Source organism: Pinus tabuliformis, chromosome 2_2 (genome assembly GCF_031772625.1).
Source record: "Pinus tabuliformis cultivar Carrire ecotype Pingquan chromosome 2_2, CPIR1, whole genome shotgun sequence".
NCBI classification, from domain to species: Eukaryota; Viridiplantae; Streptophyta; class Pinopsida; order Pinales; family Pinaceae; genus Pinus; species Pinus tabuliformis.
The window spans coordinates 1002000833-1002072921 of record NC_142300.1 but is presented as its reverse complement, the minus strand read 5'-3'; positions in this window follow the sequence as shown (position 1 = coordinate 1002072921).

Genomic DNA, 72089 nt, shown 5'->3' with positions numbered 1-72089 from the left:
ACCTAGGAGTTCAACAGATTCACGCACAGTTGAAAAACATGTGCCTTGAGATGCAGAGTTTGAAACAAGACAGGACGGCTCACCCAAAAGCACATGATGATGTATGGTGCATAAAATGCAAGGGCCAGGGACATGACAAGGACCACCACCTACAAATTACCTTGCGGGAGGAGGGCCAATGTCACTAAGACCGGAGGCAGAAGCAGGACCAAGTTTGGTGCCTAAGTTATGGTGCACGATTTGTCAAATGGGAGGAAATCATGCTACAGATAACTACCATCTATTACAGAAGTATACGTAGAATTCCTAATAGTTATTTTGTAATTTCTACAGGTCAGTAGGACATGATGAGCGCACCTGTAGAAGTTATGAACTGATGATGGATCAAAATCCTACATACAGAGTTCAGGCCGAAACACGAGCTCTCGATCAAAACAAAGGATTGGCGCGTACCAGATTTCAGGGGCGTGGATGAGGCTGAGGTGGAGGGGGACCAAGAAGATGTTGCGAATAGCTGATATGTTACAATTGCGGAGGGCCAAGACATTATGCCTGTGATTGTACAAATCCAACGTGACTATCATGCTTGTATTGTACATTGTTTGATCATGAGACAGAGGACTATCCAACACTGATAATGAGGTTACGTGATAAAGGAGCACTCCAACCTCCCCCGACTCAGAACCTGTAAATGATGAGTTCTGAGTCACGCGAGGAAGACCCTAATGTAAATATCATGCTCCGGAGTGGTATTACAATAGGGGATGACAAAGGCAAGCAGCATGAAGAAAGCACTTGGGTTCGCAAGGCCCCAATGAAGGATCCAAAATTTGATTTGGAGTGCACTAATGAGACCTTCATGGAAGCTAAGAGGAGCTTCATTGATGCCTCCACTTCAAGAGGTAAAGACAGGCTGGAGCCGGAAATGGACCCATCAATGCTCACTACGTTCTTGGAGACATGAATGAAGCTACTGCACGACAACAAGGTTGTAAAGGGGTTGCAAGAACTCATAACTAGATGTGCTGGGACCGCGCCAGGAAAATCGCTAGTAGTCTACAACCTCGGGAAGAACATGACATGAACAAGAAGGGAGATGATATTGACTACGCAGATCGGGGAATATGAGATGGACCAAGTGATTTTGGACCTAGGATCGAATGCGAACGTCCTACCAAAGTAGACATTGGAGCGCATGGGCAGGCCTGCGCTACAATTGTCTCCTATCCTACTGTGAATGGTGAACCAACAAAAGATCCTACCTATGGGGAGATTGTAGTGAATCACAATAGACATTGAAGGAGCAAGCATGCTAGTAGATTTTGAAGTGATAGAGATTTTTGATGATAGCAATCCCTACACCGTGCTATTGGGAATAGATTGGGCCACTGACATGAATGGAGTAATAAATCTAAAGAAGCGCAAGATGATCTTTGAGAAAAAGGCACTACGCGTAGTGGTACCTTTAGACCCTGCAAAAGGATCGTGCTACACAGAGCCAGCGTGCGACTACGAAAGCGACGATGAGTTGGACTGTATCTACAAAATAACCATGCAGGTGTAGGACTGGATAAATCCAACCACAGATGGCCGAATCGCGTGGGAGCGTGAAAGCTCCTACACATCAGATTCTGACGAGGAGATAGAAAGATGGTAGAACTGGTTACATAAGGTAACGACACTCAACTGTAACATAATGACAAGGTTGCTGCGCTGCGTAGCAACAGAGGTAATAGATCTGCCTACGTATGACGGGTTGAGTGAGGTGGATGACTTCCTGAACAAATTTGAAAGAGAAGTACCAGAATAGCAGTGTTTCGATTCTTTGAAATGGGTATTGCGAGCTACGCACGAAAGATGGTGGGGTATGCACCAGGACTAGAGGGAATGCAGAAGGATGATGCATATGTGGTTTCGGAAGCCTCCGATGCGATTAATAGACAAAATTGTTGGACGAACCGACCTGTGCACCCACCTATCCAGGTGGATATAAGCATATGGTGTGAAACCTGCACGAATGCACACAGTCCTCATGGTAGGAGACATGATCAGTAAGCAGGTGCGAGTAAGGAAATGGTGCGAAAAACCCCTTTGGTTGGGACCACGAAGTATGGAAAGAACAAGTGCGCAAAAGAATATCCATGCAAAATATTTTAACAAAGTACATGAAGCATTGAACAAGGTTCACAACGTGAAGTGGACTGACTGGGACCTATGCATGCTAGCGGTTCTATGGGCTTATAGGACAGCGTGCAAGAACTTCACTGCGCAGGCACTACCAAGGCTAGAGTACGAAGCAATCGCTGTAAGCCCTGTAGTACTTGGAGAGCTTAGACCATGCATGATAGCACCAGTAGATACGATGGTTCATGGAACCTTGGAAGCAGAAATCCAACAGGGAAATTTTAGACTCCAAGAACTTGAAGAAGAAAGGATACGATTAAGGAAGAAATGTGCTTTGTTGGATGCAGAAGTAAAGAAGCTGGAGGACGAGATAAAGGAATATTTTCTTGGAAAAAATACTAGGGTGATAAGGTAGGATGCATATGATCATGATGGCAGGTTTAAGACCTATCATCATGAATTGATTAGTCTGATGCCTTGGCTTGCACCACACATTACTAAGCAAATTGACCAGGGTATCGCGTTGCAAATGGTAAAGTGCGTGATGCCAACTGTAACAATGAAAGGCAGGTATTTTCTAGGAAACATGATGGTTGATAGGATGAAACTTTACATTAGGGGTGCAACCACATGACTAGCCAAAGGAAGTATAGTATTAGCACTCCAGGCAATTGAAAGGAAGTGCGGGAATATAAACTATTATGCCCTAGAGTTGCGCGATGTTGGAGCTGCACGCAGAAGAAAAGAGTCACAAGGTCCACGACTGCATGCGGGGGGTTGACCATAAAATGACTGTTGAAGTCACTACTCATGATAAGAGGCTCGACTTGAGACCAAATGGAGTGGGTGGTAGGCATTTAAGACGTGATTTATGGGCAAGATTTGGGACAATCTGCCACTAAGGGAGCATTAATGAATTGGATTTGGGGGGAATGGTCGAATTCAAATTTAAAAATCACTATAAAATACAAAGGCCTGTCCAGCAAACAACATTTGGTCATTTGCGAATTGAGCTATTGAACAAAGCCCTGATTGTTGTGTGTCGAGCGTTGATTGAGCCCCTGAGTTCGCGAGTGCTAGGTTTTTAGATAGATAAGATGGCAATAACTGAGGATGTTATGGAGATCATTGAAATGACCATTTAGGAGGTCACGCAGGCCTTGGTGGTGGGGGATGCTCAGGAAGGTGCCGAGGTTGTGGTAGAAATCCTGAAATCACCATGCACGCTAAGACCCAAGAAGGACAAACAAGCGATGTTTCTCATACGTGTGTCCCTGCAGAACCCGCTGTGCACCAAGCTGTCAATGGAGGAGAAGGAGAAAGCCTTCACCATAGAGACCAATGCAGAGGATGAAGACCTAGAGGACCTAATCATCGCAGAAGACAAGGATGAAGGCACGAAGGAGGAAACTCACCCCCTGACAAAGTTGCCCGCTTATGTCACCCCGCGAAAAGGAAAGGTTAAAGTGCCCAAGGACCTGGACGAGACCAAGAGCTCACTCCAGACCCTGCTCCTCCCAGACAAAATTATGTTTGAGGGCACGCACTTGGGACGGGTGCCGAGCCTAAAATTCGAAGACTGGGACCTCGCTGACCACGAGAAGTTTCCTCACCTTGAGACCAGGCACCTCATGAAGCCCAAGCAGAACACCGTGGTGGGGGTTATAGAGCTAGAGCCGTGAAAGTGGTTGCATGGAGTGGAAAAGGCTGGGCTACTGAACCTTCTCTGGGTGCCACATTTCCACTGCGCCCCAATAACCATTTTCGTTATCAGGCAACTGCTCTACCTGGTGCATGATGGGTGTTTGTGGCTTGAGGATCCCATCCCGATCATGACAGACTTGATTCACTGTATCTCCTCGCTCCCATGCAAAGGAGAGGACCCTGCGTACATCTTGGAGGGGAAGAGTAGTGACATGGCCATCGCAGAGGCCATGAAGAAAAAATACAAGCTAGCGAAGAATAAAATGGGCTTCACCATATCCAGCATCAATGACAAAGTAGTGAAAGTGGTAACCCAAATACTGGCTGGTAAGGTTATGCGCAAGTGCCATGCAGATGAAGTACCTGCACCGGTGGTCCCACTGAATGAGCAGTGCACGGATGGGGTCCAGTTTTATTGGTCCGAGTTTCTCTACAAGGAGTTTTTAGAGAATTTTCGTGAAGCTCAGGAATAGGGAAAAACATTCCACTATGAATGGCCTCTATTGTCCATAGTGCTCATGGCAGGGGAATTACTAGAGGATAGTCAATTCCCCATAATTGTAGGGACCTGCCAGAGGTCGCGAAGTATTCTTTGTTCTAGGCCATAAGGGATGCCAAGAGGATCCGCGACAGTAAAATATTCTAGGTGTTCATGGAGATGAACCTCGGAATGGAGAACAACCACAAGCCATGGTTTTCGCCCACTGTCTACAAAAGCCTATAGAGTTTTGCGGAATTCAAAACGGACATCCACAACATTTATATCAGAACGCGCAAGGACCCAACCAAACAGTGGATAAAACCACCCTTTGTAGCCACATACGATGTCATTTTTAACGTACTGGAGGCATGGCCATTGGAGTGGCACACCCCAAACAGTGTGGAGATAGAGAAGTCAACAGCACAAAGAAAGAAAGATGAGGCCAAGCTGCGCATCGCACAGTTGGCTGAAAAGTGAAGGAAGGAAGCAGCAGCAGCAGAAGTGCGAGTGGTGTGGGACACTGCGCAGACAACACTTGAGCAGGAACAAGCTACATCAGCAGTAGCAATAGTGCAGGAGGTAGCTACGAAGGTGCACGAGGGCCAACCATTGCCTTCACAGGGCAGGAAACAGAGGAAGAAGAGGAAGGCGTGGACCCCCAAACTGCATCAACATAGCTAAAGCGCCAACACCCAACCAAATGGGTAGGGTCTTGTAAGAAGGTTAAGGCATCGAAGTTGTCGATTGACATGATCACCCTAACAGAGGATGATCTGCATGACATCGGCGAGACAGTGCGCAATGTCACCTCTGAGGCCCTCTAGAATTTCATGCAGGAGAACCAAATTGTGTTTGGGACCCTTAGAACGTAGTTGCAGGAGTTGCATGTGCACCCTCCTCAGGCTAGTACACTTTCGACCAGCCTCACAGTCAGCTTAATGACAACAAAAAAGATGTTGCATGCGCGGATGACGTATACCGTAATGCTACTAGAAGGGGCACTAGTGACAACAAATGAGGTTGATAGGCCTACGGTTAGTGCACTAAAGGGTCTTGGTATCAATATAGTTGCACTCCCACGAGAGACCTTATATGTTTTATAGGATGGGATAAGGACCGAGATGCGAGCTAGGGAGAGCCGCGCACTGCAAGTCCTCAGTGAGCAGAAAATCAATATGGAACGATTGAGCTTGCAGCATGATGAAGTGTTGTCACAAAATCAACAGCTGGTATAGGTAATCAATGATGCTTGCCAAAGCATCCTGGAGCTAGCCATTCCAGTAGACATGCGAGCAAAGGTGTGGATCCAAAGGTTAGCAACAAGGGTCTGTGAGGCGAGGGCAGAAATGAAAAAGGTTCAACTGGAGTTGAACCTTCAAATCGTCGAGCTGCGATTAAAGGCGCAACTGTCCACCCCCGTGGAATTCAAAGAACAACGCACTAGCGCTATCACAGTGGCACTGGAGGAAATTGGCAGTGTAGTGCGAGACTGCACCAACATGTTGGAAGAATCATTTGAGATCCTCACAAATCTGCAGGAGGACCCCAACATCCAGTGCTTAGAGATAGAGGCATGAGAACTCCAACAAATGTATGACAACATCAAAGGAACTACGCAGATGGTGTCCCTCACTCAAAGGCTCGTGTGGATGCAACAGGCTAAAGCATTGAAAGACTACGTGGACACGGCATGACACAAGGAAGAAACTCTGAAGGCTCGCGTTCAGCCTTGGATCAATGAGGCCTTCACCATCACAACAAAAATTGAAGGCAAGCTCGCACACATGCAGGGGATGAACGTACTGATGTAGAGAAGCACTTTTGACACAGAGGCCTCAGAACAACGTATGCAACAAATCCAGCAAGCATCAGCTTAGTGTGCTGCTTGTTACCATGAATAGTGTCTATGTAGAACTGCTAATCCCACTAAGGGTGGTAGCAACCTTAGAAACAAATAGAGTAAAGCTACTTTCGTATTCCTTTATGACTAATAGATAAGAGAAGAATGAAGGGACCAACCTCAATCTTGCACTTGGTTCCTCACTTTGATTCCTCTCTCTTCTGATAGACTCTTGCCACTTGCTTCCTCGCCAGCCCAGCTTCAAAGAGCACCTGTGGAATCAAAGCAGCACAATACTATCCGAGAAGAGAGATCTACTAGCATAAACAATATAAGATTAGATGTATATTGACCACATACAAACATATATCATAAAATATGCAAGGACATGGAGGAAAACTTGAATAACTTTATTGATATCAAGAAAAGAACAGGGGAGGATTACAACCAATTGTTCTGACCCAGTGTCATCCTCTCAGCAAGAAGCCCTTCTTCACCTCATGAAAAGCTTAGATCACCCAACACTATGATGTTACGGCAAGAAACCAACAGAACTTCCTTACAAGATACAAAATTCCAGCCCCTAGATCTCTGGGATGAGGGATCCATATATAGATGTTTGAAAGGAGGGTGAGTCAGCTTATGGGGTTTGATTAGTGTCTTCTCTCTGATAGTTCTTGATGCCATTTGGAGAATGATGATCTCTTACTCTTCCTTGGGCGAAATCAGGGAGGCAAGTGTCACAGGAGAAGTTTCTGGAAGATTCCATGATTTTCCACCTTGCACACTGCCTCTGCCATTTGTCCATTCCTGCCCATCGCACCCCATAGAAAGTCTTTTCAACATGCATCACACCCTTTGTGAGTATTTAGGTGGGATGGTCCAGTTTTGACCAATTTTGAGTAGTTTTTCATGGAGAACTTCTGAGAGGTGATGTAATTAGCTGACCTTGTTCTTTGAGGGGTTGGAACAACACTTTTAGCGAATTAGGAGCCCTTGGTTTATGGACATTTAGGATTGGGGTTGCAGTGCCCAAAAACGTCTATAATAGTTGCCCCCTAAAGCATGAGGTCGTTAATTAATTTTTGATGTCGAGTGAAATGCTTTATCATGAGGATCCGAAGTTTTTCGAGTTGGAAGGCGACTTGTAATAAGATACAATATAACACATTATATTCATAATATTTTTCATTTCCTGGCTAAGTCGGGCATTCCCATGCTCAACTTTATAAATTCATTTTCATGTACATAGGACAGACAATCGTCTGAGTGCAGACTGATGATTCTGGTAGAGCCATCATCCCTTAGGTTGGATGATTATCTGTGCAGCAATGATGTACACTGGATGTCTTTATTTCCTGAATGTATTTCACAGCCCGGATGGATGAAACTAGATCCGGGGTCTTCAATCTCGTTCGATCTTCACTCGAAGTACAAGTCGATCCATGTGAGAGATGTTCTAGAGTCGAACATGGAAAGACATTGCCTGATTACTAGCCAATGATGTAAGTTATTAACAGGCACGAGAGGAATCACCGATAATGATGATGACCCTCAAGGTACTACAGTACAATTCGCATGGTGTGAAAGAGGGACTTGGTGTCGAACACCATGCAAAATCTTTCGGTCGAAGGCCAATGATGTAAACCTGTCGCCGGAAGTGAGAAACTTGCCATTGAGGCATGCAAGCTTCAAAGTACTGGAAGGGTTGTTCCTAAATCAACTTCTTGGATAATGAGCTGATGTCGACAAGAAGCAATCCATCACAGGAGGGCCTTAATGAATCCCACATCTGTGACACGATCTGAAGATACAAGGTTCAAGATGGCGATCATGAAAATACGGAGGATGAATGTATTGTAGTGGATGAGACATAGGTGAATCCTTTGAGCGACTTCTCTTGAACATATCGGTGACACTGACATGATGGATCGGTAGCATTAACCCCAAATATGGATGGTGTGATGGGACCATGGTGATGTGACCGGTGAATGGAACAACCCAACCCGACTCGGATGCGGAGTGAAAGTGTCATGTTCAAGAGTGACTTGCTACCAGCAAAGCTTTTCAAGTTTTCTTCCCAATTTTTCCCTAGTCATTGCTGACCAGTACCTATTTATTTTTGTCAAGCTTGAGGAGGATAACATATGCTTGTTCTATAATCTACCCTTCGAGAAAACCCATCGCTATGTTTTAACGAGCCTACCAATAGTGAAACTCGGTCTTGTTTGCCAGGACAAGTTTGTCGCTATTAGCTTTTAACGAGTTTAACGACAAAGACAACTCGGTCCTTTTCAATTTTAGAGAGTCTAAAAGGGACATAAAGGAAACTCCAATAGTTCCTTTTTCGTCATATAATCCCTTAGGTTCGAAAAAGTATAAAACAATACGAAAGGGATGAATTTTCAGTAATTTTAACGAGCCGAATAAGACAAGCACTCGATCTTTTTGTGTAATAATCCCTCGGGTCCAAAAAGATTAAAATCTAAAGGAGGGATAGCACTTTCGGTCGCTTTAACGAGCTGGAGAGGCCAATTGCTCGGCAATCTTTTCATTTTTTACGAGTCAGATGAAAAGAGCTTAAAGGAGACTCGTCTTTGAGGGACGAGTGGTAATTTCAGATAGCAACCGATTCCAGGTAAGGTTTGGAATTTCCAAATCATGGCAGGGTCACAAGGATGGCTAACTGTATCACTTTTCGCACCTTTTCCTCAAAGGTGGTAAACAATCAAATGGAGGTGAATGATCGGCTAATGTAGAGTGGAGGTGATGATGAGAACACGACCAAGGGCTTCAAAAGTTGATAATAAGGCATTCACGATGGTTATTTACCGGAAGTTGGTTCATTTTTTAATGAGCTTAAACTCTGGGCGAAATATTTGCTCATTGCTTATGTTTAATTTTTAATGAGCTTGAACTCCACATAAAAACTGCTCGTGGCGGGTTTATTTTTTAACGAGCTTGAACCCTGTGGTAAAACTGTTCGTGATAAGTTTGCATGCCCCCAGCATAATAACGTAAATCGAGGTGCATGTCCCCCAAGCTTCATTGCATTCAACTCAGTGGTTGGAATGAAGGTTTACCTTCGAGATCTTAGAAAGACTCGACTTGGATTTTACGAGATTGAAATCAAAGACTCAATTTGGAAAGGGAGTCGTTTCATTTTTTAATGAGGTTGACATAGTAAAAGAACTATCCTCATGACTCCTTGTTTCATTTTTTAACGAGGTCGACACGACATAAGAATTTTCCTCAGAATCCACCATATTTACAGTATTTGATAGAAAATCAGAAACTGAAGGATGATTAAGGTTGCTGTAATAATCTTTGTGGTAATCTGGAAGATGGGAACGATGGTTGTGATCTTCCCTTGGCGCCTCTTCTATCATCATTAACTGAATGATTCCTTCGTCTGTAGAATCTACATGCAACCAAGGATTTGAAGAGGTACCATATTCCTTAGTCCTATCTATCCAAACACTCGATGAGAATTGATTTGGGCTTGCCCCCCTGGCCAAGAAAATTGATTGCTACAATATTTCTATAATGGCGATGATTCATGCTGTCGAAATGTTCAGGAATCTTTTGAATCTAGAAGATACCATATTGCAGGTCCCCACTGTGGCCACTTCTAATAGATTGTTTGGAGGCGGTAGGGAAAAAGTCCCCATCAATGTAGGGTCTTTTAGTAGACCTACTCCGATATTTTGAAGCGAATGAGGGCTTCCATGGATCATCAGAATGGTTTTCATAACTTGTGAACTGTTGGGGAGGAATGTTTGTTGGTTGACAATTGTAATACCTCCTTGGAAGGGAAATGCAATCTTTCTGAAGTAGGTCGACACAATGGCAGCCATAGCATATATCCAGGGCCTTCCCAGTAGGATGTTGTAATCGAGGTTTCCGTCAATCACTTCAACATCAATTCCTACTGCTTTCCCCTCGAGTTCAACTTGCAAGTTACTTAATATCCCATATGGGGTGTATGATCATCCATCAAATGCTTTTAACATTGTTGACGATCGAGACAAGGGTGGTGAGCCTAAATTTTTCCAGCAACTCATCGACATAATACATGTAGATGCCCCCTCATCAATAATTGTTCGATGAATAGTTTTTTTGAGGGCTTTTACTTGAATAAGGAAAGCTAGTTAAGCTGGTAACTGAGGGTCATATCCTTTGTGATTAAAGGATACAAGATTGGAATCTGTTGGGTCAATCCCACCTATCACTGATAATAGATCCTGCTTTTGGGAGAGGTAATTTTGCACTACCTCAAGCGTCGACATAGCAGACGACGATTGGGCCAGGTCCTCTACTATATTATAATTCTGTGCTGCTTTGGCACGAGGATTAAATGTCAATTTGTGGACTACTCCCTTTGGTGACTTTATCATTGGCTCAAGAATGATGGGTGGCACAACTTCGATCAAAGTTGTTGTTGAACTACTAGGTTTTTCACTAACCTTTTTATTCGACAGCTGTGGATTCCCGCAATATTTATTCCTTGTCAAAGCATCATTTTGCTACTTTGAGATAGACAACATAATCACTATGGATCGGGAAGCATTTTGATTAACAACCAGTTTGATTCCCGGGTTCGGAAACGGATCAGTCAATACTTCTGAGGTTTTTGAACGCTTAAAGAGTTTCTTAACTTCAGCTTTATGTGGACAATATCTCATCTGATGATCCTCATCGCATATCTGACACCCCGCTGGGGGTTCCCTTCGCCCTGAAGGGTTTGTAGAAGGTTTTTCAAGAGATGACTCATCCTACTTCTTTTTTCTCCCTTTCTTTTTCTTCTTGCCTCCTGGTTGCTTCAGTTGTTTGCCCTTGTTGGTCGACACGGCATTTACCTCCGAGGCGAGAGGTTGTTCATTTGCATTTTGATCAGAAATCTTACGGCTTTCTTAGATGTAGCCTTTGTCGATTTTGTGTTTGTCGTACCTATCATGCCATCGCCGGCATGAGAGTCTTTGTTTGATTTAGGAGGGGGAGGAATAGAAAATTCCAGTCTAGGAGTATCAGCTATTTTATCATAGAGCGTGCCAGATTGAGCATAGATCAAGTTTAGATATTGTGCATGGGCAATAACTTGCTCTTCAGTGATGACTCCTCCCTTTTCCACATCTTTTGTGATAGAAGGTAATAATGACTTAATAAACCATTCAGCTAGCAGCTGATCAGGAACATATGTTTTTACCATTATGCGACGATGTCGCCACTCATGAATATGATCAGATATGTGAGTGGCCATTGTCTATTTGAAATTGGTAAGAAGCTCTGTTCCTGTTTTGTACCTTATTGGTAACTGAAAATGGGTTAAAAAGGTTTTGGCTAGGGTGCTGAAGTTATCAAATGAAGCTCTAGGTAATTCAATATACCATTTTGTTGCCGGACCAGTTAACGTTCATTGAAAAAGGTGAAGCCTAATCGAATCATCATTTAGAGTGTTAGATGAACACCATAAATGAAAGGTCATCACATGATTCAACGGGTCTTCACCCAGATTTCCATTGAATTTAGGAATATCTAACGGAAGTTTATGCGGAATCGTTGGCCACCAAGGGGCAGAAGAAATTGGATCATTCATCAGCCGGTTTAGATCTGGTAATTCTAGAGTTACTACAAAGGGAAACTGTTGATTCAGGTTAAGGAAGCATACTCAGGATGGAATCGCCTAAGCAGTGGGTCTTTGTATACCAGCATAATGTATTTGATGCTAGTAACTTTGATATGGTTGATGGGCATAACCATTATAATATGGTTGTTGATAATCGCTTTGGAAATGTGGTTGCCCATTACTTACAAAGACTTGTTGCTCAGGTCCTTGATATGATTGCTGGAATGGCGGTTGTTGAGATTGAACCAGCCATGGTTGTTGTACCATTTCTTGTTGCTCAATACTAGATGATTGACCAAGATGAGGAGTCATAGTACTTGTTTGAGCTTGAGTCGCTCCAGATAAGGAGGCACTAACCTGAGGTTGCGATTGAGTCGTTGAGACAAGAGGTTGTTGTATTGAAACCCGAGAAACTTGGGGTTGACATATAACAAGTAGCACTTGTACTTGCGACGCAGTCACCATAGCAGGTATAGTGGGAATATTCGACACAGGGTGGACTAGTTGCATTAAGTATACAACCCTTGGTTACTGAGGCAGTATTGGTACCCAACCGTTGGATGTAATTCCAGTTTTACCTAAACTTTGTTGTAAACTCCCATATGGTTGCTCTCCATGAGGGAACAATGAAAAGGCATATTTCCCTCCATATGGTGGCAATCTAGTACTTAAAGGATAAATTGGCCTTTGAAGACACATTGGATCAATTTGTTGAGTTTCAACATAAGAAATACCAGATGATAATCCGGATGAAGAAATAGGAACTGCCCATGTCGTCGAAACAATCCCTAATTGGACTCTGGCTTGTTGTTGATAACTAGCAGGAACAGATGGTATATCGGTGAACATCGTTGGAGTAGCAGTAGGAGGCTCTGTCGCTGCTGCATCGAATGATACAGTCTTGGATGTCGATGGTTGTTCAGACATATCTAGTCTATCCAAAAGATTTTCTAGCGATTTCGATTGACTTTCTTCCACGATTGTGGATTACTCGATCAACTAAAAATCAAGGGGAAATGTGTTTCTGAATTAAATGAATTTTAGACGCTTTGACACAACTTGTTTTTTTAATTTTTTAAGAGTAGAGAAAAAACAAAAGATGACTCTAGTCGCCTTCGATTTTTAATGAGCTGGAAGTGACAAGTGCTCATATGGACCTTTTCTTTTAAGGAGTCTGAAAAGAAACAAAAGAGACTGCTCTGGAAATCTAGACAGAGGGATTACCAAATCAATCGCAAAACTGTAGAATACTTTTTACGGTACGACAGCCAATCTTCCCGAATGCTGTGTTTAGTGCATTACGATCGATAGGGCGGCAGACACGGCTTCCTATGGATAAAGGATAAAGCCTATTGTGGTCTCCCAATATATACTCGATGGTACGTGGGAGCACAAGTTTGTATTGGCACTTATCATCTCAAAGTGGAGGAATCACCCAACCAACAATGAAAGCAACAGTTACCACGTTTTACGACGTCGGAACATGTTTCTAGCCTAGACTTCTAAATGTTGTGCGTTAGGTTCCAAAGCGTTTTTAGATTCATTGAATTTATTTTATAGTTGATCTTTCTTATGAAATTTTCCTTTCAGGTTCACCACGTGATGTAGATGTACAACTCCTAAAATGTAGTCTAAGATGATAAACAGTCGTCTAATCTTCTTTTCAGCAATGAAAATCCAAGCTACTAAGGAAAGAGAGATGATTTTCTTTCAGCATAGAGCATAGAGCACACACTATATGCACTGTCCTAAATCAAAATGACAAGCAGTCTAAATGCAAATGCACATGCATGTATTTTTTTTCAGCTTCCTTAGTGTATGTAATGATAAGAAAGCTAAGTGCAAATCTGAATTATTTCCAAAGCGACAATACTCAACAAATTTCTTTTCAAAATGAAGTGAAAGTAGGAGAGACACTTTGCAATTTCGAAATGAAAAATTGCTTTTCAACACTTTAAAACTACTAATTCAATTCATATGCAATAGTAACTTGTATAATCAGCTACCAAGCAAAGGGGATTGTCTTCTATGGTTGAAAACGACAGCTACGACACTTTCAGATCAAAGAACGACCACTCGAATATGCTACTTTTTTGCAAAATAGAACCGAAAATGATGCAAAATACATAAAAACACTTACAGTTCTTTGCACTATAGAGGTAGAAAGATGTGAAGGAAGGGGGTTTTTACAGAGATATACTGACCATAGATAGCTAAACTCCAGAATAGAAGAGAAAACAGTGAGTGAAAAACCAAAGTCTTAAGGTAAAATTAACCTTATCTGACAAGCCCACCTGTTACACAGAGAACTCTGCTCCAGCAAACCTATTGCACTTGAGAAGTGCGATGTAAGCAGGTTGCCTTTAAGGCAGGGTGCGATGGTACCAGTACGAGACTTTAAACAAGTTTTTAATCACAATTTGCAATCTAGTTTGGGGATTTAAGCTAAGAAAGCAATGTTCAATATATTCAAATCACAGAGGTGGATCTAAGGAGGTTACTAGAGCTACCACTTAGGGCAATTATTCTGTTTGTAAAACGATTGTTTAATTCATAAACAAAACCCGAAGATTGACTGAAGCAGCATTGATCTACTTTGCATTCTTAAAACCAATGCAGTTCGAAGGCTAACTGGCTTGGCTTCAGGCTCCGTCTGTAAGTTTATAAAAGAAAAAAAGATAGACTAACAAACAATCTAGTCACTCCCCAGCGGAGTCGCCATTTTGTTACCGGGAATAGTGTCTATGCAGAATTGCTAATCCCACTAAGGGTGGTAGCAACCTTAGAAACAAATAGAGTAAAAATACTTTCGTATTCCTTTATGACTAAATAGATAAGAGAAGAATGAAGGGACCAACCTCAATCTTGTGCTTGGTTCCTCACTTTGATTCCTCTCTCTTCTTATAGACTCTCGCCACTTGCTTCCTCGCCAGCCCAGCTTCAAAGAGCACCTGTGGAATTAAAGCAGCACAATACTATTCGAGAACAAAGATCTACTAGCATAAACAATATAAGATTAGATGTATATTGACCACATACAAACATATATCATAAAATATGCAAGGACATGGAGGAAAACTTGAATAACTTTATTGATATCAAGAAAAGAACAGGGGAGGATTACAACCAATTGTTCTGACCCAGCATCATCCTCTCAGCAAGAAGCCCTTCTTCACCTCATGAAAAGCTTAGATCACCCAACACTATGATGTTACGGCAAGAAACCAACAACACTTCCTTACAAGATACAAAATTCTAGCCCCTAGATCTTTAGGATGAGGGATCCATATATAGATGTTTGAAAGGAGGGTGACTCAGCTTCTGGGATTTGATTACTGTCTTCTCTCTGATATTCTTGATGCCATTTGGAGAATGATGATCTCTTACTCATCCTTGGGTGAAATCAGGGAGGCAAGTGTCACATGAGAAGTTTCTAGAAGATTCCGTGATTTTCCACCTCGCACACTTCCTCTTCCATTTGTCTATTCCTGCCCATCGCACCCCATAGAAGGGCTTTTCAACATGCATCGCACCCTCTGTGAGTATTTAGGTGGGATGCAGTGCACTTTGTCCATGGAGCAGGTGGGATGGTCCAGTTTTGACCAGTTCTGAGTAGTTTTTCATGGAGAACTTCTGAGAGGTGATGTAATCAGCTGACCTTGTTCTTTTAGGGGTTGGAACAACACTTTTAGGGACTTAGGAGCCCTTGGTTTATGGACATTTAGGATTGGGGTTGTGGTGCCAAAAAATGTCTATAACACTGGTGACCTTGCCACAGTTCGAGAATAGATGGAGGGACTCCATGCAAAGATCTCCGCACTGACAGAATGACTCGAGGGCGAGTCACGATGCTTGTTGTTATCAGGAAATCTAGTGTCTATGAAGAGCTACTAGTCCCACTAAGATGGGTAGCTATCTTAGAAACAAACAAACTAAAACCACTTTCGTTTTCCTTTATGAGAAGTAGATAAGAGGGGAATGAAGGACACCAACCTCTGTCTTGCGCTTGGTTCCTTGCTCAGTTCCTCTCCCTTCTTCTGACAGATCCTTGCCACTCCTCTCTCGTCAACACAACTTCAAATATCACCTGTGGAATAAAAGCAGCATAATACTATCGAAGAACAGAGATCTACAATCATAAACAATATAGGACCAGATGTATATTGACCACACAAAAGCATATATCATCAAACATACAAGAATGTGGAGGAAAACTTGAATAGCTTTATTAATATCAAGAATGAGCAAAGAGGATTACAACCAATTGTTCTAACCCAACGTCATCCTCTCAGCAAGAAGCCCTTCTTCACCTCATGAAAAGCTTAGATCACCCAACACTATGATGTTGCAACAAGAAACCAACAACACTTCCTTACAAGATACAAAATTCCAGCCTCTGGATCTCTGGGATGAGGGATCCATATATAGATGTTTGCAGGGGGGGTGAGTTAGCTTCTGGGATCTGATTAGTGTCCTCTCTCTGATAGTTATTGATTCCACTTGGAGAATGATGATCTCTTACTCATCCCTGGGCGAATTCTGAGAGGCAAGTGTCACAAGGGAAGTTTCTGGAAGATTCCATGATCATCCACCTCACATATTGCCTCTGCCATTTGTCCACTCTCGCCCATCACACTCCATAAAAGGGCATTTCAGTATGCATCTCACCTCCCGTTGATCTGGATTTAGACAGGAACGCAATAAATTACAGAGATAACCATAAAAATAGATATGCAATAACCATAAATACAGAGATGCAGCGAAAATAATACTTCATTTCATTAATGGAAAACACTGAAATATGCTTACAACCGGAAATAGAAATAAACCAGCTAGGGTGATGGTAGCTTATCTTTGAGAAGAGATGTGGCGGCTACATGCCTCTGAACTGTTCTGAATTGTTCTACAATGAGGCTCGAAGGCCTATTTATTATTGAGAAACAATGGAAAACCCTTCACATCCCAAAACCTAACCCTAGAAGATGAAACGCCAAATTGCGGGCCCCATTTTAGGTTGAGATGGACAGCCAACTTCCTGGGGTCGCGAATTCGTCGTATTATCTCCGTTTGACGCGCATAAGAGCCTGTTGGAAAGATCTCTCTGAGGACTATGATGGAAAAGATGATTTTTTGATTGTATCCCTCTGTTTCTGCTGCTGCGTGGAGGAACCCTTCGCGGGGGTCATGGATGTAGCAATGATATTCCCCTTACTTTGGGAGCACACCAGACAGAAAATAAATCTCCTAGTCTGTGAGATGAGCTTGCTACCTTTCTTAGTAGTGATTAAAGAGGTGGAAGTAGGTGGGGCTACCTTCAGTATCCTGTATAATGAATTATCCAAAGAAATAATGATAGCGCAAGGCCTTGAATCATACACGACATGCTGCCTCCACAAGTATGGCTAGCCTAATAGTACATCACAAACATCCAGAGGTGTAACATCACACAATACCTCGTCTGTGAAGGGCTTGATGCTGTAGGGAAGGCGGCACTGCTGGCGAACTTTGAGATCTCGTCCTTCATGAAGCCACCCAATACTGTACGACTGTGGGTGTGGTGTAGTTGGTAGGCCCAACCGCTTCACGACATCTGCTAAAATGAGGTTCGTTTGGCTGCCACTGTCGACAATGAATTGCAGCGGCGAACCCTTCACCCACATCTATGAGTGGAAAAGACACTATCCCTCCTCTGGATCTTCGGGCTCATTTTTCTGGATCTTGGCAGTGGCAACAGTGGCGTTGGGATCCGCATCAATGATCTGCTTCCCTTTTCCATTCCCCTTGTCAGGTTCTAGCTTAGGGTCGGAACATGCATCTCATTTAGAAGCCTTCAACTCTGCCACCAACGACTGCTTGGTCTGACACTCACTTGTATTATGAGTGGGACTCTTGTGGAACTCACACCACTTTCCTGTGTCCTTCTTCAACTTCATGGTGTTGTTCTTTTCTTGTGGCTTTGACGGGTTGTCTTGGGTCACCTCGCCTTGGCTTTGTCATTTGGGCTTCGGATTTGCAGATACAAAGTCTCACTTCTTCTGTTTGAACTTTTGCTCAATTTTGATAGCGTATCGGTATGTTGTGCCGAGTGAAGAGATGTTCAAGAACTCCATCTCTTCCTGGATGTATCTGTGTAAGCAGCCGCGGTATTTTAGTACCAGATGCAACTGAGAATCTTTGATACCCAACTATGTGTAAAGGGTATGAAAAATGTTTGTGAACTCCGACACATCTTGGTCTCGTCCCTGCCACAGGGTGGTCCATTTGATGTATTTGTCCTCACAGCTTTTGACAGGGTAGTACTGCTCCTTGATGGCATCCCGGAAGTCATTCCAAGTGGGTGCGGCTGAAAATAATGAGCTTGTACTTTCATCCTTCTGCTCGCAGTAGGTTTCCCACTAGTCCTTAACATGGGGGGCTGCTTTGAGAAGAGCAAAAACAATCTTTTACCGACTTGAACATTCATGAACATAAAAATACCCATCTAGGAGATTTAACCATTTATCTATGGCATCTCTGTCTATTTGACCCTCGAAGATGGGGATTTAAAAATTAACTTCTACCTTAAATGGTGTGGTGTTTCCAGAGTAGCTGTTGGAAGCCGATGCGCCGCCTCTGGGTAGCCACTGAAGGATCTGCGCAAAGCTATCCATCATCACGTTCCTTTGCCACTCGCAGGCTTCTTCAAGCAAGATTTTGATAGGATCTCCTGCCTCCTCGTCTTTCTTTTCATCTGCCATGGGAGGCCGTCGAGATTTGTGAGGCTGGTCTTGCAAAGGTTCGACCAGTTCAAGCCCTAACTCTTTATATCTCGACCTCGTTGGGGACATGCAAAGAAAAACAGAGAAAAAACAGACCGCTCTGATACCACTGATCTGGATTTAAACAAGAATGCAATAAAATACATAGATAACCATAAAGACAGATATGAAGTGGCCATAAATACAGAGATGCAGTGGAAATAATACTTCATTTCATTAATGGAAAACACTGAAATATGCTTACAACCAGAAATAGCAATAAACCAGCTAGGGCGATGGTAGCTTATCTCTGAGAAGAGATGTGGTGGCTACATGCCTCTAAACTATTCTGAATTGTTCTACAATGAGGTTCGAAGGCCTATTTATTATTGATAAACAATGGAAAACCCTTCACATCCCAAAACCTAACCCTAGAAGATGAAACGCCAAATTGTGGGCCCCTTTTTAGGGTGAGTTGGATAACCAACTTCCTGGGGTCGCGAATTGGTCGTATTATCTCCGTTTGATGCGCATGATAGCCTATTGGAAAGATCTCTCTGAGCACTATGACGGAAAAGACAATTTTTTGATAGAAAAAGAATTGGTGGTATATTTCCCAAAAAACGTCGTTTAGGGCCTCAAAATGGCTCTGGAAGTTTAGGACCAAAAAAACTGCTAAAAATAGTAAATCGTGCTATAATTAAGGAAACTGAAAAACTGAAAGAGACAGTTGTGGGGGTCCAAATGGGATAGGTGGGTGGCCACCAACATCCACCTGGATCACCTGTGTGCATTTAGGTGGGATGCATCGCACTTTGACCATGGAGCAGGTGAGATGGTCTAGTTTTGACCAGTTCTGAGTAGTTTTTCATGGAGAACTTCTGGGAGATGATGTAATCAGCTGACCTTATTCTTTTAGGGGATGGAACAACACTTTTAGGGACTTAGGATCCCTTGGTTTATGGACATATTTGATTGGGGTTGCAGTGCCCAAAAATGTCTATAACAATTGCCCCCTAAAGCATGAGGTCGTTAATCTTTTGATGTCGGGTGAAATGCTTTATCATGAGGATCCAAAGTTTTTCGAGTTTTTTGAGATAAAATACAATACATTATCTTCATAATATTTGTCATGGCCTGGCTGAGTCGAGCATTCCCATGCTTAGCTTTATAAATTCATTTTCATGTACATAGGACAGACAATCGTCTATGTGTGGACTAATGATTCTGGTAGAGCCATCATCCTTTAGCTTGGATGATTATCTATGCAGTAATGATGTACATTTGATGTCTTTATTTTCCTGAATATACATTGCAGCCTGGATTGATGAAACTAGATCCAGGATCTTCAATATCATTCGATAGTCACTCATAGTATAAGTCAATCCATGTGAAAGATGTTCTAGAGTCGAACATGGCAAGACATTTTGCTGATTACCAGCCAATGATGTAAGTTGTTAATGGGCATGAGAGGAATCAACGATAATGATGATGACCCTCAAGGTACTGCAGTACAATTCGCATGGTGTGAAAAGGGACTTGGCGTCGAACACCATGCAAAATCTTTTGGTCGAAGGCCAATGATGTACACCTGTCGCCGGAAGTGAGAAACTTGCCATTGAGGCATGCAAGATTCAAAGTACTGAAAGGGTTGTTCTTAAATCGACTTCCTGGATAATGAGCTGATTTAGACAAGAAGCGATCTATCGTAGGAGGTCCTTAATGAATCCCACATCTATGACACGGAACAGAGCAAATGATTTTAATGGAGTTGAAAATTATCTGATGATATAAGGTTCAGGGCGGTGGTCATGAAAGAATGGAGTGTGAATGTATTGTAGCAGATGAGACACAGGTGAATTCTTTGAGTGACTTCTCTTGAACATACTGGTGAAACTGACATGATGGATTGGTAGAGTTAACCCCAAATGTGGATGGTGTGATGGACCAATGGTGATATGACCAGTGAACGGAACAACCCAACCCTACTTGGATGCGGAGTGAAAGTGTCATGTTCAAGAGCGACTTGCTACCAATAAGGTTTATTCAAATTTTCTTCCAAATTTTTCCCCAGTCATTGCTGACTAGTACCTCTTTATTTTTGTCGAGCTCGAGGAGGATAACATATACTTATTCTATAATTTTCCCTTCGGGCAAACCCATTGATATGTTTTAATGAGCCTAGCGATAGTGAAACTCGTTCTTGCCTGTATGGACAAGTTTGTCGCTATTAGGTTTTAATGAGTTTAACGACAAAGATAACTCGGTCCTTTTCAATTTTAGAGAGTCTGAAAGGGATGTAAAGAAAACTCCAATAATCCTTTTTCGTCATATAATCCCTTAGGTCCAAAAAAGTATAAAATAATATGAAAGGGATGAATTTTCGGTAATTTTAACGAGCCGAACAAGACAAGCGCTCAATCTTTTTGTGTAATAATCCCTCAAGTCCAAAAAGATTAAAATCTAGAGGAGGGATAACACTTCCGGTCACTTTAACGAGCTGCAAAGTCCAATTGCTCGGAAATCTTTTCATATTTTACGAGTCAGATGAAAAGAGCTTAAAGGAGACTCGTTTTTTGAGGAACGAGTGATAAATTCGGGTAGCAGCTAATTCCAGGTAAGGTTTGGAATTTTCCAATCACGACAGTGTTACAAGGATGGATAACAAGATCACTCTTCGTAGTTGTTCCTCAAAAAGGGTAAACAATCAAATGGAGGTGAATGATCGGCTAAAACAGAGTGGAGGTGATGATGAGAACACGACCATGGCTCAAAAGCTGATGATAATGCATTCACAATGGTTATTTACCGGAAATTTGTTCATTTTTTAATGAATGAGCTTAAACTCTGGGGGAACATTTGCTCACTTCTTATGCTTAATTTTTAACGAGCTTGAACTCCACATAAAAACTGCCCGATCCAGTCGTATAATAAGGATGTCTCATATAAGATGCCATTTTTGTGGAGCTTGCACCTTACAAAGCTTTGCTCCGAATCCTTTCTTTATGCAAGTTAGGAAACGACCAATCCTACGAGTTTAAAGGGTTAGAGGACCTATAAATTTAAAAAATAAATGGTCACTCTTTGCTTGCATGCCAAAAGGTTTGCATGCCCCCAGGTATAGTGAAAAATTTCCAAGTTACCAAAGATTGTTCTATCCACACTTCAGACAAAACACTTCCTCGGTGATGTCTACTGAAATAGACAAAGGTGAGCGACGCAACTTGCCTCCACTAACATAACTTTGATGGAGGAATCTTATTCTAGTCTAATCTCATGGACTAGTCATATACCCTTCGCGGAACCCTACCCTATACCCAAGGTTTTTCCTGCCGAAACAGACTGGGGTGCATGCCCCTTGGGTTTTATTCATGTCCTCCCGAATCACTCGCGCTCATCGGGTGGATAGACTGGGGATTGATGAGACATTCATTGCATGAAAAGACCATTTAGGGATGGCATCTGACTATTAACTATGTGTGAGTTGGGAAACGACAGCTGGTCTATGAGCTTGACCACTCTGCCTTCATGTGGAAAACACATTACTCTAAATAGTGAGGAGACAATGGCTCCCATGCTATAAATATAGTCGCGTCCAAGGAGTACATTATAATCCATAGGTCCTTGGACTACCATTACATTCATGTAAACGGTTTTCCTTCTCAAAGTTATGGGCACATTGGGAAGGATCCCTAATGGTCGACTAGTTCCTTTGTCGAAGACTGTCAGATTTCTTATCTCAGGCAGAAGCGATGGCGAACCAAGCGCTTCCCAAGATATTGAGGAAAGGATACTCACAAAAGCCCCTTCATCTATGATGGTACCGACCATGATCATTTTGTAAGCTTGTACAATGATTTGAAATGGTACACTAGTCGGTAAACGGGGTCTACCTAGTAGATTCCAGTCGAATGAAACAACTGGGTTGCTTGGAGGTGGAACTAGATAGACGACCGGATATGACTCTGATGAACTTCCTTCTTGCGATAAAGGAACGGGTAGACTGTCCCCATATTTATCGAAGTCTATGTTTACGAAGAGAATTTGAACAGTGTCGTTCTTATTCTCCTTGGTGATTATATCATCTGAGGGTGGACTTTCCGAAGGTAAGACCAGGTCAATTGCCGTCTCGACCTTCTGACTTTCATCTGGTATGGATTCAGAGGGTTCATCTTCAATGATAGATGGTTCAGCCGACCATAATGGTGTTTCAGCCGGATTTTCAACTAGTGACGGACTTGGCAAGAGTTTATTATATTCAGGAGGAAGTCGTAATGGTGAAACCAGACGGTCGTCCAAAACTCTTTTAGCCTCGTCTTGGAAGGGACAGCAGTGGATGGTGTGATTGCCTTCACACAGTTTACAAAGAAATTTACATTTTCCCTTTTGTCCAGAGACTTCATTTTCACTAGTTGACGGTGTATTCTCAACATGATCGTCAGAGGTTGATGACACCGGATTGTGAAAACGAGGATACCAATCCCTTAAGATTCGAAGGATGCAAGGACAATCTCGATGATAGTGGTCTCCTTTGCAAATGACACATGGCGATTTAGGCCTGGACAGTGTAGTGTATGGATTTTCACTAGACGATGCTTGGTTGCCTCTTTTTTCCTTTGGATCCTTCTCCTTCTTCTCTTTCTTCTTCTTCTACTTCTTCTTCTCAGTCACTTGCTTTTAAGTTTTAACAGCTTCATCAAGCGAAGAGGAAGGAGGAGAGGGAGAAACGAACGAAGTGGAAGGTTGGGGGGTAACTCTGGTATCATTTAGTTGCTAACTTGATTGCTTAGGAATTACGGTATTCTAAATGACAGAGGTAGAGAAGAGCCATATGGGCAAGCCAATCGTCAATCCTGGAAGCGAAAATGTCGCCATATGGGGTGCACCAACATCTCCCCAAGAGGAGAAAGGACTAGGATTTCCTCCAAGGGGAAATCCTTAGTTGGTGGACTCCATTTTTCTCAACCTAAAGACCAACGAGGGAAAAGTGATGTTATTCCAATTAAAATAAATTTTAGATGCTTTGACACAACTTGTTTTTTCAATTTTTAGGAGTTGAGAAAAAACAAAAGATGACTCTAGTCGCCTTTGATTTTTAATGAGCTTGAAGTGACAAGTGCTCAGATGGACCTTTCCTTTTAAGGAGTCTGAAAAGGAACGAAAGAGACTACTCTGTAAGTCTAGACAGAGGGATTACCAAACCAATCACAAAACTACAAAATACTTTTTACGGTACGACAGTCAATCTTCCCGAATGTTGTGTTCAGTGCATTGTGATCGATAGGGTAGCAGACATGGTTTCCTATGGATAAAGGATATAGCCTATTGTGGTCTCCCAATATATACTCGACGATATGTGGGAGCAGAAGTCTGTACCGGCACTTGTCATCTCAAAGTGGAGGAATCACCCAACCAACAATGAAAACAATAGTTACTAGGCTTTATGATGCCGAAACACGTCTCTAGCCTAGAATTCTAAATGTTGTGCGTTAGGTTCCAAAGCGTTTTTAGATTCATTAAATTTATTTTACAGTTGATCTTTTTTAAGAAATTTGCCTTTCAGGTTCACGCATGATGTAGATGTACAATTCCTAAAATTCAATCTAAGATGATAAACAATCATTTAATCTTCTTTTTGCAATGAAAATCCTAGCTACTAAAGAAAGAGGGGTGATATTCTTTCAATATAGAGCAAAGAGCACACACTATATGCACTGTCCTAAATCAAACCAACAAATAGTCTAAATGCAAATGCACATGCATGTATTTGTTTTCAGCCTTCTTAATGTGTGAATGATAAAAAGAAAGCTAAGCACAAATATAAATTATTTTTCAAAGCAACATTACTAACAAGATTCTTTTCAAGAGAAAATGAAGACAATGACGACACTTTGCGATTTAGAATTGAAAAATTTCTTTCGACACTTGAAAAAACTACTAATTCAAATCAAATACAAGAGTAACAGTGTAATCAACTATCAAGAACAATCGGATTCTCTTATATGACTAAAAACGACACTTACGACACTTCCAAATCAAGAAACGACAGTTCATTTACACTACTTCGTAACTGAGAATGGATCACAATACATAAAAACATTTATAGTTCTTTGCACAGTAGAGGCAGAATAATGGAAAGGAAGGGGGTTTACATAGAGGTATACTGCCTACAGACAACAAAACTCCTGAATAGAGCTGAAAAGAGTGAAGAAAAACCAAATTCTGGAGGCAAAATTAGCCTTTTCTGACCATCGCACCTGTTACACAGGGATAGTATGCATCCCACCTACAGCACATGGGAAGTGCGATGCATATTGATATCCTTTAAGAGAGGGTGCGATGGTACAGTGCGAGACTTTTGATGCAGTTCTTGATCACAGTTTGCAGCACAATTCAGGGATTTAGGCCGAGCAAGTAATAATTAGTAAACAAATCATAGGGGTAGATCTAGGGAGGTTACTAGAGCCACCACAAGGGCAATTAGGATGTTTACAAATCAATTATACAGTTTATAAACAAAACCCGGAGATAGACTGAAGCAACATTGATCTACTTTGCACTTGCATAACAAATGCAGTTCGAAGTCTAGCTGGCTTGACTTCAGGCTCCATATGTAACTTTATAAAACTAACAAATATAGAAAAGTAAACAAACTATTTGCTCCCCAGTGGAGTCGCCATTTTGTTATCGGGAAATCTAGTGTCTATGCAGAGCTGCTAGTCCCACTAAGATGGGTAGCTATCTTAGAAACAAACAAACAAAAACCACTTCCATTTTCCTTTATGAGAAGTAGGTAAGAGGGGAATGAAGGACACAAACCTCTGTCTTGCGCTTGGTTCCTTGCTCAGTTCCTCTCCCTTATTTTGACAGATCCTTACTGCTCCTCTCTCGTCAACACAACTTCAAAGATCACTTGTGGAATAAGAGCATCATAATACTTTTGAAGAATAGAGATCTACAATCATAAACAATATAGGACCAAATGTATATTGACCACACAAAATCATATATCATCAAACATATAAGAATGTGGAGGAAAACTTGAATAGCTTTATTAATATCTAGAATGAGCAAAGAGGATTACAACCAATTGTTCTGACCCAGCGTCATCCTCTCAGCAAGAAGCCCTTCTTCACCTCATGAAAATCTTAGATCACCCAACACTATGATGTTGCAACAAGAAACCAACAACACTTCCTTACAAGATACAAAATTCCAACCTATGGATCTCTGGGACGAGGGATCCATATATAGATGTTTGCAAGGGGGGGTGAGTTAGCTTCTGGGCTCTGATTAGCATCCTCTCTCTGATAGTTCTTGATTCCACTTGGAGAATGATGATCTCTTACTCATCCCTGGGTGAATTCAGAGAGGTAAGTGTCATAGGAGAAGTTTCTGGAAGATTCCATGATCATGCACCTCGCATACTGCCTCTGCCATTTGTCCACTCTCGCCCATCACACCCCATAGATGGGCGTTTCAGTATGCATCGCACCTTCTGTGTGCATTTAGGTGGGATGCATCGCACTTTGACCATGGAGCAGGTGAGATGGTCCAGTTTTGACCAGTTATGAGTAGTTTTTCATGGAGAACTTCTGGGAGATAATGTAATCAGCTGACCTTGTCCTTTTAGGGGATGGAACAACACTTCTAGGGACTTAGGAGCCCTTGGTTTATGGACATGTTTGATTGGGGTTGCAGTGCCCAAAAATGTCTATAACACTTGTGTTGGGGCCTGTTGGGCATGGAATCCCCCAAAGACATGTTTTGGGGCTTAAAGCCCAAGTTTTGATCGAATCTTTTTGTAAAAGTTCTGCAAATTGTGGGCGTGGGGCATGAAAGTATAATATAGTCACAAGGTTGTCCACCCTAGTTTTTGTAATGTTATGTCGGCTGGATAGACCTACCCATGGTCCGCGGGCCATGGGATTGTATAAATAGAGCGAAGCTCTAAGTATAGAAAAAAAAAAGAAATGAATAGAAGAAGAGAAGTCTAAGGGATTGAGTCGAAGTGTAAAGTGTGTCTATGGGTCGTAGAATAGGAGAAGGCTCTGTAGCTGAGTGCGCATAGGCCTAGTAGTCAGCAGCTGAGTGCGCGGACCCCTGTAGCTGAGTACGCAGGGCATGTCGAGCCTGTAACCAATGAAAGAATCAATAAAGAGAAGTTTTACTATAGTTCTGTGTATCTTTTCCTGTTTTAATACATGATTGGATATAATTTGCAAATATACTATTTATTTACTACATGAACCTGTATGAATGTTTTGTATTGTTAAGACATTTAAGTAGGTGAAGGTGCTTAATTAATACTGGAAGATAAATAAGATCCTGGGTAATAGTGCAGAGAGTGGCACAACCCCTCGTTAGGGCTGCACGAAGGCAAGGTATCAGGCTACGAGGAACAAAAGGTGCATGAAGCCACTTGCATGCAGGAACAAACAAAGGACCAGTCGAGCCTCTTAGACATCTCAAGGGTGTGGAAACCTAGTTCTAGCACCCTCCCATACTACTTCAGGTGAGACCTTAGTCTACACTCCGCAGACTGTTTTCGAAAGGGCTAGTAGTGCAGGGATTTGTTTGACTAATTAACTTCGAGCCTCAGTCAAGCCCAAGTAAGCCAATATACCTATACCTTCATATATGTTGTCCTCATGTACAATTAGTTCTACTAGATCTTCCTTCCTCTTAGATCTCGTCTTCCTCTTCTTATTGTTTCTCATCTTTGCCTCTTCATAATTGTTGTTGGTGTTGGCTCCATCTAACATATGTAGTCTATCCCAAACCTCCTTGGTAGATTTTAGATCTCCAACTTTCTCCAGGTCTACATTATGGAGATTTTCGAAATGATATGCTTTGATTAAGCATTTTGCTTCATTTATTTAAATGAAGGTGAATCCTCATTATATTGTTCACAAACCAATATCTAAATGTTAGATCCAAAAGATGATAATTTATATTTCACATTTTATTTCCATACCTTGAAACTTGCAGCACTGAGGTTATGCATTGTTGGAGAATTCACTCTAAAAGAAAAATTCATTTTTTTTTTTCAACAAAAACCCCATATCTATTCTCCATTGATCAAGCTACAGCCGGGAGCCCCTCTATGATACCAATTGTTGGAAACCTTGAGCACTACTAAAAGGGAGGGGGAATGAATCAATAGTTTGACTTATTATCAATTTTTCCCTTTATTACTTTTAACTTAATCGCACACTTAATAGAAACACATTAGTAGATCAATATATAAACACATAACGATGTAAGAAACTAAATCAACACAACCATGAGAGAAATAATGTGAAATAAAACCATCAAACACGTGAGAACACAAGATATCTAGTGGAAACCCTTCCTAGAGAAAAACCACCCTCGATGTTGTTGCGTTGTCTGAATCCTCTATTATGTCAAGTAATATTGTCTTTTACATAGAATAATTGACATCCATCAACCAGGAGACTGAACCTATATCTACTAGGTGACTTCATCTCTATGATCAACTAGGAAGACTCTTTCTCACAACTCTACGACTCCAATCTACTGGAAGCCACCACAACCAATGAGCCTTGTCCAACACCAATTGGACTATAGAGAAAATTGTTCCTCTTACTAATGTTATGGATCATTGCTCCAACATGCATGAGTCCAATCCTCCACATGTTTTATGCAGACCTTGTTTCATATATTTTCACATTGGATCCAAGAAACTCTGCTAAACTCTAATTCATCTTTGCAATCATAATCATAGCAACAAGACTCTCTACAACTCATCACAAAAAAACCACCAAAAATGCGCTCTCTACCATAGCAAATGTGTCTCCAATACATACATAAAATCTTCTACTATATAACCAACTAGCAACATAAAGTATAACTCAAATATTGCAACAAATCAGCAAACCCTCTCTCAATCAAAAGCTACTTGCAGCAAATAAATTATCAACCATACAAATATAACATCAACTAAATAGTATGTAGCCCCTACAATCAGAAATATTTAACATAAAAATAATGATGCTACAGTAAACTCCTATCTTTGCCATTAACCACTATTCTCTGCTATAACTCTCTCCATGTTGAGTTCTTTCTCATTTTCTCTGAAACAACCATTCGATTTACGCTCTCCTCTTCCATATACAACACCTAAGCAAGCTATCTTTTTTCACACATAATTCTGAAGCATTCTGCAACTTCTCTCATGCACTCTCTCACTCACTTGAACCACCCTTTACTCAAATCCAAAATGATGTATATGTAATGTGCAGGGTGAAATCCATTTTTGGACTAAGGCCAAGAGTACACAAAGTTGATGAAATCCTACCATTACCATCACTACTTGTGGAATAAAGTAATTCACACCTATTCAAAGACTTTTTCAACCATTCCCAACCTTATCTGGCTAATTTAGAAATTTCTGAGAATTTCCATGCCAAATTTCTCCTCCTCTCTAAGCCTTAACTTTCATTATAACACTCTTCTCAAGCCTTGTCCAATGTTAGTAATTCGTTGTGGCCACTAGTAACCTGTGTTACCCCTTATTTTCCCTCCTTCCTCATAGAATATACCAATTTTGTTTTATGTGGATGCTAAGGACATCATGCTCATATCCCACAAGAAATTTCTCATCATGACACTAAGCATAAGTTACTATACAAGGGAATGAAACTCATAAAACTCATATTCTATAATAGATGACCTCCATCTAGTAATAGAACTCTTCCAGAGTTTTTCCAATATCTCCACCACTTGTAGAACCTCCTGCACTTGCTAAAATTCCTTCATAACCTTTCAAACTTCCTCCAAACCTCTGCATAACACATGAGCATCTCTAGAGCCTCATCATAAGGGCATAACACCTCTATAACAACCCATGAGAATAAATCTGAACATGAAGACCTAGAATTGCCAAACTCCTCAACATGGAGTAAAAACATCTCAAACACATGTCCAACAACTCTCTGCATCAAACCACATCATTTCCATCATCAATCATAAGGTTGAAATCACCATAGGGTTTACATCAATGTATCATTCAACCTATGCATGAAATTAGTGTCTATTAGATCTGCATACACACCATAAACCATGTGTGCTAGCACCGTCAAGTTGAAATTAATTACATGAAAACAATGCTAAAACCCCGTTGAAATCAAAGCCAATAGTACAATTCCAACAAAGTTGTCCATAATGGAAGTTGAGCTCCTACTTCTGACACTTAAATTAAGTGGGATGGAAACCCCTCCTACTGGTGTTCCTAATTTTAAGCTAGACAAAGTGGAAGCCGTCAAAATTATGTAGTGTTCAAGACTTCAAGCTGTCGTGGTGCATGAAAAAATCACGCCTCGTGAGACAAAAGTGAATTTGGACATTGCTGGAGAAGTTTGGCCCTCCAATGATTTTTAATTTGAATGTCATAGTCAATTTATTATAAGTATGATTTGTATTTGGGTGTTTTCTGCAGACTTTATGGAAGATTTAAGTGTAAAATTATAGTCAAAAGAACCCATAGAGGTAAGAAAAAATTGATATGGATGTATTGGAATATTGAAGCCTCTAAAATCACTAGAAAAATGTAAATGTTTTTGGCCATGTTTCCAACTTTTATAATTAAATGATAATCATTCCATTTAAAAAAAATGAAGATATTTATTAAATGTTAAATTTTCAATAAATATAATTTTGACTTGAATCCAGATGATATATTAGTGGTTATTTTGGACCTTGTACATTAACTTTGGTACACACTATTTCAATTTCCATGTTTTTATATAATAATCCACCTTTTTTCCATGTTTTTCCTTTAACCAAATCTTCTATTTTTTCATCAATATGCACCAAAAACATTTCATTAAAGATGTATAGGAAGACAAAATTATTTTTAATTAAATAATTAATTATTTAAATTTATTTTGAAATTAATATTTAATTATATTCCTCTCTTTTAATCCTCTTTATTGAATATAATGACAACATCTTCATTATTGACTATAATGAAACAAAAAAATAAATCAATAACATAAAACCAGCCCCAAAAAAAACGTCTCCCTCCCTATGGAATGAGTCATCATACCCATGAGTAGTTTTAGATTTTTTTTTTTTTTGTTTGGTTAAGGAACAACTAAAAATACAACTACAATGCATGTAAAAACCTAATCAATATATTAATACCCTCACATTTACATAATCATCTTGATAGATTAATCAAATCAAGAATGTGCAACATCTCTGATTTTAATTCATTAGCGCTGCAATTTTTTAATTATTAAACTTACAACTTGCCCTTATTCTTGTAGTGATAGCTAGCATATAATTCCATTGGGAACACCCAATTTATTTTAACAATTCTAGATGTTTCATCCTTAGAAACGATACTCCCACTTCCATTTGCAGTGATCTTTCATGAATTTACTTTTTCGATGATTTACTCAATACAAATTTTGAAAGTTTAATATCTTGTTTCCATAATTTTACAACTATAAGATTCACACTTCCACTTCCATTTACATTTTCTATATATATATATATATTTGCTTTCCCAGTCTTGATTTTGAAAATTTAATAATCTAACTTTTAAGATTTTTCAATGTATTGTATGAGTTTAAATTGTGCTAATTTGTTTATGAATCAATATATGTGGGGCAAGGACGTGACTGGCAGCATTTGTAAAGAAAATTATCAGTATTCTATGTCCTCATGTTACTCCCTCCTATTCCCCAGTAGTAGTTGTAACATATTTTTTTTTCAGAAGAAAAAAACATCATAGATTTATATTAAGGATATATAAAGGTCTAGATACAATAACTGTAAGAGACTGTTACGGCAAGATGCCCAGCCCTCATTCATATTGCTGTATGACAATTCTATACCAACAAGACTAGTGCCTAAGCATCCTTATCAGAAAGACCGAGATCAGGAGAGCGACATAAATGGCTATGAGAAGAGACTGTACTTCTCCCAGATTTGAGACCCAAAAATTTTTACAAAACTATACCAAAAAAGCAGACCATCAAGAATATGGATGACAGTTGCGCCCAGCCTGCTGAAATGAGGAACCATGATCAACAGGAGCATGAGACATACAGAGACCAACAGAGACCAATTGCAGATCTAGAACTACGACATCAAAAGAGAAACATATTTATACAAAAAGCTTTTAATGGAGGGACTCATGACAGGCCAGAATACGCTGGAAGATAGCCTGGATAGGCTCCTTTGAGTCTTGAAAAGTATGTGCATTCCTCCAGATCCATAGATGCCAACAGGTGATTATGAACAGCAACCTCCTAATTGTAACATCCTTACCAATATTGCTTTTTCTTAAAAAAAAAAAAAAAAAATATAAAAAAATCCTCTATTTCTAAAGGAAGAAGAATCTCTTCATAGAACTCCCTCGTCTCACGCATGGTGGATGAGTTGGGGGATTTGGCAAAGGAGTGACGTATATTAATGGGTGCTCCCAATTGGATTCCCTTTTTCCCTGGCTCTTCTTATTGGTTGTTTGACTCAGAAGATGACAATACATTACTCCCTAAGTAGGAGGGGGATAAGGAAACGATGCCCCTTATGATACATCTTACATGGTACACCTCGAATACTCTTCAGACTTTGAGAATTAAAGATAATTTTCAATATTTTCCCCTTCACATCACATTACTCGCTAAGTAGGAGGGGGATAAGGAAACGATGCCCCTTATGATACATCTTACATGGTACACCTCGAATACTCTTCAGACTTTGAGAATTAAAGATAATTTTCAATATTTTCCCCTTCACATCACATAATATATTTAGATTTAGATGTTTTAAACTTTCCTTTCCAATTTCACATAAATCAAACCATGGGTCATTAACACTTTGCATGTCGTTAATAGTTAGGTTTTGTACTGCGTATCAGGCTTGAGAGAGATGTATTTTTCACAATTGGACTATACCTTGTTATAAATTATAATCATATTACACATTTCTTGAATCGAGGACATGATGCAGTTATTTAGGGTTTCCTAGTCATGGCCTCGTAATTTTTCTTTGAATCTAAATATTTAACTAATACGCTGGATAAAGGCGCTATGGACCTTTTCCCATTTATCAAGTTGTGAAAGCGCATAATTTTTCAAAAAGTTGTATTCAACCTTTATTTAACCCTTTTACCATATGAACTATAGTCTAATATTTTGAAAAAGGTTAGAGACGTAGAAAAGTCATGTTAATCCGAAAAAGGAGTGTAGGACATACCTTAATATAATTTTTTTAGTTATGAGAAAGAGAAAATATAGTTATTGAAAGAATAATATTATTGATCTAACATCAATTTAAAGAAGTTTTGAAAGATTAATTTCTCAATGAATTTTATGTCTTTAAATAGGTTACTGTAGAGAAAGATACGATTAGTGAAAACATAGGTTATGAAAACTTATACTCTAAAAAAAATGTTAACAGTAAATTGACTATTTTATTTCAATTTTATTTTATTTATTAAATTACTTTTTTCTTTATTTTATTGTTATGTAATTTGGTCAAGTCAAAATGTTTAGATAACATAACATAATAGGACAAGACATCACAACATCTCTTCCATACTGGGCTGGAGACTGCCTCTTAGGGAAATAATAATAAAATTCACTTTAAATAAATGATTATGGTAATGACATGTTCCTCAATAATCACTAACATCTATTACCCAACTAAAGGAAACCAAATTAAATATTCCCTTATTGATGTTTGACCCATGAAATCCTCCCCACCAAACCCCCCAACCTTATGATGTTAGATCCCAAGTTTTAGAGTTGCTCTACTAGTTACAATGTATAATTGTGGTGGCTCACTCTTATTCTCATTAGGCTCATGATAAAACTTATGAAGCAAATCTCTTGAACTTGGCTACCGAAACACAACAAACTAATATGAATTAGTTGCATGTCTTCCTAGTATACTCCTAGCCATAAATGCATAGACCAAAAGACCAACTTAACTTAAAGGTTATAGTGGGTTTTCATGACTTCACAAAGATTATCTAGGTCCCTTTATCTAACTTGAAGGCTTATACATTCACTCTAGGTTGTTCTGGATGTCCTTAGCAAGAAAACCCCCTTCTACGAATTTTTTCTTCAATTTGTGCTACTTTCCTTCATTCTCACCACCTTATGCTAATGCATAATATATTCAAGGCTCTCCTTCCATAGATATGTTACTTAAAATATCAAAAATCATGGTTGTTGGGAATATTTTTCTTATATGGGACTTTAATGCAATAATTGGTTGTATGGAATGACTCAATAAATACACTTATGAGATTATCATTTATTTCACTCTTTTGTTAATTAGTGACACGTTATGACAAGAAGTTACTTATTTTGGGATGATTTCTTGATTTGGTCATCCTTAAAGGCAATAGATCCCTTACTCCAAATTTACAAGTTTTTGCATGTTTTCCTTTAATGTTTTTCTTTGGCAAACAACTTTTTTAAACGTGTTTTTTTTGGTGCATGATGGTTTTGTAGCTTCGATTAAGGAACTATGGGTGTGTTATAATTGAAGGTAAAAGAGGATTGGTACAAAAATCCATAGTTCCTTAATCGAAGCTACAAAACCACCATGCACCAAAAAAAACACATTTAGAATAGTTGTGTGCTGAAGAACACCAAAAACTAATGACAAAAACCTCGAACCCATTAAACAGGGGTTCCCCCCCTGTAATCTCCCAAATAGGGGTGGTTGTTGCTTCCCATGTGAATCCCTCCCCCCATCCCCTCACCTCACCTAGTGCAACATACAATAGATGGGACTATTCATACAAGGAATATAAAACATACCTAATATTAATGTTGTGTTACTAAGATATTTAAACACCATGTCTCTTATTTGTTTGTGTAAGTCCATCTTATCAATCTGATTGTTTCTATCTAAATCCATAGAGAATTTCATTGCTTTATATTCATTGGTTATTTTAACGAATTGAGCTTTAGGTTCCATAATATCCATATTTAACTACCCTTTTCCAAAATCAATAGTTGATAATAATATTATTTGAGAAAACCCGTATTTCCATAACTTAGAATGCACATCTTGCTTAATTTTCAAATTCTTGTTCTTTATATCTAAATATAATGAAAACAGATTTTCTTGCTTAGTTGGATTAGATAATGATGGTGTATTAGCTTGACTAACTTGTTTTAATTGAACCTAGAATACGTGCATATGGCACATATTCAAGAATAAGCATAGTCTCTCTTGATAAAGGCTCCTTTAAACCTTGCGCTAAAAATTCCCTCTATCAAGTTGTACCTCTTTTTTTCTTTATCTCTTTGATGATTTTTTATCATTCTCCTCCATTTCCGAGACTGCTTGAGAGGTCTCAAATGAGTCCTCTTAAGGATTTTTTTTATTTTTTTTATTGTTGAGCAGTACCTAAAATAAGGGGATGAGAAGATTGCATTTATGGGATTCATTATTGAGAAACCTACTATTCTAGTTCCTAGACCTCCTTTCATAAAATAAATCCCATGGTGAAATGAAACCAATACAAATCATTCACGGGCTTTGGAGGACATTCCAAGCTAGTAAATTGAAGTGGATAGTCTACGTTTATTTTTATTATGATGGTGACTCCTATAAAGAAATTATTTTCGATTCAAGTCAATACACTTCTTTCTTTGTAATTTATTTACTATTTCCTTCACTGTAATTTCCTTTTTGATTCCTCACCCTTTATTCTAATTTTGTTTTTGATCCCTCCATCTTTCATTTCCCCACAAGCTTTTATATGACACTTTCTCATTTTCCAACTCAAGAGTGCATTTTTCTCTCTCCTACCATTATTTTATGCAACCACATTAAAGTAAATTTAAATATAAACTATTTATATTCATAACCATGATATTTCATAAGATCTAATTAATAAACATCTAAAAACTTAATAAATTTAATTAATAAACATATAATTAAAAATTAAAATATTTATAAATATAGAAATGTGAAATATATATAATATAAATAATAGCTATAAAATAAAATCCATTTAGCCATATAAATTAAATTAATAATTCATATTCGTAATCATTACATTTTAAAATTTCATATATAGATTTATTTAATAATTACTTACAAATTTGATATTTACAATATTTGTTATTGTTATATATCTATCTATCTCTATTTGTTTATAGCAAATTAAAAAAAATATAAATCATGCTACAATTCTTTCCCTCCATGGAGAGGATTGTCTCATTGAGACCAAATTTTTTGAGAAGCTTCGTTCTAAAATTGCTAGAAGAGTTGTTGACTTAGCATTCTTGAAGAGGTGTCGTGATGCTTCAATTCTTCCTATTTTTACTTGATTTCCTCCTCGAGCATATAGGCTTGATCTCTCCCCAACAACTAATTCTTCACACTAATGGCTACTTCGTTTCTCCATTATCTATATAATATGGTCAAGCACTCTTCCTATTATAAGATTGCTTCCTTCCCTTGAAGATGGGTGAAGTGTTCACTTGAAACGTCGAGCCTTTTATACAATGCACACAAGATTCTAGAAGTTCTCAACACGAATATAAATCATGTCAAAGAAAAAGGCAATATATATGTGTATATGCATGTATGTGGAAGTGTTTTGATAAAATTAAAATAAATATATTTCTAAAATTTATCTAAATATAAATAATATTATTAATAACTATAGTTCCATCTTAAATCTAGATCAGCCAAGTTTTGAGAGGAGTCTAACTCTTTAGACGTTCAAAACTTTACTCAAATTTTGCACTAAAAAAGAGTTTTGCATATTGAGAGATTTGACCCTCTTGGTGCTCGATAGATCTAGACTTAAGATGGATCTATACTGGTTTATAGTACATTTGCAGTTTGCTTTGATTCATTTATGTAGTATATTACTTATGTGGCATGCTATGTTTTGCAAATTATATGTTTAATAAAAAATGGGCTGTCAATATAATCAAATCAAATCAAAATTATATATGTAATTTTTTAGTTGAATGCAAGATAAATTATAAAACAAAATTATAGATATATATATATATATATATATATATATATATATATATATATATATATATGAGTGTTTTACCATAATTATGATAATAATTTCATGTAAGTATAGGTAATTAAATATATCACTAGGGTAAGCTCTTTCATTAACAACATCATAAATTATTCACATAAACCAAGAACAATTCACAAAGAGAATAGTTATTATAGGGATGTGTTAGATGTGTGAATTAGCATCAAATCTTCTATTGAATTTAAACAAGTTTAAATTCATTTAGTTTTGGATCTATAAGTAACAAAAGGATAAAATTGATTGAAGTGTAAACCTTTCTCAATTTAAAATGGATTTGGCTCCTGAATTCATATTATAACATTTTTTATTAATCGTTACAAGGTTCTCCAATAATCAATTTTTTCAATAATAATATAAGTTGAAAATGAGTCTCGACTTTGTTCTACCTATATGTTTTGTATATTAATAATTAACAAAAAAATGAAATAAATTATTTCGATTCTATTTTACATTCATTTACAAGGTAATTTACCCACATACAAAGACTATACCATGAAATGACGTTGCATGTGCTAAGACGTCAAAGGATATGGACAAATGAAATCTAAACATGGTATCATTAAGTGACATTACATATACAAGATAGTGAAATATATGGATAAGTATCACTAAACTATGTAGGGAATTGGTAAAGGCCATAAAAGGGTCTTTGTATGTTGTTGGAAGGAAGACCCACCATAAAATATCTTGCTTTGTCCCAAGTGATGAACATAGCAACAATTGTTCCAAATCCAACCTCCACTCCCATCCCCAGTGCTATTAATGAAACTTTTTCATCTACTTGGCTTAGCCATCTTTTTTTAATATTACCATGTTTGCCACTAACTCTAATATGTGTTTTGTTTTGCTTATATTTTTTATTACATTGGTAGAGGAAACCCACATAAGCAATTATTCTTTTGAAATCAAGACTCATTAAAAGTGTAGGAGTGTGTCCTTGTTGGGATTGACCCACGAAGACTATTAGATGAAAAATCTAGATAAGCTAGCGTTAATCATTTATAGATATCTTGAGGAATTGTTCCATTCAATTTATTTTTGGCCAAGTCCAACTGCTCCAAGGTAGATATCTCACTAATACATGTAAGTATTTTTCCTTCTAATTGCTTCCCAGATAAATTTAGCAATCTCAAGCTACTCATTCTTCCTATGCTTATAGGCATTTATCTCATAATATTATTATTATATAAATCAAATATAATGTTTATCTTGATGACATATGGAAGATTATATTGAATTCCTTTTATTTAAACTTCCACCTCAAGCGGAAACTCCTAAAGATACTTTTGTTGCAAACCCTTATAGCCTTTCAAGGTCATATGGTATTTTTTCAACGAAATTATTGTTGGATAAATCCAACAAAAGAAATTAATTGAGATTTGAGATCCATTTAAGAATAATACCATGGAGTTTATTGTAATAAATGATTATCATTTCCCATAATGCTTATCATTTCCCATTGACAGAAATTTCCAAGGTATGAAGGAAGGTCACCTTTGAACCTATTATTCCATAAGTCTAATATTTTAGTAGAGTACAGTTGGCCAAAGATGAAGATAAAGTTCCAGAAAATTTATTGGAACGTGCACTGAAACATGATAGAGAAACATGGGTGCACTTGGTAGGAATAGGTATTTCCAAATTGTTTCTTGATAGGTATGATGTCCCAAGTAAAACTAAAGTATTAATACTATATTTAATCTTTAAAACCTCAAGAGCCTTTAACCTACTTATGTTATATGGGATTCGCCTAATAAATTTGTTTGAATCCAAGTATAAATTTTTTAATGACTAAGGCTCTCCTGTGGTTCTTGGAATAGTCTTGGTAGGATTGTTGTTTGAGAGGTATGGGGATTCAAGCTTGGATTTGGGAGTTTTCTGCCATCTAGTTAGAGAGTAAGTCATCTTCCGAGCATCTGATGGAATTTTTGAAGGATAAGAGAGCATCAATATCCCTTTCCCTTTTCTCATAGGCGTCCATTGATGATAAGATGAATTCACTTCCCTCCATCACGCGTTCAGATTCAGAATGATGATGCCGCAACAAAGTTCTTCCGCCACCCATGTGCTCATACAAACCATCTTCCTTGCGATGAATATGGGAATATTTGTATTCAGTAATTAACAGACGTCGCTGCAGGTAGAAAGGAAACGATGCACAAAAGCAATAATACCACCAGAAGATCAACTTCTCCCTCTTCTTTACAAAGTCTTTCAGATCCTATGAGTTGTGTGGTCATGATTGCCAACACACGTAAATATATATAGATATCCAGTGGAGCTTCTAGTTAGAAGATGTGTAGAGTTTTTCCACTATGGAGTGTCTAGATGCAGAGAGAAAGGAAAGTATCCCCAAATTGTAGAAACATTTTGATATCAATAAAAATAAAAAATAAAAATTATTTGACGTCCACAAGGCTAAAAATAGTCTATGGGACAGATTGCGTCTTCATCTGGTTCATGTATTTGGCCTTTTTTTTGTAAAGCCTTATAATAAATGCTCCTAGATTCTGGACAAACCCTTCACTAAATATATTATTCCAAGAGCTAGAAGCCAAAATATCTACATGACTTTCCCTTTTGTCTTTGAAAGCCTCACATTCTAAAATGAAATGATTTTTTGTTTCCACTTTTCCAAAAGAACAAAAAATACATACTCTTTCCTCCCACACTTATTTTGGCTTTTTCGAGTACCCTATTTCACAACAAAATCGATAAAACTTAATCCATAATTGAGCAGTTCACTCGTACAACATTACCCCTAGTCGGCATGGGGTGCTAGTAGCTACAATGGTATTCTCCCCGGAGAAAAACAAAATTGAAATATTTATCGTCAGTAAAGTTGAAGTCTTTATGGTAAGATTTGAAAAGCCATCTGAAACATAGAATTGACGGATAGTTATACTTTTAAGTAATTATAAATATAGAATTGATTGCGTTAGTCAATTGACTAAGTTATAACTTGTTTGCGTTAGCACATTTTAGGTGAAAATTTTTGTTTTTGGTGTTTTTTTTTTTAATTAAATATTTTTTTATTTAATATTAAATTTTAGTTTGATATTTTTTATTTATTGAGATGATATTATTACAATTTTTAAAATAATGATTTTAAATAAATTTTACAATTATTAATTTTTTATTATTTAAATATATAAAAAATAAAATAGATAAAATAATATGTTTTTTATTTTTATATTTTTATATAATAATTAAGAAAAAATAATATAATGGATAAGTGTAAATTGATTGGTTAAAATACTTTTTAATTTAAATTTTCAAATTTACAATTAAAATATAATTTTAAAAAATAATATAAATTATAAATTTTATTAAGACTTTTTTTTAAAATAAATCATAATTATGCTGTAAGGTGTTTCCGTTTGAGAACAACTCCTGCAGCTGTCATTGTGTGTTTTCTCTCAATTCTGTGTGTTAGACGATAGAACTATCTTCTACCATCAGATTAATACCTCCATCACGTGAAATATTTAGGCGGTTACTAACTCCCCAGCAATGGTAATGTTGGATCTCCGTTTTGTCTTAATTTTTATTTATTCCTCTCATGTTGTCAATTGCCTAAACGATTATTTTCGAAGAGTATTTGTTACTTCTTTGTTTTAACCAGATTAAAATAACATTACTGAGGTATAAACATTAATTTGATCAGGTCTAATACAACCTTTAAACCTTTATTTACTTGCCTGCACCATTGCTCTTACCTATCTGCACCATGCAATAGATTCCTATACCAGTGCAGGAATGTTTTGTCCAGGCTCGCTTTTATGGTTTCCTTCACTCTGAAGGATGCACTCTGGAAGATCCCTGGACTACACTCACGTTCCTCCACTAGAGTCAAGGGATGTGTACAGTTCTTGTTTCAATGTTACACCAATTTTTAGTTGGGCTTCATTTGAGTGATAGATAATGTTAATTTTCCTTATAACTGAAATGGTTATGTTATGCTATTCCAATATCTTCAATTGAGTTGACGAAACTAGAACAAGTTAAAAGCATGTTTGCCTCCTAATGGAAGGGATTTAATTGTTGTTGCATTGAATACTTCTGGTCATCGATGAGCTACGCAATTGGAAGAAGTTAATAGGCATCCAAATGTTGGATGGAAGGTTGTGTACTTCTGTTTGAACCATCCTAGATCAGGGGCACTACGGTTCTTGCTGGGCATTTGGTGCAGTGGAAGCACTTTCTGATAGGTTTTGCATTTACTATAAAATGAACGTTACTCTCTTCGAAAATGACTCGATGGCATTCCGGTGTTGGGAAAGTTGTGATGGTATCCATTATCCGCATCGCAATACTTCATCAATGTTGGTGTTGTAACTGTCGAGTGTGACCCTCATTATGTTGAAGCCATTTGCCAACATCCAAGCTATGAGCCTTTATACCCAACTCTCCAGAATGTGAAGCAATGCAATGATGAAAACCAAGACTGGGGCAATTCCAAAAGCTTCAACATAACCACTTACGGAATATCATGGAGGAGGTATCTACAAATGACACAGTGGAATACTTTGGAGAATAGCTCCACGATTTGCGTTTACAGTCAATGGTTGGGTACGGCCTTATGGATCCTATCGTGTGAAGCCACTAGCGGAATTGGCAATTGCGTAGGTAGAAGAATGGTTTTAAACTTCGTTAACTGTGCTAAATAATTGTTCTTCTATAGCTACGCAAATTTGTGATGATGCAATGTTGTGCCCATCCAATGTGGAGTCAACATTGTTATTTCTAAAATAGAAATTCTCTAGGCAATCCCAATTTGCTGAGGAAATTAATCTTACTTGAATAGATAATTCAAGGAAGTAGTTGAATCGCACCTTCCAACAACAGCTACTCCAGGAAAGGAGGAACGATTCACCAAAATCGTCGTTCCCTCTTTTGACACTTAGTTTCAAACTAATTCTTATTTTGGAAAATTCTTACAGCTAATAATCTTCTATATTTTAATTAGCTTAATTAAAAGGCCCAATATGTAATTTGATGTCTATATAAGAAATCGACTAGAGCAAACATAGATTAGTCAATTAATTAGACAATTAGACAGTAAGGAAGGAAATCAATCGAGCCAGGGACAAAGTTCATAACTAGTGGATCGCTCCTCTTGTCTCGCTGGAGCTGAGCATTGTCTTCTTGATGTAAAGATTACTTTTCAAGAATTAGTTGAAGAAATTTTCATCTATGTTCTGTTTATTTATTGCATCTAATGATTTTGACTACTGTGTGAACTAGGTTAATTGAGGGTGTGAGTTGGCTAGGTTGGCCACCACACCAACTTGCCACCTCTCTTCATTTCTTAAATTAATTAGCATTTAAATTTTCATTTACAGTGTGAAGTTTATTTAATAATTTATAGTCTCTTTCCTTTTCCAGATTGATGTTATTTAATTTTCTGCAACGTTTTCCTTTCAGCTCTAAACTTCACTGATTTTCCACATTAAGAAATTGTTGCTATACTTGATATTTGTGCTTACACTTGGGATATTTCTTCATATCAAATTGTGTCCCTCCAGTTGTTCTTATTTACAAGATCGAATTATGCGTTGATGAGCTGTAATTGATTTATATTCTAGAATATGAAAACAATGTGAGTGATTATGGTTTTGAGGTACTGACATAGTCATTCAACCTATGTTTACAAAAACCATATATTACTTGTAACCCACGGAGCCGATATTAATGAAAGAAAATTGTGTCATGTTGAAAACAATAATATTTACTTTCTATTAAACTTCTAGACTGTTCTCCATGATTTATTTTCAAGGATAAGGAAGGCAAGAGATTCATATTAATTAATTTCTTTCCTAAGTTATTTACGCAGTAGATTTACTTGCCGATGCTTTCAAGTTAATTTCACATAGAATTAGTACAAAAAGAATTAGTATAGGCATAATGATTTTGAATTGCTTTTGAATTCCTCCCAGCATTTACAATCTCTCGATATTGTCTCGACACTGTTTGGTTTCCAGTTATGATTTCCTTTTTGAATTTCCTTTCACATTGTTAATTTCCTTTTATTTCCCACATGATCTAACTTTTTGGATTGGTGTTTTCTAGAATTCTCTTTTAGTGTGGGATTTCATTTATTGATGAGATTAATACCCAAGATAGACTAGCATTTGTTTTGCAGGTTGCCAAGGGCTCTCTCTAGCATTTCCAATGCTGTGTCTCGAAGTTCATGAACTATCCGGATTGACAAATGAAATGTTGGTACATTTATAGACCCTATACTACACCTAACATTTCGATGTTGTTTCCAGGGAGGCTTTTAGGGGATTGACCTTGGTGATCTACCACATTTTGTTTTTTCCTTCACCTAGTTTCTCTTGCAATTTTATGTTCTTTGAATTTATTTCTTTTCTGCACTATTTCTTTAAGGTTTCTCATTTTCTTTAATGTTGTAAGAACCTCCCACCCACCCTACACATATATATACAGACCACTCATGTGCTAACAAATGTACCAGTGGGCTTGTTAAAAACATGAAAATAGTATTTTGAGGAATCATTCAATGAGGAATTTTTATGCTGCTACAGAGACATACAATTCATCCAATTAAGAATTAACAATTGAAAAATTTAATATTTTGATTGAACATAAAAACACTATTATTAAATCTTTGATTTTGAAATTGGATGATTTGCAGGAAGGGTGGAAGCAGGATGACGACCCACAACTTAATTTTTGTTGCCAATTGTAGAAAGAAACACCTCCTTGGAAACTGTCCGCTTCGTAGCCTGAAAATTTGCAAAATTTGTGAAGAGGATCATCCAACATAACGTTTCCCATCATTACCAAGATTACTACAGGTACTAAGGAAATCAAGTAATGAATTGGATTGACTACCATGTATAATTCAAAACCCCTTATCATTTGATACTTGGAAAAATGCTTATTTTCCTGAGCAGGTTTCTTAACATGTTTATAATCCTGCAATTTCATGAAAAGAATTTAATCATCCTCCAATCGAATATCCTACTTCATGGTCGCAATGGCCCTCTCCTTGGCCCTCATCCTCGAGCCAAATATCTCCATGGCCTAAAGAATCATTTGGATCCTTATCTCTAGGGAAATCTCCCATGAAAATTCAATCATATGAGCACCAACAACAACCACAATTTCTTTCCAATCCACCATTAAGTTATTCTCCCCCATGGTCTCAGCCGCATGTGCAACCTTACCCTAGCCTTAATCCATACCCTACCCCTTACCCTAATCCTTACCATACTCCTTATCCTTACCCATACACTAGCTCTCATTCAAACCCTAATCCGTACCCTAACCCTAGTCCATAACCTGATCCATACCCTAGAACTAATCCTAATCCATACCCTAGTCCTAATCCTAATCCACACCCTAGACCTAATCTCAATCCAAACCCAAGCCTCAGTCCAAGCATTAACCACAATCCTAACCCAAACCATATCATAAACCCTAATCTAAACCATGAGGTTGCACAACAATTTGAACCACCTATTCTTTTGGTTGATTCCCATGTTGAACAAAATGCTACATCTTCCATGTTTGGAAAGGGAATGAATTTGGAAACTTCCCCCATTACTACAAAGCATTCACCCTGGGAAGATATAATTCAAAGACCACCAGAAGAGCAATCTTTCATTGGAACTTGTTTTGAAAATGTTTTTGAAACTCGAAACCCTAGAATCTCTCTCAACCATTCTTTTCAATCTGAAAATCAAATATTTGAGCCTGAATTTGAGGGATTTATCTTTTGTCTTTCACTAGATTCTTCGTACCTCTAGGAAAGTGACTGTCAAACTGTGGAAGACTTGCATCAATTGGAGAATCATAAATATGTGGATTCCATTGAATCCTAGTTTCGAGAAGTCATCAAGCCACCTTATTTCTTCATCATTCAGAAACTCTTGCTACCATATCATTTGAAGGAACTGATTTCTCATGCTTTGGTATGTCTTGAGGTCTATTCTTTAAAACTAAGTGTCAGTATAATCATCATTTTGTTACGTACGTGGCTTCATTGGAAGTATGCCTTCACTTAAAGGTGATATTTCTTTCTTTAAGAATAGGATAGGATAGTAGGAGAATAAAGAATAAAGATGCATAACAACACTCTTGAACTTGCGATTCCCTAAAAGCACAAATTTTGAAATTTTATTACGCACTCTCATGGTAAGACTTTTCAGAATAACTTCACACTTAATACCTCATATTTTAAAGTGACTTTGATTGTGGATTGACATGTTAGTCAAGGATATTTTTATAAGTTACATGTAATAATTTTCTCCTATCCTTAGAAACTATTATTCAGAACATATTATTAAGTCCTCTTTGAAGGGATCAATGAAAAACCTTCTATGATGGACTACGCATACAAAACTATAATAAGCTTTCATAAAGAACCCTGACATGATCAACTCAAGGGATATTTTTGGTCATTATTCGAGATATTTTTTTAAATAAGTTCTTAGGGTAGCATGACCAACCAGTAAAGAATAGTAATTAAAAACTTTTCATGCCATCCTGCACTCTTAAGTAGTATATTTTCTTCCCCTCCTATTAAGTAACCCATCTAAGGTTAATCATAACCAGAATTTTTTTCAAAAAAAAACATAAACGAATTAATTGAGGGATAGGAGGTCTCATCACGGGCCGACCTACTATGATCATGGGTTCTAAGGAGAATAAAATTACCGCACTAGTCACCAAGCCAGGGTAATGGCTTTCAATTGAAAAGCTAGAAGACGAGAGGTCTCATCGTGCGTTGGGTTGTTCATTCTTGTTAGTTCTTGTGAATGGCATTGTCGATAGCTAGTTACCAAGCCATGCCAGCAGCCTTCAATTAACTTCTAAAAAGAGAAAAAGCAAAATGTTTTAAATGAATCTGAATCTATATCTAATAGGTGGGACAAAAGCATTTCATAAGGTTAAAAGGTACCCCTAACGAGGCTATGGATGACTGCTGGTAGCAGTGCTATGCCTGTGGTATTAAAGTTAATTTTACACTATGATTTACTTGGTTGTTTTTTCCTTTCCCTGAACTCAATATTAATCTCTTTGAGAATGGCTTTAACATCCTTCTATTGTTATAACTTGAAGTTTTATCTTTTTGGAATGATTTTTATGGACGTGGGACCCTTAGTACATGTAATTCACTCTGCCCAGGCAAGAGGAGCTTCAACTATACATGGATAATGGTAAAATGATCACTGTGGGAAGGTATTGCTATGTCCACTTTTAACACTAAGTTTTTTTTTTTTAAATCAGGTCACTCATATTTACAATGAGGATATTAAAAGTGAAACTTCTGATAAGGGATGCCTCCGAGATATTCTTTTGGAAATTTTAAAAATTAGCTATTTTATTCAAGTAATAACACCATTCGTGCAATTTAGTTTTTCATGGCAGCTTTCATTTTAGGTTTTCTTGAAATTAGTTTAAGCAAATAAAGAGTCCAGCAGACACTTTGTTTCAGAGCAAGATTTATCTAGCACAGGAAATGTGATCACAAAAAATTACAGGAAACATCATTTTGAATGCCTACAAATGTTGCGAGGAAGTAACAGTATCGTATTTCCTTGCGTGAGGACATGCAAGATGGTCAGCGTGGGGGGATGTTGGGTCTCTGTTTTTCCTTATTTTTATTTATTCCTCTCATGTTGTCGATTGGCTAAATGATTATTTTTGAAGAGTATTTGTTACTTCTTTGTTTTAACATGATCAAAATAGCATTAATGAGAGTTTAATTAAGGTTTGTATGTTGTAGGTATAAACATTGATTCGATCATGTCTTATACAACCTTTAAACCTTTACTTACCTGCATGCACCATTGCAGTTACCTGCTTGCACCATGCAATAGATTCCTGCACCAGTGTAGGCATGTTCGAGTGCAGGCATGTTTAGTCCAGGCATGTTTTTATGGTTGCCTGCACTCTGAAGGATGCACTCTAGAGGATTCCTGGACTACACTCACGTTCCTGCACTAGAGTTAAGGGATGTGTACAGTTCCTGTTTCAGTGTTACACCAATTTTCAGTTGGGTTTCATTTGAGTGATAGACAATGTTAATTTTCTTTACAATGGAAGCAATTATGTTATGCTGCTCCAATATGTTCAACTGAGTTGACGGAACTAGAACAAGTTAAAAGCATGTTTGCCTCCAAATGGAAGGGAGTTAATTGCTGCAGCGTTGAAGACTTCTGGCCATTGATGAGCTATGCAAGTGGAAGAAGTTAATAGACATCCAAATGCTAGATGGAAGGCTATGTACTTCTATTCAAACCATCCTAGATCAGGGGCACTACAGTTCTTAGTGGGCATTTGGTGCAGTGGAAGCACTATCTGATAGGTTTTTCATTTACTATAAAATGAACGTTACTCTCTCCAAAAATGACCAGGTGGAATTCTGGTGTTGGGAAGGTTGTGATGGTATCCATTATCCACATCACAATACTTCATCAATGCTGGTGTTGTAACTGCCGAGTGTGACCCTCATTATGATGAAGCCGGTTGCCAACATCTAGGCTGCGAGCCTTTATATCCAACTCTCCAGAGTGTGAAGCAATGCAACGATGAAAACCAAGACTGGGGCAATTCCAAATGCTTCAGTGCAACTGCTTACGGAATTAACTCCAAACCATATGACATCATGGTAGAGGTCTCTACAAATGACATGGTGGAATACTTTGGAGAACAGCTCCATGGCTTTGCATTTATAGCCAATGGTTGGGTACGGCCTTTTGGATCTTGTTGTGTGAAGCCACCAGCCGAATTGAAAATTGCGTAGGTAGAAGAATGGTTTTAAACTTCATTAACTGCGCTAAATAATTGTTCTTCTACAACTAAGAAAAGTTGTGATGATGCAGCGTTGTGCCCATTCGATGTGGAGTCAACATTGTTATTTCTAAAATATAAATTCTCCAAGAAATCCCAATTTTATGAGGAAATTAGTCTTATTTGAATAGGAAATTCGAGGAAGCAGTTGAATTGCACCTTCCAGCAATAGCTACTCTAGGAAAAGAGGAATGGTTCACCAGAATTGTTCCCTCTTTTGACACTTAGTTTCAAACTAATTATTATTTCGAAAAATTGTTAAAACTAATAATCTTCTATATTTTAATTAGCTGAATTAAAATGCCCAGTATGTAATTCGATGTCTATATAAGAAATTGACGGGAGAAAACATAGATTAGTCAATTAAGGAGTCAATTAATTAGATAATTAGACAGTAAGGAAGGAAATCGATCGAGCCAGGGACAATGCACATGAGGGGAAGGCGTAGAAGGGAGGTGGAGCTATCCCGATGTAGCCTCATGTAGTTAATAACTGGTGGATCGCTCTTCTTGTCTTGTTGGAGTTGAGCATTGTCTACTTGATGTAAACATTGTTTTTAGGAATTAGTTGAAGTAATTTCCATCTATGTTCTATCTATTTGTTTATTGCGTCTAATGATTTTGACTGTTTTGTGAACCAGGTTAATAAAGGGTGTGAGTTGGCTGGGTTGGCTACCAGACCAGCTCACCACTGCTCTTCATTTCTTAAATTAATTAACATTTAAATTGCCATTTACTGTGTGAAGTTTATTTAATAATTTATAGTCTCTTTCCTTCTCCAAATTGATTTTTTTTAATTTGTTGCAACGTTTATCTTTTAGCTCTAAACGTCATTGATTTACTGCATTGAGAAATTGTTCCTATACTTGATATTTGTGCTTACACTTGGGATATTTCTTCATATCAAATTGCATCCCTCCATTTGTTCTTATTTACAAGACCGACTTATGCGTTGATGAGATGTAATTGATTTATATTCTAGTACATGAAAACGATGTGAGTGATTATGGTTTTGAGGTACTAACATATTCATTCAATCTATGCTTACAAAAACCATATATACATTGTATGTCGCGAAGCCAATATTAATGAAAGAAAATTGCGTCATGTTGAAAACAATAATATTTACTTTCCATTAAACTTCTGGACAGTTCTCCATGATTTATTTTTAGGGACAAGGAAGGCGAGAGATTCATATTAATTTAATTTCTTTCCTAAGTTATTTACAAAATAGATTTACTTGCTGGTTCTTTCAAGTTAATTTCACATAGAATTAGTACAGGCATAATGATTTTGAATTGTTTTTGAATTCCTCCCAGCATTTACAGTTTCTCGATATTGTGTCAACACTGTTTGGTTTCCAGTTATGATTTCCTTTTTGAATTTCCTTTCGCATTGCTAATTTCCTTTAATTTCCCGCATGATTTAATTGTTTGGATTGGTGTTTTCTCAAATTCTCTTTTAGTGCAGGATTTCATTTATTGATGAGAATAATACACAAGATAGACTAGCATTTGTTTTGCAGGTTGCCAAGAGCTTTCTCTGGCATTTCCAGTGCCGTGTTTCGAAGTTCACAAACTATCTGGATTGAAAAATTAAATATTGGTACATTTATAGACCCTATACTACACCCAACAAGTAATGGTAAGGAATGCCACTCAACCATTGCAATTGTATTACTAGAACTGATAAATCCCCAACCTTTGTGATGCCAAAACCTCTTGCTTCATGAATGTTTGTGGGTATGACAAATGCTATTAATCTTGTTGGGCTTTCGGACCCTTCTTCCAGATTCTTTAGAACAAACCATTAATTCTTGTTGAACACTTCGGGTTGTGGTGACTGAATGCAGGGGCTTGTGAATGAATATGATGCCTTATTAGGAGTAAATTGAAAGGATCGTGTTTTGGTGCTCTATCATGTGTCAATAATACAAAATTGTATATCCAGGCTCATGCAACAAGTTATCGAAAGACTTCCCATGACCTCAAAACTGCAAGACCATCGAGTGTCTCCATCAAGCGCATATCCAGGAAGTGCTATAAAATTTAGAGATGGGTGAGTGCCTAAATCATGCAGATTTGGAAAGTGGATTCTGATCTTATAATTAGCTTCTCACATGCAATATTTTGTTAGCTTTATTTCAATAATTTTGATGTCTCAGAATTTCAAGTATAGTGACCATCATAAGGTGGATCAACCGTGTGTGTTGATGGTGTATCCATCAGTTTAACCTGACTCTAGAATCCTCGTTGTTTTTTTTGGAGTATACTTATTTCATAACCTAACTACGTCATGTGATTGACAATATAAACTCAAAATGTATCAAAAAATGAATTCATTTTGGTAAAAATATTGACATTAATGAGAATGTTACCCATCCTAGATCCAATATCAAGTGCATTTTGAACTATGCCATCTTTCATTACTCATATCAACTCTTCCATATGATCCACATATTCACCAAACCTATTGGTAAACATTGTACCTCCACCTAGGAAGAGGAATTTCTCCACTTATTTCCTCAACCAATGTTGATTTTATTTTTCATTATTGATCCATTCATAAGGGATATTCTTGTGCCAATAAAAACATTTAAGAAGTAACAATTCTGGAAACAATTGCAACATTTGAATGAAAGACTATGCAGTTACCATTGCTTTAGAACTTCAATATTTTTTTACTTTTTTAACAGGGATTGAAGAACCAATAAAGATGGATCAAGTATGTACCTATACCAACACTCATCCTTGCTCTTTATCCATATAATAGGTATCTTGTATCCTTTTGGTGGAGGGATTAAGAACTTGACGCTTTCAGAAATTGGGGGACATTGTCACTCCCTAAATGCAAGCCTTTGATCATCATACTTCCTCCATATTTGGCAAAATGATGGTTAGAACATTTTAGTCGATTGAAATTGAATGAAATAACTAAGAAGGCATATGTTGGGATGGGGTCCCTAGGGTCAATTTTGGGGTTAGTTTAACCAAATTTTGTAAAACGTTTTGTAAATAATGTAAAGTCTCCACTTAATATGGATGGGGAGCGAGCAACTAGATAGGAGTGAGGATTTATCCCTTTGTCTGGGTAAGTAATAGGTCAGTTTTGAGACTCAACCATGGGCCGTGGGCCATGGTATTGTAAGTAAGAATGCTATATATAGTTGAGTCATAGTGAATCAAAAAGGGAGGAAAAAGAAAAAATGATTCAAGATATAGATTGTTTTGGGCAAGTGCTAAGGCAGGAAAACTTTGTTTCTTGTACTTAGGCGAAAGGGGAAGGCTCCTATAGCTAAGTGCACAGGAGACCTTGGTAAGTCCGCAACTGAGCGCGCGGACCCCTGCAGTTGAGTGTGCAGGGTAGAAGAATTCTGTAAACTGAGCCCTGTGATTAATAAAGACTGATTTTGGGATAATTATCTCACTTATGAGTATTATTATTATTATTTATGTTCATGTTATGTTTTATCACTCCATGATATGTTTTCTATGGAATAATGTGTAAATGTTGCACAAACATACTGAATCTTTAATAATATGTATGAACTAAGTAGTTGTCTATTTTCGTGAAGAAAAATGTTGAGTCTATTATGACGTCTACTGAATTGGGTAGATCTACACGAAGGCAGATCTAGGTTTACTAATTGGTGCGTGAAAGTGGAAAATTTGCTTCTTATAGGTCTATAAAGTATGATTGCAGACCTTCTCAAAGTTCTAGACGCCATTTCCTTAGAGTCGCAGTAGAATGTCATAGGAAGATACAAATCTATGCAAAGGTAGATTTAAGCTACAAAGGCTTAAAACCACTTATCACACGGTATCTGGATGCATAAACCTGGTTCTAACATCCCCCAATAATGCTTCGGGTGAGATTGTAGCTTGTGCTATGCCGGTTGTTTCCAAAAGGGCCAACAATTAGGGTTTTGCTGGTTGGAATGAAAAACTTTGAACCTGGGTCAAGCCCCCTTAAACCAACACATGGTTCCATTGTCGGGACCGAGATCTATCTAAGAGATGTGTGATAAATGGTTTCCTATGAAGAAACAGATTGATAAGTAGATTAATCGAAACGTGCACACATTCGTAGTGCAAGAGAATAGGAGCCCTAAATTATCCAAGGAGCAGTGGTTACAGAGATTTTTGTACACATACGAGACCGATACATTCTTTTGTTTCTTCCATGACGAACTAAATGAGTGGTTGTCTAAATTGGTCGATTGTTAAGGGACATGGAGACTTGATGGTCCTATAGTGTGGACTCCTAAACTGGTGCAACGTCTGGAGGCATCAGGAAGCAATATTTTGTGGGCTGTGGATCACTGGATTGATCACACACTGGGAAGTTTTGTGACCTATTTCACGATCAACAAAAATATCAAATATAGCGAAGCAGAACAAAGGCTCTTTAAAGGACCATGAGGTAAGTATTTGAAATCATTAAAAACTCAGATTAAAATTTTGTTATGTGAAAAGAGGGTTATGCAATTACCTTTATGTTTGGGGCTATGCGAAGCGAGAGATTACTTAGATGGAATAGAAGATCAAGCCTAAAATATAGTTCGCTCATTGAACCCTCTTTAAGTGAAGACGAAGGGACGGTGTTAACTATGCCGTGAAGTGCAGTTCAATTAATTACATAGGGTAACCTAAGGATACCTCATCCACCCACTCCACCTCCACCTCATACACCTACACCTTCACCCCCTCCACTTCCACTTCCACTATTAAACATGGAGAACATGATGAAGATGCCAATTTTTAACGGAATAGGGAGGAAGGGTCCCGAACATTTTTCATTTTTCACAGGAGCTATATGGACAACACAATATATTCTATATGATAACATCAAGAAAGCACAACTGGTTACAGCCTTACAAGATCGTGCATTAACATGGTACATCAAGTATTGCACTGATTACCCCAACATGACATTGGCAGAGATCCAACAAGGTTTGAATAAGGAGTTTAGTACGACTAAGTGATTGGCACAGTCAGTAATTGAGTTTAAGGAAATCTGACAGAAGGTAGATGAAATGCCTCAGGATTTCGATCAAAGGTTGAAATGCCTGATTAGGCAAGCCAATATGATAATCATGGATTCCTAGCACCGCGACTGGTATATAGCATCGTGACTGGTATATAGCATCACTCTTGCCACACTTGAGAGTGCCTCTGTCACAACACAAGATAGCAACACAAGCAAAAGCTTTGGAAATAGCGATGAGGCTGGATGCCTCGTTCAAACAAGATATGAGCCTAGGAGTGCAATAGATTCACTCACAGCTAGAAAGCCTGCACTGTTGGAAATAATACTGAGAGGGGGGGGGGGGGTGAATCAGTATTATCAGATCAATAAAACTTTTTCAATTTCATACTTAGGAACATATACGCACTTCAGTTAAGTGAACCTGCGTGTACACGCTACTGTGTCTAAAGCAACCAGCGTATAGCCAGAAATCTTATGATTCAGTTAGTTTATCTTCAGTAAATGCATCAGGACATTATTAACCATATTAAAAGTAAACAGGTGCAGTATAACAGAACATATCATCACATAAAAGCCACACACATGAACACCATGATATAAGGTGGAAACCCAATGTGGGTGAAAACCACCTGCTGCAAGTCATCTCTATCTTTCTTTAATAAGAAACTTCAGTTTACAATCTTTTGTACTGGTGCAGCCTTATACCAGTACGCAGGCTACAACCTGCAGAAGGCTACAACCTTCTCTCATTTTCCAGACTCTCCTGGAAGGGAGCTCCAACCCCCTTTGCTCTTGTACTAGCTAAGATACTAGTACGTAGGTGCTGGCCTACAATCTTCTTTCCTTCAGGAACCACTTTTCATACATCTTCAGACTGGATATTCCTGAAGCACAACATTACAATCTGAAGACCACAATTCATCAATTTTCATAACAGATCATACTAGCATCATCAATCCTTGAATCACTGAATCACTGAAACCTTGTCAACACCCAGTCACCAGAACATAGAGCAGACTACAGAGCTTCTGCAATAACAGTCAGACCCAACTGCAACCCCAAAAATTAAGCTTCAAAAGATATACGCTACTTCAATGAAACCAACCCGCGTATACACGCGCTTTTACCAAAGACAACCTGCGTACAGATCTAAAAATAATTTCTCATAACTTGCAGATGTACCAGACATCAGTCATACTCAGAACATAACATTGCATCAGCATGCAGATCTAAAAATATGCGTAATCAACCATATACCGATAGTTCATTTCAAACAATTTGATCCCGATCTATCCTTAGATCTAGTCTTCCATCAACCGGTGTGATCTCTCCTTAGCTTAGATCAAGCAACCCAGAACCTGCATACTAGATCTCTTTCTTTTTCATATATTCAAGTCCTTTTCAGTGCCTTTTCCTAATGATCTTCTTCTCCTTATATAGCCTTAGGCTTTTCACAATACCACGGTCCAAAACCATAGTAACACAATACCATCAACTTCAAAACTAGGGATCAACACGTCTGTTGAGATACCTTGGTCAAAAACATAGGCTCAAGTACCGAGGACTAACTACCATGGACCAAAGGGAAGCTTCTCGACATGTACGCTCTTTTCTGTTCATGAAACTGCGTGTATACGTGACTTCGTATATAGCGAGCCTGCGTATCCGCGACTTAGTATATAGCGTACCACCGTGTATACGCAACTTAGGCTTAATGAACCTGCGTATATGAAATTTCTCTTCATTCTTGTAGTCTGGACTGAGATCTGTCATCAAAGAGAGTTGCCATCAAGGACAACATCTGTACCGTAGCGCCACACCTGTGCCAGAATGCCAACAATCTCCCCCTTTGGACTTGATGGCAACCCCAAGATCCTTAGAATCATTCTCCCCCTTTGTCATCAAGGGCAAAGGGCTGTGCTCCCCCTGAGAACATGCAGATATATCTGCTCTGCTGTGCTGAACATGCTCCCCCTGACTGTAGGCAAGATCTGCAAAAGATGTTCTTCAAAAAGAGCCAAGACTTATACATCATAAAGGACCGTCCTATCACCAAAAGACTCAATACATACATCCATACTCCCAACCAAGAGGGGATACATCAGAAATTTACTTATAACAACCAATTACATTACATCATTCATCCCAGGCATAGTGGGGAAACCAACATAGGCCGTTACATGACCTTGACATCATAAAAGAGATATCAAAAAAGAGATAGAGACGAAAGATCTAGACCAAGACTTATGAAAGTCACCAGCAGCATCTGATAATCATCTTTTAGATCAGCAACCAAGATTTCCTTATGTGCTCCTTCTCCAACAACAGTTGTGAACTAGAACCAAAAACATCTAAATGCCAACAATGCTTTATTAGACTTTAAGCTGCCCCCCCTGAAACTGTGCCTGCTGCACCCCCTGAAACTGTGCCTGAAGGACTCTGGTATACCCATCTCAGACCTTCTCCAACCAGAGTCTGCCCTTGCTGTTCAGAACTCCATATACGTGACTTCACCTGCATAAATCAGCGTATGTACGTGGATATCCCTTATACAACACGCGTACACCAACTTTTCTTTAGAACAGACAAGCTTCAACAGCAGGATGAAGCATCAACTACTCCCAGCCGCAGCCACATATTCTGCTTCAGCTGCAGATAAAGCAATCGAACTCTGTTTCTTGTTGAACCAAGATACTAATCTGGAACCCATGAAGAATGCACCACCACTTGTGCTTTTCCTGTCATCCACACTTCCGGCCCAATCTGCATCTGTGTAAGCATGAAGAGTGAGATCTGTATCTCTAGGATACCATAAGCCATAGTTTTGAGTCCCTTGAAGATACTTGAAGATTCTTTTGACTGCCTGAAGATGAGTTTCCTTTGGGTTGGCTTGAAATCTTCCAACAATTCCTACTGCATGCACAATGTCTGGTCGGGTACCTGTCAAATAAAGCAAACTCCCAATCATGGATCTATAAGTTGGTTGACGAACTGCTGCTGATTCATCATTTGTACTGAGGCTACATCTTGTAACCATGGGGGTACATACTGGCTTTGAATCCTCCATGCCATACTTCTTCAAGATCTGCTTGAGGTACTTGGTTTGAGACAAGAAAATACCTCCTTCATTTTGTTGGATTTGCAACCCAAGAAAGTATGTCAATTCTCCAAGTAATGACATTTCAAATTCTTTCTGCATAACCAAGGCAAAGTTTTGACTCATAGCCTCTTCATTGCTGCCAAAGATAATATCATCTACATACACAACAAGTATTAGCAATTTGTTATTTTCAACTTTCATATAGAGATTGCTATCTGCTGATCCTTTTGAAAAACCTTGTTGGTGAAGATATTTCTCCAAACGATAGTACCAAGCCCTTGGAGCTTGTTTGAGACCATAGAGAGCCTTTTTCAATCTGCATACAAGGTTTGGATCATTCCCAAGAATGAAACCATCTGGCTGCTCAATATATACTTCTTCTTCTAAGTCTCCATTCAGAAAGGCTGATTTCACGTCCATTTGAAATACCTTGAAGTTTTGAAAGCTTGAGAGAGCAAGGAACATTCAGATGGCCTCAAGTCTTGCAACAGGAGCAAAGGTCTCTTCAAAATCTATTCCTTCTTGCTGCGCATACCCTTTACAAACAAGTCTGGCCTTGTTTCTAATTACTTCTCCATTTTCATTCAATTTATTTTTGAAGACCCATTTTGTCCCTATGACATTCTTATCTTTTGGTCTAGGAACCAATTCCCAAGTGTTGTTCTTTTCGATCTGCTCAAGTTCTTCATCCATTGCTTTGACCCAACGTTCATCTTTGCATGCCTCTTTCACATTTTGTGGTTCAGTGGAAGAGAGTAATGCCAAATAGCTTGAAGCTTCTGCAATTGTTCTTCTTGTTTGTACTCCTGCTTCTTTCTGCCCCACAATCTGAGATTCTGGATGATTCTTCTGAACATATCTGGATGGAGTCTTCTCTTCTATTCTTGTCTGCTCCTCTGGTTCTTCTTGAGGTTCTTCTTCATCATTCTGTCTTTGAGGGTAGCCTTCATCTTCTTCGATGTCTTCATGATGAACTTGCCTAGGAATGTATCCCTTCTCATCAACCACAAAATCAATGCTGTCAACGATTCTGCCAAGTCTTTTATTGTAGCACTTGTATGCTTTGCTATGTGGAGAATAACCAAGAAGAATGCCTTCATCTGCTCTTGGTTCAAGTTTGCCAAGTTGCTCATCAGTATTCTTAATATAACATTTGCTCCCAAAGATTTTGAAGTGCTTCACCGAAGGAGTCTTACCACACCAGAGCTCATGAGGAGTTTGAGTGCTGTTTACTCGGACATTTGTTTTGTTGAGAATAATAACCGCAACATGTGTAGCTTCACCCCAGAAAGTTGCGGGAGTACCTGATTCATCAAGCATAGCACGAGCCATTTGTTGGACTGTTCTGTTCATTCTTTCCACAACTCCATTTTGCTGAGGAGTTCTAACTGTAGAGAATTCTCTTCTTATCCCATGTTCTTCACAGAAATCGAAAAATTCATTCGAGGTAAACTTCCCACCTCTGTCAGTTCTGAGGCACTTAATTTTGTGTCCTGATTCATTTTCAGCCAAGGCTTTGAAGGATTTGAATTTTTCAAATGCTTCATCTTTGTGCTTCATAAGTCCTAACCAGACAAACCTGGAGAAATCGTCAATGAATAATATCAAATATTCTTCTCCTCGAGGTGTTCTTTTTCTGAATGGACCACATGTATCTTTATGTACTAGCTCAAGAGGCATGCTAGCTGATCCTTCCTTCTCAGGAAAATTAGTTCTGGTTTGCTTTCCAAACTGACATGATTTGCATATGGTGTTGTTTGGAATTTTGATATCTGGAAGAGCACGAACTGCATGATATTTGCATGCTTTCCTTATTTGTGGAAAGCTTAGATGCCCCAACCTCCGATGCCATAGCTAGTGTTCATCATCCTTGCTCAAATAGCATTGTTGTTGTCTTTCTTCAAATATGTATAGATTATTTGGAGTCCTTCTTCCTTTGATCACTGTTTCACCTGTATCAAGATCACGAACACAACATCCATTTGATCTAAATATTACCTCTGTTCCTTGATCGCACATCTGACTGACACTCAGAAGATTATGCTTCAATCCATCAACATACAAAACATTTCCAGCTTTGACCTTCTCTTTCAACGGAGCAACGCCTTTTCCTTTTATGGCTGCAGAGATATCGTTTCCAAAAGAAACTTTCTTTCCCTTTTCTAATGCGGTATATGATTCAAGTTTTTCTTTGTCCCCTGTCATATGCTTCGAACATCCGCTGTCAATGTACCATAGACTTTCTTGACCTTCTGCATAAAAGGCTATCCCACATATTTCTGGTTGCGGTTCCTTTATTCTCCATGTTCTGACATTTGAGGTTTGTTCCTTCTGAGTTGTCTTCCAGAACCTGCTCCTGCATTCAGAGTCTTCATGACCAAAGTTATTACAAATAGAGCATTCAACTTCATTTTCAAGAACCGAAAAGTTGTTATAAGTCCTTTTCATGGTTCCAGTCATACTTCTTTGCTTTTGAGCTTCTCTAGTCATGATTGTCTTGTAGGCAACACATTGAGCTGCTTTGTGACCGAAGTTATGGCAAGAAAAACATTGGCCATTAAAGAAATTTCTTCGATAATCAGATCTATCATCCAACCGATTGTAGCTTCTATTGACATCCATTCTTGGGGCAAATTGGGAAGATTTTACCTGTGGCTGATTGTAGCTTCTGTTTGTCCTTAAGGCAGCTTGTCCCCGAATTTCTTGATAGTCTTTATTTGTTCTTGAGGTAAACTGTCCCTAATTCACCTGATGACTTTTATTTGGTCTTTGCTCGCTCCTCCTTGCTGCATCAAGATAACTTTTAGAGGTAGAAGCTTGAGATGTTTCTCCATTATATCCCAGACCTGTCTTGATCAGAGGAGAATGCTGCACATTGATAATCTCATCCAAGGTTTCAGATCCTTTAACAAATTTAAGATTAATCGCTTTTGTTTTCTCAATCTCTTTCTAAGACAAACAATCTCACATTCCAATTTTTCAAGATGTTTTTCCTTTTCCGCCAGTTGACATTGTAGAGAATCAATAATAGCACTTTTCTCTTCTAAGAAAACTTTGAGATTATTCATTTCTTCACAAAAGCCTTCTACATCTATAGCATCCATGTAGTCATCATCTTCAAAAGCCATTAAAAGTTTATATCTATTACCTTGTTCATCTTCGTCACTATTTGAAAGACCATCACTATCTTCATGAGTGTAATAGCTTTTCTTCTTTTCATTCTGTTTCTTGTTCCATTTAACAGGTTCCTTTCCCTTGTGAGGACATTTGGCAGCATAATGACCTACTCTTCCACAAGCAAAGAATTTAAAAGGTAACTTACCTCTGAACCTTCCAGAACCCCTTTGAAGATTTCTGACAAAATTTGATTCTTCTTCTTCATCTTCTGGCACGTGACTTGCTTCATAATAATCTTCTTTGCCTGAAGCCTTGAAAGCAACTTCTCTTCTGTCTGATGGACCTCCTTTTCTCATTTCATAATCAGTTAGAATTCCGTGAAGCTGAGACATAGAAAGAATTCGTAGATTTTCCTTTTCTTCTATTGTAGACACTTTAGATTCAAATTTGGGGGACAATGATCTTAAAACCTTTTCAACCACAATAGCCTCTTTTATTTCTTCACCCAAGTTTTTCATGCAATTAAAAATCTCATCTACCCTAAGGAAATAGTTAGCCACACTTTCATCATTATACATTCTGAGAGTCTCATACTTAACCCCGAGAGTTTGAAGTTTAGCACGCTTTACCTGTTCGTCTCCTTCATAGCTCGTGACAATTTTGTCCCATATTTCTTTTGTGGATTTATAGTGCATTACCTTCATGAATTCCGATTGGGATATACATCCTAATAGAGTACTGACTACTTTCGCATTTGTTTCATATTTCTTTTTCTCGGCTGAATCTGTAGGAGTAGCTGAAGGAAAAGTGTAGCCTGTCTCTACGATGTCCCAAACTTCTGTACCAATAGATTGAAGATAGGCAGTAAGTCTTACCTTCCAATAATTGAAGTTTGTCCCATCAAAAACCGGTGGCCTGATTGATGCTTCTCTCTCGTAGTTGCTCATGATGAACGATCTACCTTCAAGCGATCAAGCTTCTCTGAAGGACCGGCTCTGATACCAATTGTTGGAAATAATACTGAGAGGGGGGGGTGAATCAGTATTATCAGATCAATAAAACTTTTTCAATTTCATACTCAGGAACATATACGCTACTTCAGTTAAGTGAACCTGCGTGTACACGCTACTGTGTCTAAAGCAACCAGCGTATAACCAGAAATCTTATGATTCAGTTAGTTTATCTTCAATAAATGCATCAGGACATTATTAACCATATTAAAAGTAAACAGGTGCAGTATAACAGAACAGATCATCACATAAAAGCCACACACATGAACACCATGATATAAGGTGGAAACCCAATGTGGGTGAAAACCACCTGCTGCAAGTCATCTCTATCTTTCTTTAATAAGAAACTTCAGTTTACAATATTTTGTACTGGTGCAGCCTTATACCAGTACGCATGCTACAACCTGCAGAAGGCTACAACCTTCTCTCGTTTTCTAGACTCTCCTGGAAGGGAGCTCCAACCCCCTTTGCTCTTGTACTAGCTAAGATACTAGTATGTAGGTGCTGGCCTACAATCTTCTTTCCTTCAGGAACCACTTTTCATACATCTTCAGACTGGATATTCCTGAAGCACAACATTACAATCTGAAGACCACAATTCATCAATTTTCATAACAGATCATACTAGCATCATCAATCCTTGAATCACTGAATCACTGAAACCCTGTCAACACCCAGTCACCAGAACACAGAGCAGACTACAAAACTTCTGCAATAACAGTCAGACCCAACTGCAACCCCAAAAATTAAGCTTCAAAAGATATACGCTACTTCAATGAAACCAACCCGCGTATACACGCGCTTTTACCAAAGACAACCTGCGTACAGATCTAAAAATAATTTCTCATAACTTACAGCTGTACCAGACATCAGTCATACTCAGAACATAACATTGTGTCAGTATGCAGATCTAAAAATATGCGTAATCAACCATATACTGATAGTTCATTTCAAACCATTTGATCCCGATCTATCCTTAGATCTAGTCTTCCATCAACCGGTGTGATCTCTCCTTAGCTTAGATCAAGCAACCCAGAACCTGCATACTAGATCTCTTTCTTTTTCAGATATTCAAGTCCTTTTTAGTGCCTTTTCCTAATGATCTTCTTCTCCTTATATAGCCTTAGGCCTTTCACAATACCACGGTCCAAAACCATAGTAACACAATACCATCAACTTCAAAACTAGGGATCAACACGTCTGTCGAGATACCTTGGTCAAAAACATAGGCTCAGGTACCGAGGACTAACTACCACGGACCAAAGGGAAGCTTCTCGACATGTACGCTCTTTTCTGTTCATGAAACTGCATGTATACGCGACTTCGTATATAGCGAGCCTGCGTATCCGCGACTTAGTATATAGTGTACCAGCGTGTATACGCAACTTGGGCTTAATGAACCTGCGTATATGAAATTTATCTTCATTCTTGTAGTCTGGACTGAGATCTGTCATCAAAGAGAGTTGCCATCAAGGACAACATCTGTACCGTAGTGCCACACCTGTGCCAAAATGCCAACATGCACTTGGAGTTGTAGAGCCTGAAGAAAGGAAAGGAAGCTCAGCCAGAGGCGCACGTTGAGGTTTGGTGTTCGAAGTGCAAGAACCATGGACATGATAAGGACCATTTCCCAGTGTATAAGAACTATATTATAGGGGGAGGGTAAGTTCCCTTGAAATCAGAGAATAACCTTGGGACGAGCATGGGAGCTATGCTATCTTTCAAGTTACAGGACAACACACCGATGATAATTTCCATTTACTACATAAGTTCATACAAACCCCTCAACAATTTTTTTGTAATTTCTATAAATTTGTGGGACACAATGAATTCCATTGTACAAGTTATGAGTTTATGATGGATAGAACTCCTACCTACCGAATGCAGGTGGAGAACCATCCTCAGGATTAGGCAGGAGCTGTGCGCAGAGGATTCGAGGGCCGAGGATGAGGAAGAGGTGGTGGACCAGGTCGAGGGCATGGGTAAATAATCCGCTATAACTGTGGTGGACCAGGGCACTTGATGTGAGATTGTAAAAATCCCACGCATCTGTCATGTTAATATTGTCGACAACTTGACCATGTGATAGAGGAATGTCCAGTCCTTATGGAAAATATGCAAGAAAAGAAGATGCAACCCCAACAGCCAATGAAAAAAATTTAAATGATGAGGGTTGAGCCCCACGAAGAAGATCAAAGCATAAATATAGTGATGAGAAGTGGAATGGCGACTGGTGTAGATAAAGGTAAGCAACCTAAGAATGATGGATGGGTGTGCAAGGCTATTGAGAAGGAAGTAGACTTTGATATTAATTGTGCTAAAGAAACCTTCATGGAAGCAAAGAAGAACTTCGATGAGGCCTCTCCCTTATGAAGTCAAGAGAAAATACCGGAGATTAGTACAACACAAGAGGTAGATACTTTAGTATTAGCTACTTTTTTGAAGACCTGTATGAAGTTACTACACGACCAGAAAGTGATAGAAGGGTTGCAAGAATTAATTAACAACTAAAGAGAAGACTCCCACTGAAAAACACACTGTGAGGAAAATTGGTAAGCTAAGAAGCGTACAAGGCACAAGGTGAGGCTGATTGCGCAGATAGGTGGATATGAAATGGACCAGGTAATCTTGGATTTGCGATCTTATGCGAACTTCCTACCTAAGCAGACATGGGAGAGGAAGGGGAGACCTGCGCTATGGTGGTCTCCTATTCAGCTGCACATGGAAAACCAATAGAAGAATATTTCTATGGGGTGCTTATATGGTGTAACAGTGGACATTGAGGATGCAAGCGCACTGGCTGACTTTGAGGTCATTGAAATAGTGGATGATAGTAACCCGTACCCCACACTACTAGGAATTGACTGGGCTTTTGATATGGACGCGGTAATCAACTTGAAGAAGTGGAAGATGACATTTGAAAGGAAGTCGCTTAAGGTTGTAGTGCCACTAGACCCTGTAGAAGGAGCACGTTATACTAAACCTGTTCGTGACTTTGTGGAAAGTGACGATGATCTGGATTAGATATACAAGATCATAGCACGAGATGAGGATTGGATCAATCCTATGGTTAATGGAAGAATTGTGTGGGACAAGGATAGTTCCTGTACCGTAGATTTAGATGAAGAGCTTGAACAATGTCATAATCAGTTGCATGAAGTATCTACGCTCTGCTGCAATATGATGACCAAATCACTGTGTTGTCTTGATTGAGGTAAGGAATCTTCTGCATTATGATGGTTTGACTGATGTGGAGTTGTTTCTAGATGAAATTGAAAGGGAAGTACCAGAATAACATTTCTTCCAGGAACAAGAGTTGGCGCTGTGTGCTACTCCTACCCGTTGATGGGGTACGCACAAGTAAAACTTTACTTGATGGAAGGAATACAAAAGGATGATGAAATTACGGTTTGGGTATGATAATATGAGGATGACAGAAAAATACATTGGGAAGGATGATCTACGCGATCATTTGGCACAATAGACTAAGGCTTGGGGAACAAAACTGCAACTAGAATGGGTGCACATTTTTTGTCATACCTTAGATAAAATCCCAATGAACTGGTATTTGGAGATGGAGATTTGCCATAGGACATCTTAAGGTAGGGTTTTCTATTAAATTTCATCTTTGAGGATGGGTTTGAGAGCATTGATGAAGTGCTCCAAGAGATAAAAGCAGTTATATTCAGAACACCGAAGGAACCGGTAGAATAGGCTCAGCCGGATTGGAGTACTGAAGAAGAAGAAGATCCATGGAATATTTACATTCCAAAAATATAAGGACAAAGCGAAGTCGAAGGACCGAAGGTGGTGAACCCGGATATATTAGAACCTTTGAAAACTTGACAAGTAAACCTTGGATATAAAGCAGAGCCTAAGTTTGCGACGATAGGTGACTATTAGGATGAATATATGGTTGATAAGGTAGCTGAGTTGTTGCACAAGTACCAGGATTTATTCCCAACAAATTTTTCAGATTTGAAAGGGGTCATCGGAGATTTAGGTGTTATGAAGATTACAGTGAAGCCGAATGCGAAGCATGTTAAGTAGAGGCCTTATCAGCTAAATCCAAAGTATAAGGAAAAGCTGCACTAGGAACTGGATAGGATGTTGGATACCGGTAGTATTGAGCTAGTAGAGGAATCAAATTAAGCCCAATGGTGGTCCAAGAGAAGAAATAGAAAGGAGAAATTCGTATATGTGTAGATCTATGAAAGTTGAATGATGCATGTGTACACGATCCGTTTCCAACACCATTTACTGATGAAGTATTAGAGAATGTTGGCGGAGAAGAGCCTTATTCATTCACTAATGCATTTTTAGGATATCATCAAATCAAGATCGTGCTGGAAGATTGAAGCAAAACAATCTTTGAAACTGAATGGGGTTGCTTTCAATATATAGTAATGCCCTTCGTATTGAAGAACACGCCTGCAATTTTCTCCCGAGTAGTAATCATGATGTTCAAGGAGTTTATTCATAAATTCCTAAAGGTGTATTTTGATGATTAGATTGTGTTTAGGTTGATGAAATGCCATGTTGCAAGTCTGCGCCTTATGATGGATACATGTCGAAGGTATCAGATCACACTAAACTTGAAGAAGTGCATATTTTGTGTGAACTTTGGAATTTTTCTTGGCCATATTGTATGTAAGCAGGGATAGATGGTGGAACCTACAAAGATCATTGTAATTGTGAATTTGGAAGGTCCTAGGAATGTCAAACAGCTGCGCGTGACATTGGGGCACAATGGATATTACAGGAATTTTATCAAGGAAATGCTCAGATAACCACGTTGATGGAGAAATAATTGAAGAAAGATGTGATGTTTTGCTGAGATGAAGAATGTTATTGTAGTTTGGATGTTTTGAAGAAAAAGAGGGTAATTGCGCCTATTTTGGTGTTCCTAGACTAGAAAAAATAATTCCATGTGGATGTAGATGCCTCCTGTATTGTGCTAGGCACAGTATTGACATAGGAAGGTGAAGGAGAAATTGATCATATGATAGCCTTCACGAGTAGAAATTTATCCAAGGTTGAGAAGAATTACTCCACTACAGAGCGCGAAGGGTTGGCGATGATCTATGCACTGCAAAAGTTTAGGCATTATCTATTGGGTGGACACTTTAAAATGTATATAGATCACTCCATGCTGAAATACATCGTCAATAAGCCTGTGTTGGGGAGATGATATGCCGATGGTTACTGTTGTTTCAGGAATGTGACTTTAAAGTGATTGTGAAGCTTGGAAGGCTCAATGCAGGACCAGACCACCTGTCAAGAATTGAAATGGGTGAAGAACCCAATAGTTTGGAGGAATGACTGCCGGATGTGCAACTCTTTGTGGTATGTGTCATGGATGACTATTTTTCATATATCATTTAGTTTTTAACCATAGGAACAACTTTTCAAGGATATTCCACTCAACAAAAAAAGGAATTGGTAGTCCACGCTACAGATGTTTTGGTGATTACGGGTCACTTGTATAAGATGGGAACGAATGAGAAGGCATGTTCCTGAATTTGAACATGCTAGTATCCTTGTGTTGTGGCCACCAACAACCCCCCTCTTTGTTTAGTATTAGCAATAACACTAAGCAAAGGGGGGACCCTTAGTAAAAAATTCAAAAAATTTAATAAAAAACTCATGTATTATACTCCTTAAAATTATATCACATCGCATACATTAAGAAGTGCCTATGAATGAAAAAACTTAAAAAATCCCCGATGGCCGATATGCGACGTCGCACATCGCAACATCGCATATATCAGCACAATGATTAAATGACAATGCGATCTGCGATAAACGCGATCTGCGATATACTGCGCAATGCGATCTGCGATAAACGCGATATGCGATATACTGCGCAATGCGATCTGCGATCTGCGATAATCTGCGATCTGCGATAATCTACGATCAATGCGATCTGCGATAATCTGCGATCAATGCGATCTGCGATAATCTATGATCTGCGATAAACTGCGAAATGCGATCCGTGATAAATACAATCTGCGATCGCCCATCGCAAATGTTCCTCAGCTCAGCGTTTGAGAAAAAACTGTCCGTAAACCAAAATTGGGCGCGCACCTTAAAGGAAATTAATGATTGTATGCCAAAGCATTAATGAAGGACAGTTTTGTGTTTTTCAAAGAGTCAAGTCATGATGAGTTGCATTATTTCATACATTCGTAGAGCTTAGAGCTTTCATGGCAATATTCATTATCATTACTCTCTTCCTTTGCGTGAACTGCAGGAATGAAACAATATATAGGAAACATCTAAGGAAAAAGGGAAAGCGCCAAATGCTCGGAGAACAGAGAAAGGATGCCGCATGCAACGGAAAACACGGATTCCAGAGTATTACTAAACAGATGTTGATATCAATAGGCGATTCGACACTCAGGGTCAAAATCTCACAAAAGCAGCATGTTTGCAAAAAATCTGAAGCTTATACCCGACAAAGAAAAAGGCGCTAAAGGCGGAAAACGCACCAGAAAGGTCCGGATCGAAAAAAACAGAGGCAGTTTTCGATGCACGATTAAAAATGTTCAGAAAACAAAGTCCCTAATTTGCTTAGTCATCCACAAGTCCGGAAACCGAGATAGCAAAAGCAGAAGCGATTTGAAGGAAATCTGGGTTATTACCAAGTATACACGCAGTAAATCCACCCAGTCAGAGGAAGATTCTCAAAAATATCTTCTAGCTTACTAAAAATGGTGCCAGCACTTTCCATTTCTGTTTGCGTAACTCAAACAAAAGCAGAGGGCAACCAACTGATTCTTCCCAGACAAATGTTGAATGCTTGCAAAATTAAGGAGCGAATGCAGAGATAGTTAGGAATTAGATTCAGTTTTTTAGAAATAGGTTTACTTTAGAAAAAGGGCAGTCATTTAAACCGTGTCCTAAATTTATGTAATTAAGTTATTTAGTTAGCAGTATTTAAACCCTTCTCATGCATTTAGAGAAGGGTCCAGAAATTTGTCAAAAACTCATCCTCAGAACATGCACTTTTGCACCCTCAGAGGAGGTTTTGATGAATGAATGGATCAAGGTTTATTAATGTTTGCATTTTAATGTCTGCCACTGATGTTGCACTTCTGTACTCTTGGTAGATATTAGAACAAAGAGAGATAGATCATTGTTACTTGAAGCTTATGAGTAGGACCAGTCATAAATGGTACTTTTATCTCTTGACCATTTCTGCTTATATTCTTAAAGTGATATACAGTTTTAGTTGTTTATATGTTATTGCATGAATGTTTGAGTTACCATTTGGCACTTTTGTACGGTGGAGCCACTTATTTATGTTTGATATATGAATAACTTATTATGCGATATACTGTTCACAACTGTTTTGCCTAACTTTTTATGTAAAATGGTTCATCTTAATTGATTTATGTTCTTATAATAGCTGAATGATATTTATTACCAGTTATTATTCGAAATCTCTTTAGATCGCATAATAGAAGAAATACACCCGGGTTAGCATAGATTAGATGTGTTGTTTTCATTAGATTACAATAACATAGAGTTAGTTTAAAAGTTTGAATTAGATTAGCTTTAAGTACTCTTAGATTAGCAACATCCAATTCTGCACACACACACCCTTAGATTGGGAAACTGGTCCCTTTATTCCCAGTCGGACCCGCTATACCAAACGGATAAGGAGCTGCCAACCAAGGTCCAGACCGGGTGGGTATCCCCCTTGTTGTCGACCCGATTTTCGGGGCTTCAACATATTTGGCGCTAGAAGGAGGGCCTAAACTATGAATGGCACCTAAATCAAAATCTAAATACCATTCTGAGAGTAAATCGCCCTCATCAACTCCCCCGACTTCCCCAGTATGTTTAAATCCAAAGTCAAAAGTCGCTCGAGTAATAACCGCTGCTACACACCCTAATATTTCAGACCAATCTACCATTGAACCTCCTGAAGTTCAAATTCTGATTCACAAACTTCAGGGATTTTCCATTTCTACTCAGAGGTCTGATAAATCTCAAAGCAGCGTGACTTCGCAGTACAATCCTGCTCATCCCCTGACCAGATTAAAGAGTGAAAAATTTGGCATCCAGCCAACTGAATTGCCTCTTCCCACCAGGAAAAGAGCGAGGAAATCATCGCAAGAGTCCGACAGTGAGACTCTTTCATCTACATCATCCATTTCAACTACCTCACCGCGAAGTCAGCCACCCACACCTTCATTCCAAACCATCATCCATCCGTCTACCAGAACTCCCACAACCCCTCTTCTTCAACCATCTGCGATCATAATATCTTCATCTTCCCAACTACAAGGATCATCTTCTGCACTTTCCTCTATTAGCAGCTCAACGATGGCCCAGTCTCCATGGAACAACCCTGGGGCAGTTTTAATGCCTCCGCCCTTGAGTCCAATACCGGCCCATCCTGAGAAATGGCTACCCAAATTCAATCCAGAAGTAGGCATGCTAGCAGAAGAAAACATAAACAATTTTATGCTTTCTATCAATCTCAACGGAGTTACTAATGAAGATTCTTTTGTTCGGCTTCTTCCCTATACACTGCAAGGGACAGCCAGGTCATGGTACTTTTCATTACCCTCCGGGTCTATCACAAGTTGGGATATCTTCCAAAATCAATTCCTTACCAAGTTTGGTGATGACAGATCAACGGCAACGTTAATCAATGACCTATCCAATCTTAAAGCCAAGGCTAGAGAACTTATCAAAGATTTCAACTTACGGTTTAGTAAAATTCTCAACAAAATTCCCGCTACTTCCCAACCCAGTGAAGAAGTACGATGTGAATGGTATATCACTGCCTTACCATCAAACTTAGCAATCTTTGTATATAGGGCTAATAAAACAACTTTAGTCGAAAACTTGACAGAGGCGATAGCAGTGGAGAAACGCGTAATAGCCCTAGAAAAGAGATCCGCGATAGAGGAACGCAAGTCTAAAAAGGTCACCTTCAAGGAGGACTCCAAGAAGAAACAAACAAAAGACCCTTTTGATTTGGAAGGATAGCAGAAACTTCTTCAAAAAAGCCCTACAGAGTTTTTAAAAGAGGTCCTTCAATGGATGTAAAACCACCCAATGCTATTTCAAATATTGAATCCGAGGAAGAGGAAGAAGAGGAAAGTACCCCTGAAGGGCAGATTGATGACGAAGAAGTTGTGGAATTACAAGGAATGTGGGATTTCATCCTCCCACAAGAAGAAGATCAAGAAGCATTTCCAGTTAGTACACGAAGCAAAAATCAGCTTGATCCTCCCCTAAATACCCCTAAGTAGAAGAGCACAAGCTCTACAGCAAAAGATAAAATTGCTACAAAAAAAATGACCGCTAAAGTGACTCAATCTAGCCTAGTCCAATCAGAACAAACAACTCCATCAAAAACACTGATAGTGTCGGATGAAATGGAATACAATATTATTGATGACATGAAAAATACTAGGGCTAATATTACCCTTTACGAATTGAGCAAATTGAAACATCAACAGAAGATAATGATGAAAGAATTACGTGCCGTACCTATTGCATCTTTGCCTACAGCTGGAGCTCCCCACAACATGGGAAGACCTCCAACCAACACGATCAATAAGATTAATCCAAATGACATCGCCTTGATTGGAGGAAGATCAAGGTCTCATACTCCCCCTTTTCTTCTCACTTACGAGATTTTAAATAAAAATGTGCACAATTGTTTGGTAGATTCTGGTGCTTCAACGAATATTTTACCCAGATCAATATGTGCCAAGTTAAATGTTCAACCACAAAAATCCGCAGTGCGGATAGTTCAGCTTGATCGATCTCAAGTCGAAGTGATTGGTGAGCTTAACCAAGTAACCATAAGATTGTCATCCAACCCAAAGGTATGTCAGGTTATTGACATTCTAGTGGCTGATACCCCAGAATTCTATGGCTTAATTCTTAGCAGGGATTGGTCTGAGAAACTCCATGGATACTTTTCAACCAACTGGTCACACATGTGGTTGCCCTACAATGGTAAACCGAATCAAATAAAGGTTGAACGAGAGTTACACCAGAAGTACATAGTAACGAAATTAGAGGGAGAAAATGAAGCAGTAGCATATAACAGCAACATCATAGGCAATTACTCGGTAGATTCTTTTCTCGGCAATTTCAATGCTCATACATCACCTTACTTAGAAAATTCAGTTTTGTCCCAAGTCGAAATTTTTTCCCAAACTGATAGTTCAAAATGTGTTAATTTTTTAGATAAACCTGTAAATACATCTTTGTTTTGGAAGTTATATTTTGATGGCTCTAAATCTAACGAAGGAGCAGGAGCAGGATGCGTTCTGATTAGTCCAGAAGGAGATAAAACCATGCTCACATGCAGACTCGAATTCGATTGCACAAACAATACAGCAGAATACGAGGCCTTGGTGCAAGGCCTATACAAAGCAATCGGGTTGAACGTCAAGTATCTTCAAGTCTTCGGAGACTCTGAGATTGTCGTCAAACAGGTACGTAATACTATACATTGCCTATCAGGTCATTTAAAACACTATCAATCTTTAGTACAAGATCTGACTGAGCATTTTATATCATTCAATATTTCGTCAATCCCGAGACTCCAAAACGCAAGTGCAGACCTTTTGGCTAAGATAGCCTCTAAGCTTATTCCCTCCAAAGATTTTAGTCCAGATAGATTCTCAATAGAATTAATCTTTAGATCGTCCATCCCTGACAACATTACAAATTGGAGAGTATTCAATGACGATCCTGATATTGTAAATTTCCTCACTTATGAAGGATCCTACTCCAATCAGATAATTGACGAAGACCATCATGATCGACAAATGCAACAAAATGGCACTGATAATGCTATACCTAAATCAGTGGTTAAGTTATAAGAGTTATACGATTTGAAAAATTGGTTTAAAAGGTCTACCAATTCAAAGCTCTACAGCCCAACTCTGAACTACGAATTAGTAAACCTAGGAACCGATGATAAACCACAAAACGTCAACCTAGGCCTCGGCCTAGTCCCTGAAGAGAAACTAGCGTATATTCGTCTTTTGAGACAATATAAAAATGTTTTTGCCTAGAATTACGATGAGGTGAAAAAGTACGACACTTCTATCATTCAGCACTCTATCCCTATGATTGACAACGAAAAACCTGTCCAACAGAAACTGAGAAAGATACACCCCAATTTAGAAAATAAAAAAAATACTGAGCTCAATAAGTTATTAAAAGCCAGAATAATCTTCCCCGTCGGACATTCCAAATGGGTCTCCAATATGGCACCTGTTAGAAAGAAAAACGGAGATATTAGAATCTACATCGATTTTCGGAATCTCAACAAAGCCTGTCAAAAAGACAATTTTCCTCTTCCACCTATGGAACAGATATTACAGGCAGTAGCAGGCTCAGAACTGATGTCGTTCTTGGATGGATTTTCAGGATATAATCAAGTACTGGTAAATCCCGATGATCAGTTAAAAACCACATTCAGAACAAAATGGGGCACATATGCATATCGAAAGATGCCATTTGGTTTGATTAATGCTGGTGCTACAATTCAGAGAGCCATGGATATCGCGTTCAAGGGATTAGTTAATAAATCTGTAGTGATTTATTTAGATGATATAACAGTGTACTCCAAGAATAGAAGCGACCATCTCAAAGACTTAAAACAAATCTTTCAATGATGTTTAAGGTACGGAATATCACTTAACCCAAAGAAATCTTTTTTCGCATTAAGTGAAGGGAAACTTCTAGGATTCATAGTGTCAAAATCTGGTATTCACATTGATCCTGACAGAATCAAAGAAATTTCTGAAATATCCTTACCTCATAATAAAAAAGCCATGCAATCTTTCCTTGGTCAAATCAATTTTGTAAAGAGATTTGTCCCAGACTTTTCACGAATTGTGTCTCCTTTGCAAACCATGATTAAAAAGAATTCAAATTTTAAATGGGGTCAAGATGAACATGAAGCATTCAACCTGATCAAACAAGCTATTATTAATGCTCCATCTTTAGCAACCCCAAATTTTTCAGAATCTTTCATCTTATACACATTTGCCTCAGAGAAATCATATGCTGCGATTCTAACTCAAGCAAATCAAGGAAGAGCGGAAGCTCCAATTGCATTTTTTAGCTCAAATTTACAAGGTGCTGAACTCAATTACTCAAACGTAGAGAAACATGCTTACGCTGTTTTCAAACCGGTCAAATATTTCAGACCTTTCTTACTCAAAACCCGTACTAAGGTCATAGTACTGTTTCCAGCGGTAAGAAATCTTCTAGTACACAAAGATGTGGGCGAGAAAAGAGCAAATTGGATCACTACCTTACAGGAATACGACCTTGAGATCAAACCGGCAAACATTGCAAGAGGTCAAGGCTTCTGCAAAATGTTGGCTGGAGCATCGCAAATTCCTGAAAATTCATCTAAAGAGGTACAAACGTATGAGGTAAGCCTAAACAATGCAGAATCATTATATGCTG